This window comes from Bos grunniens, chromosome 14, assembly GCF_055505025.1.
Source record: "Bos grunniens cultivar Pamir isolate PY7600 chromosome 14, Bosgru_T2T1.0, whole genome shotgun sequence".
Taxonomy (NCBI): domain Eukaryota; kingdom Metazoa; phylum Chordata; class Mammalia; order Artiodactyla; family Bovidae; genus Bos; species Bos grunniens.
The window spans coordinates 12,031,035-12,094,378 of record NC_141178.1 but is presented as its reverse complement, the minus strand read 5'-3'; the positions used below and the strand labels follow the sequence as shown (position 1 = coordinate 12,094,378).

Below are 63,344 nucleotides of genomic sequence, written 5' to 3'. Positions count from 1 at the left end.
CATTCATTCATTCAGTGTTCAGCACCTATTATTTCCTAGGAGTGGGAATACAAAGATAAATAAGATATCATAACTGTCTTGGACAAGATACTAAAAGTAACGGAAAAAAGAATAAAGGCAGAAATCAACATTGTAAGTCAACTGAGAAGGCAATGGCACCCCACTCCAGTACTCTTGCCTGGAAAATCCCATGGGTGGAGGAGCCTGGTGGGCTGCAGTCCATGGGGTCTCAAAGAGTCGGACATGACTGAGCGACTTCACTTTCACTTTTCACTTTCATGCATTGGAGAAGGAAATGGCAACCCACTCCAGTGTTCTTGTCTGGAGAACCCCAGGGACAGGAGCCTGGTGGGCTGCCGTCTATGGGGTCGCACAGAGTCGGACACGACTGACGTGACTTAGCAGCAGCATACTCCAATAAAAAGCTGAGCTTTAAATACAGAACTATCTGGCTCCAGCACTTGTGTTCATCTCATTGGGTTAGACACCCATTCATTGACTTGCTCAGAGTCAGGTTCTGGGCGAGGTGACATGGCCAGGAAGTCACCAGGGCATGCAGCAGCTGGGACTTGACCCCAGATCTTCCATACGGGCCCATTGTTCCTCCCACACCACTGCAGTCCTTGACTGGGTAGTTGCCAAAATTGGGCAAACACCATGATAAACGCTAGTGGTAAAGAACCTGCCTGCCAAGCAGGAGACATAAGAGACACAGATTTGATCCCTGGGTCAGGAAGATCCCCTGGTTGGGCATGGCAACCCATTCCAGTATTCTTGCCTGGAGAATCCCATGGACAGACAGAGCCTAGCAGGCTACATCCATAAGCTCGAAAAGAGTTGGACATAACTGAAGCTAATTAGCATGCACACATGTAACATGATAAAGACTGAGTGGGGTTGGGGGTGTGGTCTCCCTTGGTTCAAAGGTGCCCAACAGAATGTGCAACCCTTTCCAGGTCCGCCTTCCCTCCCCACTGCTGCAAATGGACACCCACTTTGCACCTCGTCCTTTGCTTCTGCTTTCTTCCTGGGCTGCCTGCAAAGCACCAGGGACTTAGTGCAGGCTTTATTTATTCTTGTATCCTTGGGGTTTTGCTTGTGTATACTTTCTAGTTTCCAAAGTGCTGAAAGATATATTGGGTTTTTTTTTCTTCCTTCCATGCAGTTTATTGTGAGCTGCTCACAGAATAACTCATTTTAGAAAGAGGTTGCTACAAATGTATCACACACTTTAATTTAGGATTCTCCTTGCTGTCCTGTTAGAACACCAGTCTTGACCTCTGAAATTTGTCTCACCTAATGAAGATTGCAGCAAATACGATTTTTGCCTGAATGTCTACTGTTTTAGAAGGAGGTTTGGGATTGCTTAAATACAGATTAAATCCATTTAATTGAGCAAGTGTGTAAGGTCCATTGAAATGCAACCATCAATACTGAAATCTCCCAGGTTGGAGGCTGAGGGGACAGCCAGGATGAATGAGACAGTCTATGCCCTCTATGAGATTTTGGTTTAATTTGAAGGGAGGCTGATGGAGATCAGGGGTTAGCAAACTTTTTCTGAAAAGAGTGATATAGTAAATATTTTAGGCCCTGTAAGCTATAACATCTCTGTAACAACTACTCAATTCTGCCTCTGTAGCACAAGAATAGTCGTAGACAATAGTAAACAAATGGAAATGGCTATGTTCCAATAAAACTTTGTTTATAAAAACAAGCAGTGGGCCAGATTTCCCCCACCAGCCGTAATTTGCTGACACTTGGTTTAGAGTGAGGTTTCTGCCATGAGACTGCCCATGTTACAACCCACTGCCTCCAACTGTGGGACCTTGGTCAACTCACCTAATCCCTCTAAATCTTAGTTTTCTTATCTGTAAGTGGGAATGGGGATAAAAGGTGATTCACAGAAATGTTCTAAAATTGAATGAGATATGGCTTACATAGGGCAACGGCTGACTCCTGGTAAGAACTCAATAAATGTTAATTATTCCCACTAAGCCAAGAGCCCAATCAGAAGCCTCTCTCTGGTGAGGGCATCACAAGGATAGAATTAGAGAAAGGGGATCGTAAACCATAAAGTGTTGTAAAGAAATTCCCTTAGAAATGAAAGGCTTACACAAGGCCCTTGTGAAGAAGGGTGTGAGGATCAGAGAGATTGCCGAGGCTTTTTCTGATAGTCTCTTCCCCCACACATATGCCTGGCTTTGCTCTGCTCTCATTACATCTTATGTGAACTTCTGTTAGGGTCATTGATGGTTCCTCTGAGGAAACCAAGAGTTAACACCTGTCCTCACTCCACCGTGAGCCTCTCCTGGGATTCCAGGACCTCGAGCAGGGCTGGGCTCAGTGTCAGGTGGTTAGTGAGTATTGTTTTTGTATACTTTTCAGTGTTTAGGATTCTAGATGAGTGAAGAAACAGCTCTGCTATAACAGCTCTGAGCTCTCCAAAGCCGGTCCTGTTTTGAGGGGTTTTTGGAAGGACCTTCCCATCATGCTGCTAACATCCGTCCCCCTTTCATGGCAGTATCTAAGCTGGCTCTTACCCAGTCTCTGAAAGTCTGTTTTCTTTATTTCTAAAAGTCAAGGACCGATCCTGTAACACTTACAGAATGTTCTTGAATAACCAATTGACCCTGATTATTTAATGAATAATCTTCTTTTACTTGTAGGAATGAAAAACAAAGGGAAGTGCCAAAGGGGAGCAATCCTAGCATGGCAGCTCTGCGGTGGATGGTCGCCTTGCCACTAGACAGAGACCCAGACAAACAAAGTGAGTGGGAGCCAGACAGCCAGCTTTCCAGCGCACCCCCGGGAGGCATCCTCCAGCGCCTTTCCGGCACAGCTTGGAAGGGGCGCCAAATGGGGACACGGCTGACATCCGCCTCAGTTCTAACCGCTGCAGATCAATGAACCTGGCACCTAGCTCATCTTTATTTGGGTTGCTTTTGAAAGCCCAAGATAGGGAGAGCCACCGGGCTCTGCAGCACAACGTGTTGGTGGCCTTGGCCACAGGCTCTTCTGCTGGCTGCCTCTCCGCTGTGCTGAGTCATTCTCAACAGGGGAGGCGGCAGGAGGAAAGGGCCTCTTTGCAAAGATGTGGAACCAGCCTAACCATATCCCAGGTCTTTGCGCAAACTGGGTATTGCTGCTCACTTCTGTCTGAGCCATGGAGTCAGGAATGTAGCAGAAGCGAAGAATGGGGGCCTCGTAGAAGAACAAGCCAACGTGTATCAGTGCTGGGGCAAGCTTAGCGCCAGAGGCTGACACACACACTCACAGGAAATGCCCACAGAAGCTCTGAAAACTTCACACCAGAGCCCTTCTCTACCCTGGATCCCAGGTATGAAGGCTGCTATCCAGTCTTAACCTCCGCAAGCCTCCAAGAGGTTCTGTCACTGCTTCACGCTCTCCCCGAGACCAGGCAGCACTTGCTGGACTTGCTTTTCTCAAACTCGGCCTCTCTCTTTCACCTCAGAACCTTTCCAAGTGCTGCACCTTCTCCCGGAGCTCTCTTCTCCTCCCAACTCCGCTTCCTCCAGCCTTTTATCTTAGTAACTCAGTATTTAGGTCTCAGTTCAAGTTTTCCTTTATCCAGCTTCACCTAACCCTGCACTGTGGGTCTGTATCTCTCTTCAAACCTCTTACCTCAGCTTGTAATCACATTTATTAGCAATAAGTCAGTAGTTATTGCAGTGAGTGTTTTATCCCCATTGTTAACACAATTCCTGGCTCTAGAGCTGACCTGTTGGGATTTAAATCTTATCTCCAACACCTACAGCTGTATAACAGGGGCAAACCACATCTGCCCATGCCTCAGTTTATGCATCTATAAAATGGGCATTAGAATAGAACTGATGTTTTTGAACTGTGGTGTTGGAGAAGACTCTTGAGATTCCCTTGGATTGCAAGGAGATCCAACCAGTCCATCCTAAAGGAAATCAGTCCTGGGTGTTCATTGGAAGGACTGATGTTGAAGCTGAAACTCCAATACTTAGGTCACCTGATGGGAAGAACTGACTCATTGGAAAAGGACCTGAGGCTGGAAAGATTGAAGGCAGGAGGAGAAGGGGATGACAGAGGATGAGATGGTTGGATGGCATCACTGACTCGATGGACATGAGTTTGGGTAAGCTCCGGGTGATGGACATTGAAGCCTGGCGTGCTGCAGTCCGTGGGGTCGCAAAAAGTCAGACACGACTGAGCAACTGAACTGAACTGACATCATAGAGTCTTTGGGATGATCAATCAAGTGAACCCCTGAGGGGCTGGTTCTGCCTCTTCTCCTTGGTGTTGACACCTGTTTGGACTTCTGCATTCACAGGGATCAGTCAGTTCAGTCGCTTAGTCGTGTCTGACTCTTTGCACCTGTGTACATTCACAGGTATAGTCTGAACCTAAGCCTTAACCACTCCTGACTTCTTGTTTCCACCAACTGGTTTTGCTGTCAGATTGGCTCATTTCTGCCTGCTCAGTCCACGATTTTTCGCTTCAGTCCTGACCCTGTTTCTAGCCCCAAAGCGAACACAGACAATCACCAGCCCTGGCTCTCATCCAGGTTGTGATGCCTGCTCTGGAGGAAGGGGCACAGAGGTGACAGCAGGGAGGAACCGGATGGACCGAGCTCTGGCCTGAGCCAGCACCACCAACAGGCTGGGAGTCCCTGAGGGGCAGAGATGACACGCAGAGCAGTGGTGAGACTCCTAAAACCTGCCTTTCATCACATTTTCCCCTGCTCCCCTCCCTGACCTGGGCAGCAGGCTGTCACGCTCCCCTCCCTTGTGACCTGAAACAGCACTGAGAATTATGTTGGTGGTGTTTCCCACTGTGATCACTCGTCTACTATGTTGTGATGACATTTTACATGTTTAATTTTTATTTTACCTCAAATTAGTTTTTTAAAAATATTTATTTATTTGGTCGTGTCAGGTCTCAGTTGCTGCACACCGGTTCTTCACGTGGGATCTGTCATGTGGGATCTTTCGGAGCAGCACGTGGACTCTCTAGCTGTGGCTCACAGGCTTCGTTGCTTCATGGCATGTGGGATCTTAGGTCCCCAACCAGGGATCAAACCCATGTCCTCTGCATTGCCAGACAGATTCTTAACCACTGGACCACCAGGGAAATCCCTCAAATTAGCTTTTAATTATAAAAGTAAAATAATTTTATATGAGGGCTTCCCAGGTGGCTCAGTAGTAAAGAATCCACCTGCCAATGCAAGAGATGCAGGAGACCTCGGTTCAGTTCCTGGGTCAAGAAGATCTCCTGGAGGAGGAAATGGCAGCCCACTCTAGTATTCTTGCCTGGGGATCCCATGGACAGAGGAGCCTGGCTGGCTCTAGTCCATAGCGTTGCAAAGAGTCAGACAAGACCGAAGGACTGAGCACACAAGCAAATTTACATGATTTAAAACTGATCAGAAGCATAGAAAAGTTATGAAAAAGCTCTCTCCTAACTGCACACAAGCAAATTTACATGATTTAAAACTGATCAGAAGCATAGAAAAGTTATGAAAAAGCTCTCTCCCAACTTACCTATACTTGAAAGTCCCAACCCTTTCTGGGGGGGTGTCCACAATCTATTGTGTGTCCATCTAGAAGAAAAAGAAGTCACTCAGTTGTGTCCAACTCTTTGCAAGTCCATGGATGCAAGTCCATGGATGCAAGTCCACTGTCTGTCGATGGAATTCTCCAGGCAAGAATACTGGAGTGAGTTGCCATTCCCTTCTTCAGAGGATCGTCCCAACCCAGGGACTGAACCCAGATCTCCTGCATTGCAGGCAGTTAGTTTCTTTACTGTCTGAGCCACCAAGGAAGCCCTGTCCTTCTAGAAAAATGTTTGCCAAATATGGATTTATGCAAAAATATCTGTGCAAATGATATATCATACATATTGCCCTGCACAAGGGCACTTCTTTTAATAAAGTTGTACCTTTGTTTCATTTTAAAAGAGACTGAAGGAGAAACAAAGATTCAAAATACCACTTGTCAACCTATGCTGATTTTTCAAATATTATGGATATATGACTCATTCTTCTCAAGGCAGTAGCATTCTGTTCACAAAATTCAGAAAGGTCATCATTTCAAAACCAAAGAAAAACTTTGGTCTTAAATGGATAATGGTACTTGTACAGAGTAGGCATTTATAACCCATAGTGATACCACAATTGATAACATTATTAGAATATTCTAAAAGAGAAAGCTGCCTAAGAAGAGTTGGTTATTCCTTCCCTTGTGCCTTGTTATACCTTGAATGCTATAGTCACATCCATATTCCATATTTATAATTGTGTGTTTGCATTTCTTTCCTTTTGAGTCTTATTTAGTTTTCAAGCCGCATGGACTCAATAGTGTCTGGGACATAATATGCAGTCAGTCTTTGCCCTGTCAGTCTCTATGTAAAGGCATAGCTTCAACTCTTAAATATAAACAAGTGACCAAGGATGAGCAGCCTTGAGGAAAGCTATGTCATAAGATCCAGGAAATAGGGGACCTAGCACGAGAAGGAGGTGGAGAGAATAACCAGGATGATGGCAGAAGTCAGTCCTAGGACCACAGCTCTGCAGGAGGCCTTCTAAGAGATCAGAGGTAAAGGAGCAAAGGAACAGAGGATATCTCCAAGGAAAAAGTGTGATTAATAGGTTACCTGGGGCTTCCCTGGTGGCTCAGGGGTAAAGAATCTGCCTGCAAATGCAGGAGACATGGATTTGACCCCTGGTCTGGGAAGATCTTACATGCTCCACACCAGCTAAGCAGCTAAGTGTGCCCCACTACTGAAGCCCATACACCCTCGAGCCCACGCTCTGCAACCAGAGAAGCCATCCCAGGGCGAAGCCCACACACCACCACTGGAGAAAAGCCCCCACAGCAACAAAGACCCAGAACAGCCAAAAGTAAATAGATAAATAACATTATTTAAAAAAATAGGTTTCCTGATGTGTTTGATCATGTTGAGGGAAACTTTACAGCTTTGTAAGTGAGTCGGGCTGTAAATTGGTGATAAACACACAACATAAACTAAAGGAATAAAAAAAAATAATAACACAATCCTTAACTCCAAGAAAAACAAGCCCTTCTACAGGAAAGCAAAATAAACAATGCTTGACTAGACATAAAAATATAAACACAAAATAGTAATTTAACAAAAATTTGGGATATAAACATACTTTGGATATAAATATACTTGGAAAATATATGGAGATGGAAGTGAAGTGAAAGTGAAAGGCACTCAGTTGTGTCTGACTCTTTGTGACGCCATAGACTATACAGCCCATGGAATTCCCCAGGCTAGAGTGGATAGCCTTTCCCTTCTCCAGGGGATCTTTCCCACCCAGGAATCGAATCGGGGTCTCCTGCATTGCAGGTGAATTCTTTAGCAACTGAGCTATCAGGGAAGCCCATGGAGGTTGAAGTATAATATAGCTTATCTTTCAGGGTACAAAGTCAATCAATAATGTCTATAAAATTGGGAAAAATAGCAAAAATTTTCTGTTAAAGCATATTACTTAGACGCTATGGTGATTCCTTAGAAAATCAAAATATTAAAAAAAAATAAAAAATAAAATCCCCACATAATTCAGTAATTCCTCTTCTAAATATATATCCAGCTTCCCATGTGGTGCTAGTAATAAAGAACCCGCCTGCCAATGCATGAGACATAAGAGACACAAATTTGAGCTCTGGGTTGGGAAGATCCCCTGGAGAAGGAAATGGCAACCCACTCCAGTATTCTTGCCTGGAGAATCCCATGGACAGAGGAACCTGACAGGCTATAGTCCATCAGGTTGCACCAAGTTGGACATGACTGAAATGACTTAGCACACACAACACAAATATATATCCAAAAGAAGTGAAAGCAGGGTCTTGAAGAGGTATTTGTATGCTAATGTTCATTGCAGCCTTATTCACAACAGCCAAAAGTGAATATCCATAGCTGAATATATGGAGAAATAAAATGTAGTGTACAAACACAATGGAATATTATGTAACCTTTAAAAAGAGGGCAGTTCTGCCATTTATGTTCACATGGGTGATTCTGGAGGACATTATGCTAAGTGAAATAAACAAAGAGACAAATACTGTATGAGTCCACTTATATAGGTAACTAGTCAAATTCACAGAAACAGAAAGTAAAATGGTACTATCAGGGGCTGATGGGGAGGAGGGTATGGAGAATGTTGTTCAATGTGTATAGAGTTGTAGTTTTGCAAGATGAAAAAGTTCTAGAGATCTGTTGCACAACACGGTAAATATAGTTCACACCACTGAACTGTACACTTAAAAATGGTTAAGGTAAATTTTGTGTTATGTTTTTTAACCCAATTTAAAAAGAATCATAATTAAAAGACACTTGCTCCTTGGAAGAAAAGCTATGACAAACCTAGAAAGAGTATTAAAAAGCAGAGACATCACTTTGCTGGCAAAAAGTCTGTATAATCAAAGCTATGGTTTTTCCAGTAGTCATGTATGGACGTGAGAGTTGGACCATAAAGAAGGCTGAGCACCAAAGAATTGATGCTTTCGAATTGTGGTGTTAGAGAAGATTCTTGAGAGTCCCTTGACAACAAGGAGACCAAACCAGTCAATCCTAAAGGAAATCAACCTTGAATATTCATTGGAAAGACCATTGGAAGATGCTGAAGCTGAAGCTGAAGCTGAAGCTGAAGCTCCAATACTTTGGCCACCTGATGTGAAGAGCCAACTCATTGGAAAAGACCTGATGCTGGGAAAGATTGAGGGCAGGAAAAGAAAGGGGCAATAGAGGATAAAATGGTTGGATAGCATCATCAACTAAATGGACATCTGAGCAAACTGCTGGAGATAGAGAAGGACGGGGAAGCCTGGTGTGCTGCAGTTTATGGGGTCACAAAGAGTCGGACACAACTTAGCAACTGGACAACAAAAAACCCTCATCAACTGTACAGTTAAAATATATGCATTTTATTGTACACAAGCTATGCCTTAATGAATTTGAAATCAGCAAAAATGAAGAAGCGTGTTACTTAGAGAAAACACTAGAAGAAATAGCTCTTTTTAAAAATCTCTTTAAAGAGGTCATCCCTGGGGATGGGGGAAGTAGAGCAGGGACTACTACTTCATCCTACAATTAAATGTTAAATGGTATATTTTGTTCATATATTGCTCAGGAAAAAATAAACAATTAACTTAAAAAATCCATTCAAGGACATGAGTAAACATTAAGTTTTCAACATAAAAATAGATCAAGACTACAATTCAAGAAATACAAAGAGCTAATGAAAATTTTAAAAATTCAAAGTTATTAATAGCCAAAGAAATCCAATGAGGTACTATTTTTCCTATTAAAATAACAAACAGTAATAAAAAAATCATGTCATTCAATGAAGGCATAGAGAGAATGAGATGAAGGTTTTCACATGTCATGGAGCAACCTTCCAAAAGGATACTTTGAGAATGTGTATTAAGGTCCTTGGGGCCATACTTTTTGACCCAGTGGCTCTAGTTTCAGAAGTAATCATACAGAAAATTAAGGATTAAATCAGAGACATGGATAAAAATATATATACAAAAGAGTTAATCATTGAACCATTATTTGCAATGTTTTATTATAAAAAATTTCAAACACAGAAAAGTTGAAAGTACAATGAACTCCCATATACTGTTCACCTAGGTTCAACTGTTGACAATTTGTCACAAGTCAAATTGGATGACCTCAGTAGTTAACAGTGGTTATGTCTGGCTATTGGGATTACAGGTAATTTTTACTTTTTATATCATATTTTTTAGCTTTTAGTAAAAACAAACATCAACACTATACAACTCAGCAATCCCACTACTAAGCATATTGTTGTTCAATCGCTCAGTTGTGTCTGACTCTTTGCGACTCCACGGACTGCAGCTTCCCTGTCCATCACCAACTCCCGGAGCTCACTCAAACTCATGTCTATCACATTGGTGATGCCATCCAACCATCTCATCCTCTGTCGTCCCCTTCTCTTCCTGCCTTCAATCTTTCCCAGCATCAGGGTCTTTTCAAATGAGTCAGCTCTTCGCATTAGGTGGCCAAAGTATTGGAGCTTCAGCTTCAGCATCAGTCCTTCCGATGATCTTTCCAATGAATATTCAGGGTTGATTTCCTTTAGGATTGACTGGTTTGATCTTGTTGTCATGGGAGTCTCATGAGCCTTCTCCAAGGCTCTTATAGTTCTTCTGTGTATTCTTGCACTTCTTCTTAGTATCTTCTGCTTCTGTTAGGTCCATACCATTTCTGTCCTTTATTGAGCTCATCTTTGCATGAAATGTTCCCTTGGGATCTCTAATTTTCTTCAAGAGACCTCTAGTCTTTCCCATTCTATTGTTTTCCTCTATTTCTTTGCATTGATCCCTGAGGAAGGCTTTCTTATCTCTCCTTGCTATTCTTTGGAACTCTGCATTCAGGTGGATATATCTTTTTTTTTTTTTCTCCTTTGCCTTTCGCTTCTCTTCTTCTCTCAGCTATTTGTAAGGCCTCCTCAGACAACTGTTTTGCCTTTTTGCATTTCTTTTTCTTGAGGATTTGATCTTGAGGTTTTGATCACTGCCTCCTGTACAGTGTTACGAACCTCCATCCATAGTTCTTCAGACACTCTGTCTATCAGATCTAATCCCTTTCTATTTGTCTCTTCCACTGTAAAATTGTAAGGCGTTTGATTTAGGTCATACCGGAATGGCCTAATGGTTTTTCCTACTTTCTTCAATTTAAGTATGAATTTTGCAATAAGGAGTGCATGATCTGAGCTACAGTCTTGTTTTTTTGCTGACTGTACAGAGCTTCTCCATCTTTAGCTGCAAAGAATATAATCAATCTGATTTTGGTATTGACCATCTGGTGATGTCTATGTGTAGAGTGGTCTCTTGTGTTGTTGGAAGAGGGTGTTTGCTATGACCAGTGCACTCTCTGGCAAAACTTTGTTAGCCTTTGCCCTGCTTCTGCACTCCAAGGCCAAACTTGCCTGTTACTCCAGATATCTCTCAAAGTCCTACTTCCTATACCCCGAGGAAACCCAAAATTGAAAAAGACACATGAATCCCAATGTTCATTTCAACTTTATTTACAGTAGCTAGGACATGGAAGCACCCTAAATGTCCATTAGCAAATGAATGGATAAAGAAGCTATGGTACATATATGCAATGGACTATTACTCAGCCATAAAAAGGAATGCATTTGAGTCAGTCCTAATGAGGTAGATGAACCTAGAGTCTATTATAGAGTGAAGTAAGTCAGAAAGAAAAAAATGAATATTGCATACTAATGCATATATATGGAATCTAGAAAGGTGGTGCTGATGAACCTATTTGCAGAGAAGCAGTGGAGACACAGGCATTGAGAACAGACTTATGGACACAGCTGGGGTGGGGTGGAGAAGGAGAGGGTGGGAGGTACGGAGAGAGCAACACGGAAACATACATTACCACATATAAAACAGACAGCCGATGGGAATTTCTGTATGACTCAGGAAACTCAAACAGGGGCTTGACAGCAACCTAGAGGGGTGGGATGGGAAGGGAGGTGGAAAGGATATTTAAGTGGAAGGGAACATGGGTAAACCTATGGCTGATTCATGTTGACGTTTGGTAGAAATCAGTGCAGTACTGTAAAGCAATGATCCTTCTATTAAAAATAAATAAATAAAAACACACATCAACAATTCCTAATTAATATTTCAGCGAAAAGAAATTCCTGATAAGTGATCTGTTTATTCAACAGATATTACATGGTGAGTCGTTTCCTATGTGTCATGCCATATTGCCCTCCCACTACTAATACCATTTCTGAGTTCAAAATGCCTACCTTCAGAAGCTTTAGTAAAGTCAGTGGTGAGCTTCTCCAGGTTTTTGTTAACAGTTTCCCTTTGAGAGAAGTTTGTAGGTTGCACATTATTTATCTGAAACTAGGAGTGAGTTTCCCTCTGGGTCAATCTGAAGCTACATTTATTACTATTTCTTCAATATCTGATGACCTTGGAAATTGCCCTGAATTCCAGCTGGTTGCCTGTCTTAACTGGTCTGAACCACTCCTCCACGCTTGCCTGTCTGGCTCTCACATACCGCTCTGGAAGGCCTAGCCTGAACCCCTAGTACCTGATACCCCAGGAGAATGAGAAAGGTGCTCCTCCCACCTCCCATGCCCCTGTAGTGCTGGGGTCTCCTGCAGCACGAGATTGCCCCTCGATCTCCTTACCTGCTCCCAACACCTGGCTCTTGGCTCTTGAGGACAGGATCTGCCTGATCCCAGTGTCACAGGACCGAGAAGACAGGGGGGCCCAGCACCTACTCTGTTGTTTAGAAGATCGTTCCTTTGCTCTGGAAACTATTCAAAATGACTTGTTTTTTTTGGGGGGTGGTTTCTTAACTTTACTGAGAGAAATGCCCGAAGAAGATGTGGTTTCCCATCTGGCTACCAAGCAAGGGCCCAGAAGTTTTGTCCTGCCGCTGATCCGCGAGCCTTAGTTAGGGCAACTTTTTCTCTCCCAGAGGGCAATTTGCGAACAACACGGACCACCTTCCAAAAGTCTGCTGTGGGAGGAAGGCTGGCCTGGGAGGAATCCAAAAGAAAAGCTCTTTTTGAGCTACCTGAGCGGAATCCACCCTCTGAGGAGATTTACCTCCTCTCTGAGCTCGTTTCCTCGTTTGTGAAATGGTTAAGTCTGGACTTGAAGGTGTCTCAGGCTTCTTGGTCAACATGAGTCAGAGCAGGGCCCTTGCCGGAGTCCTAGCTAGGGGTGGAGGGGATACCATCAACCCAAATCCCTAGAAAACACCAGACAAAATTAAGACAAAGGAAATTCAGAGCAGGTCTCCTCCCTGGCAGGCGTCCCCTCCACTTTGGAGAAAAATTAAAAGCCCACCTCAAATGTATGCCAGTTTCCCTGGTGGCTCAGACGGTAAAGCGTCTGCCCACAATGTGGGAGACCCGGGTTCAATCCCTGGGTCGGGATGATCTCCTGGAGAAGGCAATGGCAACCCACTCCAGTACTCTTGCCTGGAAAATCCCATGGATGGAGGAACCTGGTAGGCTACAGTCTGTGGGGTCACAAAGAGTTGGACATGATTGAGCGAATTCACTTCACTTCACTTCACCTCAGCCTATTTTTTTGCAGAGCATCCCTGGCTAGGGGCCTCAGGGGCACAAGCTCACCTTGACTTGCAGCTGTTGTTGCTGTTTAGTCGGTAAGTCATGTCTGACTGTTTTGTGACCCCATGGACTGTAGCCTGCCAGGCTTCTCTGTCCATGGGATTTCCCAGGCAAGAATAGTGGAGTGGGTTGTCATTTCCTTCTCCAGGGGATCTTTCCTACCCAGGGTTCGAACTTGCGTCTCCTGCACTGCAGATTTTTTACCAGTGAGTCACCAGGGGAGGCCTTGCAGCGGGGAAGATGCTTCTACATATGATTTGCAGACTTGAGAGCTAATTCGTGGTTATGGGGATGACGCAGCTGAGCTGGAAACAGAGTTCTGCACGCACAGCTACCTGATGAACAAGGGTCAGGGGCTCTGTTAGCTTCGACCTCCTGCTAGCTGGCCCGTGCCCAGGGCCTGCCTACCTGGCCAGGCTGCTCGGTCACAGTGAAAGGACTGCTTCGCTCTGGTGACAGGCTGCTTTGGGGTTGGTACATCTGAATCATTTTCATAAACAGCAAATGGACCTCGGGTTCAGATGCCCACACATCGTGTGTCACAGCAGCCTTCAGAGAAGCGTCACAAAACGGGCAGACGGAAGATCAGGAAGTAAGTTAGGGCACAGGTTAGAAGAGGGCACGTTTCCGAAAAGGTCCTCACAATTTATCTTTTGAAACGCAGAGACAGCTGCGGGGCTTCAGAGGGTGTCGTGCTGGAACGAGCACTTCCTGGGACAAAGTAATTACCCAATGGCTCCCCAGCGCTCTGGAGACCAGTGACCAGCGGCAAAGGGCCTCTGACTAATGTGAACTGAATTTTAAAAGGCGCGATTTTGCCAAAAAAAGAAAAGCAGGACAATAATGAAATTCATAAACATTTGAGTATGACATTTATGACTTTTCTTCTTTTGTGCTTGAGATATTTTTCTTTGATGAAATCCAGGGCACAGAGACTTTACATCCTGGCTATTCAGAGTTAAGTATCTCCAACTTTGAGTATGACTGCCTTGTGACAAAACAGAGCGCGGGGCAGGCGTGGAACTTGTAGCTTCAAACTCATAAAAACACAGAAGCCATAATGAAGTGTGCCTCCTGGTGCCTTTATTAAAACCTGCTGGCCTGACGCTCCCAGACAGGCCTAGCCCACACCACCTGCTGCAAGCCTGGGTGAGCCGCCAGCCTGGCGTGTGGGTAGATTTGGGCCCTTTGGCGGTGCCTCCCACTGTCTCTTGCACTGATTTCCTTTGACCTCTAGAGTAATTTGAAAACAGATGATGTTTTGCTATGGAAAGTTTTCCTCTTGGAACTGTGCCCAAGCTTTTGATATGGGAAAATTTTTGCATCAGTTGCTTAATAATTCCCAACACACATCGTAAAACCCTCACAATTTAGGGTACTTTAGTTCACCCTACCAAAAATAAATCAATTTATTAAAAACAACAAAGGGAATTTATTTCCCACAGTAAGTTGAGAGAGGGAGAAACCAGCAGGGCCGTCAGTCTCTGGGGCGGAAGAGAAGTTTTTACTCTTCTTTCTCCTTGCTGTTCAGTCACTAAGTCTTGTCCGACTCTTTGCGACCCCATGAACTGCAACACGCCAGGCTTCCCTGTCCTTCACTGTCTGCTGGAGTTCGCTCAAACTCATGTCCATTGAGTCAGTGATGCCGTCCAATCATCTCATCCACTGCCGCCTCCTTTTCCTCTTGCCCTCACTCATTCCCAGCCATCAGGGTCTTTTCCAAAGAATCAGTTCTTAGAATCAGACGACCGAAGTATTGGAGGTCCAGCTTCAGCATCAGTCCTTCCAATGAATATTCAGGGTTGGTTTGCCCTTCCTTGCTTCTAGAGCTGCTAATTTGCTTGTTGAGATTCTCGGACACTGATGGGGTCATGTTCAAGGGCACAAGGTGCCAGGAGTGAGTGGCTCTCTCATCCTCCGTGTGTGGTTGAAGTACCCTGAGTGGGGACGTACCGGCCCATCTTCCTTTCTCTTCTCAGTGGGAGGGAGCCAGGAAAGCACTCTCCCTTCCCTGTAGGGAGCGTTTCTCCTTTGCTGCCAAATGGAGAATGAGGATTTGGACACAGGAGGAAACTGAGGGCTGCCCTTCAGGCCGCAGGCCTCTTGGCCACTGTCTCCAACTCATCTCTTTGGATTTTGCACAGAGCAGTGGTTCTCCAACCTCCACAAGCATCTTAATCACTGGAAGACCTTGTTAAAGGCCAGACTGCTGGCCTCCAGCCAGTGTCTGACTCAGAACGTCTGAAGTGAGACCTTAGGATGTGCATTGCTAATGAGTTCCCAGGTGATGCTGAAGTTGTTGGTCCAGGACCACGCTGTGAGAATTATGATAACGTAACATTTTGCTTTCTTTTACAAATTAGATGTTCCCGGTCCCTTGCTGAATACCATCAAAGCCTCTCTCTGACCCCTGAAACGAGTAACAAAATTATTAAATTATCCCAGTAATAGACAATGGATTTTATGATGTAATGATAAAGGACTCAGAAGTTTTTAACCTAAAGAGGAAGAGGCAAAGAATCTCAAGGAGAAAGCTGTCCATATTTCCTACACACAGTTAAAAAGGCCTGAGCAGCTATGAGAGAGGGCCTGGTGGACATGTGGAAGGATTTCCAAGGATGATTAAGCAGGCTCGCTGAAGGGGCCTGGAGAAATCTTATCCTCAGGGGTCTCCAAAAGCAGGATCCATGACTATCACTTGGACTGCTTGAACCTGGATGACAACATGCATTTCTAGAAGAGTTGTGATTAGCTTGATTCTCATCCTCTTCCAGGAACTATGCTACATGCTTTATTTTATTCTCTTATTAATTCTGTAAAATTGGTGCTCATATCACCATTTTACAAATAAGGAGGCAGAGACCACAAAAGCCTCAAGGTCACTACACCTGGAAAGTAGCAGAACTCAGATTCGGATCCGTGTCTGTGTGATTCCCTGTCCCAAGTTCTGGTCGTACATGAAGCTGTAACTAGCTATTGGTGGTTTGTATCTTCAGATTAAAGAGTCGTTCCTGTCCCAAGAAGTTGGGAAGAAGAAAGTTCCCTGTAACTGAATGAAAGACGCATGATTGGTAAGTTTTGAAGGGTTGAGGATTAGGGAGTCGGGGTAGAGGATGTTGGAAGCACACAGGCCCTGGCCAACCAGTGAGGAGCTGGGGTGGGGGTGGGGGGACAATATGAAGAGCCTGGACCCCATGGAGCAGATCACACTGAAGAGGGTGGAGAGAAAGGAAACTCAGCTCACAGTTTGTAGCTTTCATAATTTTGCTTGGGTCAGATCTGCTGAATATAGGCAGTATCAAAGTCACCCAGATTCAGTATAGACTCACTCAGGATGGAAGTTTGTTTCTCTCTGATGTGAAAGTCCAAGCTGGTGGAGCAAGTTTCCTTTGTGATAATGTCAGGGGCCCCAGAAGATGTGGCAAGAATACACAGAAAAACTATATGAAAAGGGTCTTAATGACCCAGATGACCACGATGGTATGGTCACTTACCTAGAGCCAGACATCCTGGAGTGTGAAGTCAAATGGACCTTAGGAAGCATTACTATGAACAAAGCTGGTGGAGGTGATGGAATTCCAGCTGAACTATTTCAAATCCTAATAGATGATGATGTTAAAGTACTACACTCAATATGTCAGCAAATTTGGAAAACTCAGCAGTGGCCACAGGACTGGAAAAGGTCAGTTTTCATTCCAATCCCAAAGAAGGGCAATGCCAAAGAATGTTCAGACTACCCTACAATTGTGCTCATTTCATATGTAAGCAAAGTTATGCTCTAAATCTTTCAAGCTAGCCTTCAGCAGTTTGTGAACTGAGAACTTCCAGATGTGCAAACTGGGTTTAGAAAGGGCAGAGGAACCAGAGATAAAATTGCCAACATTCCCTGGATCATAGAGAAAACAAGGGAATTCCAGAAAAACATCTACTTCTGCTTCATTAACTGCACAAAAGACTTTGTGTGGATCACAACAAACTGGAAAATTCTTAAAGAGATGGAAATACCAGACCACCTTACCTGTCTCCTGAGAAACCTGTATGCCAGTCAAGATGCAACAGTTAGCACCAGACATGAAACAGTGGACTGGTTCAAAATTGGGAAAGGAGTATGTCAAGGCTGTGTCTTGTCACTGTGCTTATTTAATTTATATGCAGAGTACATCATATGACTTTCCTGGCTGGATGAAACACAAGCTGGAATCAAGGTTGTGGGAGAAATATCAACAGCCTCAGATATGCAGATGATACCACTCTAATGGCAGAAAGTGAAGAGGAACTAAAGAGCTTCTTGATGAAGGTGAAAGAGGAGAGTGAAAGAGCTGGCTTAAAACTCAGCATTCAAGAAACTAAGATTATGGCATCTGGTCTCATCACTTCATGGCAAATAGAAGGGGGAAAGTGGAAACAAAGGCAGATTTTATTTTCTTGGGCTCCTAAATCACTGTGGACGGTGACTACAGCCATGAAGTTAAAAGATGTTTGCTCCTTGGAAGGAAAGCTATGGCAAACTTAGCATATTAAAAATTAAAGACATCACTTTGCCAACAAAGGTTCATATAATCAAAGCTGTGGCTTTTCTGGTAGTCATGTATGATATGAGAGTTGGATCATAACGAAGGCTGAGCACTGAAGAACTGATGCTTTTGTTTTGAGTTGTGGTGCTGGAGAAGACTCTTAATAGTCCCTTGGACTACAAAGAGATCAAACTAGTCAATCCTAAAGGAAGTCAATCCTGAATATTCCCTTGAAGGACTGATGCTGAAGCTGAAGCTCCAATACTTTAGCCACCTGATGTGAAGAGTTGACTCCTTCAAAAAGACCCTGATGCTGGGAAAGATTAAAGGCAAAAGGAGAAGAGGGCAGCAGAGGATGAGATGTTTAGACAGCATCACTGACTCAATAGACGTGAGGTGAAGTGGAAGTCACTCAGTCGTGTCCAACTCTTTGCGACCCCATGGACTATACAGTCCATGGAATTCTCCAGGCCAGAGTACTAGAGTGGGTAGCCTTTCCCTTCTCCAGGGGATCTTCCCAACCCAGGGATCGAACCCAGCTCTCCGGCATTGCAGGCAGATTCTTTACCAGCTGAGCTACAAGGGAAGCCCCAGTAGACGTGAATCTGAGCCTAATCCTGAAGACAGTGAAAGACAGGGGAGCCTGGTGTGCTGCTGTCCGTGGAGTCACAGAGTCAGAAACGACTGAGTGGCTGAACAGCAGCAACAAGGCTGCTCGTGGCCACCTGCCCCCAACCCATTCCACAAACATTACGTTTTCTTCAGGACTTGGCCAGATGTCATTCTCCCCAGAAAATTACTTGGATCCTATAGTTTCATTCTAAACCTCCAGGCCGCTCTCCTGTTACAGCACGCCTCATTTTGCTTATCTTCTTATTTATTTACTTGGCCACGCCCAGCTTCAAGACATGTGGGATCTTAGTTCCCTGACCAGGGATCAAACCTGTGCCCCTTGCAGTGGAAGTGAAGAGTCTTTACCACTGGACAGCCGAGAAGTTCCTCTTATCTTCTTGAGGCTGAACACTATGCTGATTTTGTCCCTAACCCCAGAACAAAACACAATGTCTGATAAATCTCTTAGTAAGTTTATGTTGGGTCCACTTAAAACTCCAAGAATCAAGTTGTACTCAACACTTCTGTATCATGCACATCACAAGCCAATGGCTAAGAGTTCTGTGCCCTGGCAGGGAATTCACTGCCTGGGTCTGGGCCTGGAGGTAGAGCTCATGCCTGGCTAGCATAGAGCTGTCCCCTCTCCTGCAGGCCACATGGGAGGAACAACTGGGCCAGGGAACACCCCCTTAGAGAATACTCAGGTCTCTCAGCTTTTCCCATCATTTCAGATCTTCTACCTTGTCTCCTGGCTCAGCACCTTATAGACATGTCAGGGCCTTTTATAAAATCCCTTCACAATGGCAATGAAAGGCAAGCAAAGCGAGGCTCCATCCAGCCACTGCAAGGAAAGAAAATGTCGGAGGTGGTTTAGCTTCAAGTCTGAGGACAACAGAGGCCATCAGCTTTTGGCCCTTGGTAATTTTCAGGCGTAGCATGAAAAGGTATTTCAAATCTGGCAAAAGATCTGAATCTGTGTCCCAGCATATCTGGAGTCAGAGAAAAAAGGTCATATTATTTGCTTCCTGGTATTTGCAAACCCAAGGACCAGACACTGAACGGCTGGGCTGTCTTTCCTTGGATGCAGAAGAACTCAGACGAGAGGGTGATACCCACTTGGAAGGGGACAAAGGTCAGAGGTCACTCATTCATTTGTCACCCAGCAGTCACCCTCCTGGTGACTCAGGCCTGCGCCGGGCCCTTCAGAGATCAAGACCCACTCTGCCGCGTGCTGTCACCACCAGGCAGGATGTGACACGCACAAGCTTGTGTGCTACTAAACAAAAATCTCTACAACTTAGATGCCGTTGCTTACAGTCCACTTGATAAACTATGACCTCCTCGTATTAGCGGAAGTCAGACAGCCATTAAAAAGCATAGTGACTGTAAGATATGTTGCTATGAGAAGAAAGGAAGCTTCAGGACAGTGTCAGCTTTGATTAGTATGAAAAAGGACCTATCTACCTGTGTGTCTACACACACATACACATGGGCATGTGTGGTCTTAAATGCTTACTGGCTTATTGTTGATGCGCTGGGAAGGGAAACTGGATAATATAAGGTGAGAAGAAGATGTAACATTCATTTTATATATATTTCAGGCTTCCCTGGTGGCTCAGCAGTAAGGAACCTGCCTCTCAATGCAGGAAATGTAAGAGACACAGTTTCAATCCCTGAGTTAGGAAGATCTCATGGAGGAGGGTATGCCAACCCACTGCAGTATTCTTGCCTGGAGAATCCCATGGGCAAAGGAGCCTGGTGGGCTACAGTTCATAGTGTCTCAAAAGTTAGACACAACTAAAGCAACTGAGCATGTATGCACGCACACATAAATATATATATTTCAGTAATGTGTGGACCTTTTAAAAAAATCTTTAAAATAATGCTCCTTTTTGAGTTAAAAAAAGGCAACCTGAGGAGGGTTTGAATCCTACTCTTGAATACTCTGCCAGGCACTGGCGTGTGTGCATTACCTCATTTACTCTTCACGAAACCCATGAGGAAGTTACTGTGGTCCTCAAATAATCGGTGAAGGAAGACAGAGCCGCTGTGGAGAGCCAACAGGGAGCTGGCACTCCCGGCCCAGGTGTTGAGAGCGGACTGAGCCTCCATTTCTAGAGTGAGTCGGAGGAGTCAGGCCAGGAAGGCAATGCCCGGTGAAGAGGGCCACAACCCAGCCAGGGGCCCAGGACTGCTTGATGGCACCGGGGTGTCAGGCATTGCTTCCTTCTGATATCTGAGCCCTGGAAAGTGAGGAGGATGAGGCAGGAGAAGAAATGGGGGTGAAGCAGGGGGTGAGAAGCGCATCTGGGCGACAGAGCAGCAAGGGCTGAGGGGTGACGGGGCCCTGCTGGGGCTGCCTGTCCCAGGGTGATGAGCATTGAGGACAGGCTGCAGACAGAGGCTGGAGCCCTTGTGGGAGGCCCCGGGCAGCCCTTGCTGAAGGCAGCCAGGAGCTCCAGCAAGGTTCAAACCAGGAAAGAGGGTGTGTGCCCGCTCCTGCCTCATCATCTTCACCCCATTGTCTGTCCTTTTTTAACACTGACTGCTGTCTACAAAGGGCTTCCCCGAAGGCTCAGCGGGAAAGAATCCACCTGCGTTGTAGGAGATGCAGGAGACGTGTGTTTGATCCCTGGGTCAGGAAGATCCCCTGGAGGAGGACATGGCCACCCACTCTGGTATTCTTGCTTGGAGAATCCCATGGACAGAGGAGCCTGGTGGGCTTACAGTCCACGGGGTCGCAAAGAGTCGAACATGACTGAGTGACGGGGCACCCACTGTCTATAAAATCCTTGTAGCTCACTTGTTTACTCTCTGTGTCCCTCAACGGATATATAAGCTCTGGAGAACTAGGACCACGTGTGTCCTGTGGGCCCCACTGTCTGCTTGCCTAGAGCAGCGCGGGGTATACTTGGGCTCTCAGCATTGAATGAACGTGTGAAAACTGATTGATTGCCATCCTGCTGTGCACCCCATGCCCCAGTCCTCGAATGCAGGAGGGAAGTTAAACACTGAGCTGTTCTATCTCCCCCTAGGTCCACTCCCTGCCTTCTCCACCCTCTCAGCATCCTGGGGGGTGGGCTTGGAGGAGCCCGTAGGGACTCCCTTATGCTTTAGCTTCTTGGAGGGTCCAGCCAATGACAGCACTGGCGGGAGATCAGGGAGAGGGCCTTCCATTAAGCCTGTCTTTTATTCTCTGTACGCTGAAGCTTTGACCTCTTTGACTCCATCAGACCCTGGAGTGCGCCTTTCATAAGCAGATAAACCAATCCAGTGTTCCCGCTACCAGCTGCCATCTTCATCAGCTCTCCCCTTCTGGGGCCTGGTCCCCTGCCCTCCTCATCTCGGACCAGGTACGAGATGACTAGAGGCAGCCCCTACTCCCCAGTGTTTAGCCTAGCCAATCCTAAGCTTCCTTATCCTGCCTCTCTTTTTCCTTCCAGTGGGAACCACAGGAAAGGCTCTTCCTGGTCATGTTTTCTTCTGCTCCTTCTGCCCCTGACTAGTTATAGCGCCTCCTGTGGACGCCTTACACAGTGGAGTGCCACGCCTCCTATTGCTGAGGAAGCGTGAGTAGAAACAAGTCTTCCTTCACAAGTCATTTCGTGTCTGTGTGTCTTGAGGGACTGGATTAAAACAAGTGCCGGGTACCCGGAAAACTGGGCACAGTTAGGTCGGGGTATGTGTTCCCTCTACATCCTGTTTGTGGAGGGCTGGCTGCACCCCTCAGGTGAGTTACTTAACTTCCCTGAGCTTTGGCTTCCTCATATGTACAGTGGAAATACTATTATCCACCTGGCAGGGTTGTTCTGAGGGATAAACAGACAATGTACTGTATATATCTTCCCAGAAGGGGAGCTTTTTCTCCCTCTGAAAACTTACCCCTCAGAACTAAAAAGGAACTACCTTATATTTGTGTCCCTATAACGAGGTGTGTTTCTACTGTTTCCACTGGAAACAGTGGCTGACTTTATTTTTGGGGGCTCCAAAATCACTGCAGATGGGAATTGCAGCCATGAAATTAAAAGATGCTTACTCCTTGGAAGGAAAGTTATGACCAACCTAGACAGCATAGTAAAAAGCATATTACTTGGCCAACAAAGGTCCATCTAGTTAAGGCTATGGTTTTTCCAGTAGTCATGTATGGATGTGAGAGTTGGACTACAAAGAAAGCTGAATGCCGAAGAATTGATGCTTTTAAACTGTGGTGTTGGAGAAGACTCTTGAGAGTCCTTTGGACTGCAAGGAGATCCAACCAGTCCATCCTAAAGAAGATCAGTCCTGAGTATTCATTGGAAGGACTGATGCTGAAGCTGAAACTCCAGTACTTTGGCCCTTGATGCAAAGAGCTGACTCGTTTGAAAAGACCCTGATGCTGGGAAAGATTGAGGGCAGGAGGAGAAGGGGACAACAGAGAATGAGATGGCTGGATGGCATCGCTGACTCAATGGACATGGGTTTGGGTGAACTCCGGGAGTTGGTGATGGACGGGGAGGCCTGGCGTTCTGCAGTTCATGGGGTCGCAAAGAGTCGGACACGACTGAGCGACTGAACTGAACTGAACGGGGTGTGTTAGAGGCCCTGTGATAGCCTCTCAGACTCACTTGGTTTCAAGGTAATTCCCAGCTGCCACCGGCGGTGTGCCTTCACACAGGGGTAACGACAGCCTCCCACTTCCTGCTGCACCTTCTTCCCGCCCCTTTGGGGGCTCCCTGCAGACGCTGCCATGTTGCTGTGAGGCCCGTTCAGTGCCCTGAGCTTCCATGGGGCGGGGGAAGCTCCAGCTTCCCAAGGGCCAATATTGACCCCAGGGAGACTAGGAGGGATGAATGCGTGCCCCTCCCCCTACCCGTCCCAAGAAGCAGTTATAAGGCCTTTTGAAGGATGTCTTGAGAGATGGTGCCCTTGATACCAGCAGGGGTGCAGCTCAGGAATGCACCCCATATCTGCTGCTGCCCAGCGCCCCACTCCTGCCTGCGGTTCCCTGATAGACTGGCAGCTGGAAGGCTTTGCTTTCTGTGGAACCCGGGCCAAGATACTTGAGGATTCTTTTCCTTTATTTTGACAAAGTACTATTTGAGATGGACAAATTGTTCTGAGACAATGTTCTGCTGTCAGCTGCAGTTTGGAGTGGTTATAAGGGTTGCCTTACACAATGGATTTTTTCAAAGGAGGCAGATTTAATACAGATATAGTCATAAATCTGTATTATCTCAGGATAATACGGATTTAGTCATAAATCTAGGGATATGACTTCACAAGAGCAAATACTAGATATCATTGAAAACAGGCCTTTAAGGATCACTTTTAAAAGCAATAATAATTTTATAAATACCATAAATACACATTTAGAGAATGAAGAGACACATCTGTACTAAGCCTTACAGAGATGGATATCTGGGGCCTCGGGCACATTTTCATTAACAGCATATTATTATATGGATTCAAAAACCAATGTTATCGCAAAACAACTTAGCGGGAAGTAAAGGTGATGTGTTTTGGAAAACTGTTAGATGCCTCAAAATGTGACTTCGGTTGTGACAAGGACAGAGATAGTAAAGGAGATATGAAGAACTAATGTAGGATGGTTTCATGAATGTGAGATGGGAATATTTAAAAGAAATATTTCTAAGTTAGCAGTATTTCTAAATTACTATAATGTTTGTAATGTCTTGATAAATTAATAAATGTAAAAGGTAGACATTTGTCTGCTTCATTTCTATTTCTAAAAGAATATATCCTCACATTGTTCAAAACCTCTTTTTCGATCTTCTGTCTTTCGAAAGTGGAGACTCATTGTCCTTTTCGCGTTTGCTGTCTGTTTAGACATTTGTGGTACATAGAGGGCTTGGCACAAGGAAGGAGTTGGCAGGCGCCAGCCCCTCTGCCATCTTACTTCCTGATTAACAGATCAGGTCTCCTTGCTCTCTGCTGCTCGGATTCCACCAGGCGCTCGTTTGCTTTGCTCTGTTTTCTCTAATAAGGGAGCCAGCCTTGGGCCTAGATAAGCACCTGACTCTTTTTACCTGGTGTGTCCTGGCTGTCTTTCTACTATACAGCTGATGGGGGGTGGTGGTGGTGGGGTGCTAGTTAAATTGGGATAATCTAATTTTTGCTGATGAAAATGATATCTTATTTGCCCAAGAGATATGATTCTTAGGAGAGTCCATTCTGCTTATCTTGAAGAAGCAGGGCATCTGCCAATTGCAGGTCAGAGCCACACAGAAAACAGGTGCAGGGAAATATCACTTATTGGGAAATTTTTCTCATTACCATAGAGGCAATGGTGCTCAGAGGTAGCTAAAACCAGACTGACATGACTGTGGCTGCTTTGAGTAAAGAGAATCCCAGGTTTTTGCCCTTCCTACAAGCAGAGACGTTACTTTGCCAATAAAGGTCCATCTAGTCAAGGCTATAGTTTTTTCAGTAGTCATGTATGGATGTGAGAGTTAGACTATAAAGAAAGCTGAGTACCAAAGAATTGATGCTTTTGAACTGTCATGTTGGAGAAGACTCTTGAGAGTCCCTTGGACTGCAAGGAGATCCAACCAGTCCATCCTAAAGGAAATCAGTCCTGGGTGTTCATTGGAAGGACTGATGTTGAAGCTGAAACTCCAATACTTTGGCCACCTGATGCGAAGAGCTGACTCATTTGAAAAGACACTGATGCTGGGAAGGATTGAAGGCGGGAGGAGAAGGGGATGACAGAGGATGAGATGGTTTGATGGCATCACCGACTCAATGGACATGGGTTTGGGTGAACTCTGGGAGTTGGTGATGGACAGGGAGGCCTGGCGTTCTGCGGTCCATGGGGTTGCAAAGAGCTGGACACAGCTGAGTGACTGAACTGAATGGCTCTTCATCAGGCATTAGGTTGTTTCACTATTATTATGGCTGTTACTTGGCATCTTCACTGGATCCGCGGCTCCTCAGCAGCTGGTCTTTGCAGGCAGGATCCGTACATAGATGCCACTGTGTTCTCAGGAGACACAGGCAGAAAAGTTACCACGTGGGTGTCTTCTGACAGCTGGAGAAGGAAAGCAGTTGATAGATGCAGTTATTGGGACTGAGCTCTTGAGTGGTTTCTGGGTCTCTGATCACCAATAAGGTGAGTCTAGAGCAAGGCTCTGAAGCCAGCTCCAAAAAGGGAACAGGAAAATGGCTTCCTCTCATTAGCTGACCAGCTGACCAGTGAGGGTGGAGTGGGAAGGACTTGGATTTGGGGTCAGGCAGGCCACGTGTGCATTTCAGCTCCTCTGCTTACTATTTATGTAACCCTGAGTGTATTAACCGTTTTTGCTTTCCATTTCTTTAGTTCAAAATGGGTATAATAATAGCTTCCCCCTTTCCCCTTAAAACTGATAAAAAGAATTATATAAAATAAATATGGGAAATTCTTGGCACATTGTCTGGCACCAAGTACTCCAAAGATGTGAGCTGTTATATTGACTATATTACATTTTCTTTAGATAGCACTTGACTATGCAAAATCCTTTTCTGTCAACGGACGTGTCCTTGCTCTCGGTACACTAAGCACATCATGACTATCCTTGACAAGTTCTTAGAACTTCCTCCCCTAATCACTACCCATGAGTAACAAGAAAAATAGACATGAAGTCATAATTAAACCCCAAATACTTCACATGGGTTTAGGGAATGAATTAATCAACTGAAATAGGCTGATAAGAGATTAGATAAAGAGTTCTTAAAAGAAAAACAAAGGATGCTGCAAAAACTGGTAGAATTGTTTCTTCTCGTGGGGTTGCTTTTTAGTGATCTTGGTGGCCAAACAGGCAAGTAGAGAAGTAGCTCAAATTCCCAGGTAAGCAAAACATTTGTTTTCATTACTCTCCTCAAAACATCTATCATTACTAAGTCTGAAGCAATAAAGTATTGTTCTAGAATCTTTGAGTGAGGCATTAAAATGAAATACTACCCTGAAGGACAGCAAACGAGAGAGGGCTGTTATCTTCCCTTGGACTTCGCCCCCCAGGCACTCAGCTCCTCTCCTGAGAAGCAACCAGAGTTACCAATTTCTTATGCATCTTTTGGAGATATTCTGTACAGAATGAAGCAAAAAAACTTTTACCCTCTTTTTTATACAACAAACCAAATGCATTGCTTCATATTTTATTATTCTAGTCAACAGTGTATCTTGATAATCATTGTAAAGTCAATACTGAGAACTTCCCCATTTTTTTCAAGGCTGCAGAGTATTAGATCTTACACAAATACCATCATTCATTGAGGGAATCCCCTCCTGATGGACATTCGGGTTGTTCTCAGTCTTTTGCTATTACGAAAAGTGCTGTGATAAATAACTTCTGACTTATGATGTTTCTCACGTGTAGAGACAGAACGTTTTTTAAAAGTATTTCTTAATCCTTTGGGGTCAGGATGCCCAGACACTGAGAAACTTATGTAAGTCATGTCCCTCCAACACCAGGCCAGGGCACCAAGCCCCCAGCTGCGGTGGGGGTGGGCTGCCAATGGCTCGACGCTACCTCTTTCTCCAGGGTGCCACCCTACTCAGATTACCCTGCAGTGCGCCCCAGCAGCCGTGACTCACCCAGAGGGACAAAACGACTGCCAATTCCACATGCATCTCATGCTCCGGGGCGCCCCGTGGGATCACGTTGAAGCTGGACTCGGGTTGAAGCTACCTTCTCTCTTGGTTTTATTCTGTGCCTTGTCCTGTTTTCCTTAGTCTTTTCACCTTGAGATAATTCCCTCATGCACCCAAATTCCTGTTTTAGGCTCTGCCTCAAGGGTACGTACCAACGTAAGACAGGGTTTCTCCTAAGAAAAATGTACATACAGATGTCAAAGAGAATTTTAGATAATTTCAGAGAATTCACTGGGCCTCTGAGTTCCAGACCAACACAGGGCTTTTACTTCGAAACATCCTAAAACATTCACAGTCTCACAAATACCACCTCACATAAGAGAGTACATTATAGCCAGCTATTTCTTCCGTACTTTAACTTCTCTATTTCCTTTTCAGTGGAAGATGTCAACTTGATTAATTACCTTTAGAAATTCAAATATTTTAATCGCTAGTTGGACTGTTCACAATTGATTGGTTAAGAAGTGGAAATTTTCACCACAAAGTAAGCTCCAGTTCTCAAATGCATGCCCCGGGTAAAGCGTTTTTCCCTTTGGGAAAATAATGGAAATGCGTAATCTTTCCAAGTTGCTTCAATATCTGATGTCCTTTTGGGGGAAAATGTGGGAAGTATTTTCTCAGTCTTTTGAGGTTAGATGCTCTGGTTTTCTCAGAGTTCCATAGAATTCTGAAGGACACATTCTGCTGTAATTTACCAGTTTTTATTACCCGGTTTTCAAAAGTTTTAGGAAAATTGCTTTCTTAATCACTGGTAAATTCAAATGCCACAGATTCTTCCAGTTGGGTTTAATGAATCAAATAGGTCCTGAAGAATGACTTTTCTAACCAGAATGGCATCTGAGTAGAGCAGTGTAGGTCTCCATGTCAATTACTGAAGCTTTGTTTTTAGTGCTGCCAGATGTGAGGAGCCGTGATGGATAGGAGCCTGAATACTAATGATTAATAATAACAGGAGCAGCATCGACGGCAGCTGCTGTTTACAGAGCATCTGCTCCAATAGCACTGTGCTAGGCACTTGCTAAATGGTTTATGTGCGCCATCTGATTTAAACCCTCACGACAACCCCAGAAGGTAGGGCTCACATATGAGGAAAACGAGGGGCCAAGAGGTGCTTCTTTTTCGACTTCAGTGATATCAAATCAAGAATCTCCCAACCTCTTCCCAATAAAAAGCAGCCGAAGGGTTACGATTGTGATTGCCACATTATGGATGGGACTGAGTGGAAAAGGAGGAAGAAGTTAGGAGGGATGGGGCTGGCAGGACTTGCTGAAAATGAAACTTACCCCTAAATGTGCTGTTGGCGAGGCTGCCATCTCCACTGACCGTGGAGAGGGCCTTGGGGTGGCAGTGGCTGACTGAGGACCCCCTCCAGGCCTTTGAAAGGGGGGATTCTCAAGTGTGAATTAAACATAACCTTCACCCTTCTGCCCTCCAGATTCTGAATCCATTTAGAAGAAAATAGGAGTAATACAGGGTGCAAAATATCTGCTTTCAGGATAGTCAAGCTGATTGCAGAGCATGACTGGAACTTTGGACAACTTAGTGGTGTAACCCCATCCCCCAGTTTAAACTTTGGGAACTGCGCACAGGAAAGCAGCCTGGAGAATCGGGCACAGCCTCACACTTGTGGGACTGAGACTGTGAGACAGGCAGAAGGAGGGACTTCGTGTGTGCCTTTAACTCACTCGCTTTGCTCAGCAGAGGACCTGAACAGCCAACATCCAGGGCCCAGTGAACGTCAAATGCTAGTCACCTCAGCAACCAGATAAATCACTCTCACCATAGGAGGAGGACTGAGAGTTCAAGAAAGGGACCAGAAGCCTTTCCTCTGGAGAATAGGACGGATGTTCACTCTCCTCTACAGAAATATGAAGATAAATATGAACCTCCTGCCTCAACCCTCCCCAGCAGGAACCTCTGCTGTGAAGCCCCACTTGTTCAATTTTGATTTGCTTCTAACAGATGCCACATATCACAGGAATTCAAGACCGAGACTCAAATAGAACAGAAGCATAAAGATACAAAGTGCTTCACATTCCCCACTACTGATAAAAATAAACTGCTGCTCATAAGCCACTCAGGTGGGGATATATGACAGTTGGATATAGAAATACATGCAGCATATAGCCCTTGGGGAGTGGTGAAAATCTTTTAGACAGGAGAAAATCTAGATGACCTGGGGTGCGGTGATGATTTCTTAGATACAACACCAGATGCACGATCCAGGAGAGAGATACTCGATTAGAAAGACGTCATTAAAATTAAAAACTTCTGCTCTGAGAGACTGTTTAGAGAATGCGAAGACAAGCCAGGGACTAGGAGAAAATATTTGCGGAAGACATATTTGTAAAGGACTGTCATCCAAAATATACCAAGAATGCTTAAAGCTCAACAGTAAGTAAACAAACAACCTGACTTTTTAAACGGGCAGAAAATGTGAACTGATATCTCACTAAAGAAGATATAAAGATGGAAAATAGGCATAGGAAAAGATGTTCAGTATCATTTGTTATTAAGGAATTGCAAATTAAAACCACAACACTTTACACCTACTGGGCTTCCCAGGTGGCGCTAGTGATAAAGAACCCAGCTGCCAATGCAGGAGATGTACTTGACATGGGTTCAATCCCTGGGTCAGGAAGATCCCCTGGAAGATGAAGTGGCAACCCATTCAGTATTCTTGCCTGGACCCCATGGACAGAGGAGCCTGGCGGGCTACGGTCCATGGGGCTGCAAAGAGTTGGACACGACTGAAGCAACTTAGCATTCAAGCATGCCTGTTAGAATAGCCCAAATTCAAAACAGTGACAACACCAAGCACTGATGAGAATATGGCACAATAGAAACTCTCATTCATTACTAACGGGAATGCAAAATGATACCATCACTTTGGAAGACAAGTTTGGCAGTTTCTTAGAAAACCAAACATTCTAAGCATACAGATTACCATATAATCCAACAATCATGTTCCTTGGTATTTACCTTTTAGCCCAAAGAGTTGAAAATTTATGTCCACACAAAAATCTGCACATGGATGGTCACAGCAACTTCATTCATAATTGTCAAAACTTGGAAGCAACCAAAATGTCATTCAGTAAAGGGCATGGTGTGAAAATAAAACTAATCAAATGAGAAAAGCAAAGACTTTTCATGAACTTGCTATATAGCAAGGCAGTTGGCCACTCACAACTGACAGGGACTCAAAGGCAGCAGAAGAGTAGGAAAGTTCATGGGCAGAAAAAAGAGGAGGCTTCAGGTACGCCTTATTGGAGGCTGTTGGCATGAGGGAGCTCCTGAGGACAAACTAGAAGTGGGGCATCCCGGGTGACAGGTTAGAGGACGTATTTGGCCCTAAGTTGGAAGCTGTCAGTTATAAACCAAGTGCTGGCCACCAGAGGCGGATTATTATAGAAGCTTTGAAGGAAATGGCAACCCACTCCACTATTCTTGCCTGGAGAATCCCATGGACTGAGGAGCCTGGTGGGCTACAGTCCATGGGGTGGAAAAGAGTTGGACACGACTGAGTGGCTTCACTTTCACTTTCACTTTTGTTTAGCTACATGGATTATCACCAGAGATAGCAGTCTGGCTTCCTTGAGTCTGGCTTATACCAGGCTGACTTCCTGAGTTGCTTACTGGAGATTAGTAGAGGTTCGCTTCCTGGGCAGTTTACTGTAGGTTGCAGGTCAAAGTTCTGTTTTAGTGTGGGGTCTGACCATTGTCCATTTGTATATTCAGTCTCTCAACAGATAAGTTAACATGTGGTGCATCAGACATTAGAATATTATTTGGCACTAGAAAGAAATGAGCTATCAAGCCATCAAAAGACAAAGAGGAAACTTAAATGCATATTGCCAAGTGAAAGAAGCTAATCTGAGAAGGCTGTATTCTGTATGATCTGTCTGTATAACATTCCAGAAAAGGCAAATCTAGGGAGACAGTAAAAATAGTGGTGGTTGCCAGGGGTTGAGGGGGTGTTAATTCGTTACACAAAGAGGCCTGCAGACTGAGGTGTCTCTAATGAAGAAGAAAGCCTATGAAAACCAACCAAAATCTAAGCCTGTCAATGCTTCAAGGTTAGGAAATGAAAAGCTGAGGACAAGCAATCACAGTTTGTGATCAACAGTCCAATGGACTCTAAGCTACAGCTTATCAAGTAATTCTCTTTCTTTGCTTCACGTCTCTTCTGTGTAGGTACTTCCCCAGCTCCTGCCCGAGGTGGGACCGTCACCACTTCCCATTTGATTCTGCCCCACTTGAACTGATGTTTGCTCTAATAAATTCAAAAAATTTTAATATGCCTCAGTTTATGATTCAACAAGGGCAGGGGAGGGATGAATAGGCAGAAGACAGAGGACTTTTTAGGGCAGTGAAACTGTACGGTATGATATTATAATGTTAGATATGTGTCGTTATAATTTGTTAAAGCAGAATGCACAACGCCAAGAGAAAACCCTAATGTAAACTGTAGACTTTGGGGAATTACGATGTGCGGGTTCATGGATTTCAACAAATGAATTGCTCTTGTGCAAGATGTTGATCGGTGGAGAATAGTGTGCATGTGGGTGGAGAGACAGGTATATGGGAACTTATATTTTCTGCTCAGTCTTCTGAGAACCTATGATTACTCTAAAAAATGAAGTCCACTTTAAAGGAAAAAAGAATGTTGTAGAACTACACAGTGGTAATGTTTGTACAGCCTTGTGAAATATACTAAATGTACTGAATTGTATACTTCAACAAGGTTAATTTTACATTATATGAATTCTGCCTCGATGTTAAAAAATAGAAAGGTGGGGTGGTCACATTCAAAACCAAAACAAAACCTGTAGTGAGTATCCTACATCTTTTTAAACTGGTTCATTGCTGGGACTCGGCCATGTCCAGGCCTGCCTAGAAGCTGTGAGCTGGCTGCCTGAGGGACAGAGGTCCACTTGAGAAAGGACCTGCTCTGACAGGAAGGGAAAACGCAAGCTTGGTCCAGTAAGGCAGAGGGCAGGGTGATTGGAGAATTAGATGTTTCTGGTCCTCATCTTTCCCTGGTGTAACTGTATGTCCCCTGTCTTCTAGGCCGACTGGGCTGCCCTTTCGTGCACCATCAGGCCCCAGCTCTGCCTCGAGAGTAGGATCTCCAGCAGGCGCTCAGAGAGTGCTGACAGTTCCCAGGGGTAGTGTTGTTCACACATCCTGCTGGGGCCTCTCACCACTGGTACCAAAATTCTGCTCTTGTTTGTCCTCTGCTGCCTCTGACCCATCTGCTACCTCTCCATGCCAGCCCAGCTTCTTCCCAACATAGGTCCATTATTCTGGCTGAAGGCTTTGTAATGATGGAATTGTTATCGAAAGGGTGACCTCTTCCAGGGCCTGGGAGTGGGCTCTTGTCCAACATTCAGAAATAAATTGTCCAGGGAGACACACTCTCTACAAAGTGAGAGGCTTTATTGGGAAGGGGCGTCTGAGCAGAGAGCAGCAGCGTGAGGGAACCCAGGAGCACTGCTCTACCGCGTGGCTCACAGCCTCGGGTTTTAAGGTAATGGGGTGAGCTTTCTGGATTGTCTCTGGCCAATCATCTTGCTCGTGCCCATGTTTGATCTGACTCGGGTCCTTCTTGGTGGTGCCTGCATCTCTTAGCCAAGATGGATTCCAGCACAAGGATTTCTGGGACGTTGACAGGACTTATTATGGGCTGGTGTCTCCTCCTTCCTTTGGGTCCCTCCTGGATTCTTCCAGTCGGAGGTAGCTGGTCATTTCCATGTTCTTTATATGAATCTCCTGTTGTGAGATCACTCGTGCCAGTGGTTATTATCCTGCCTGGCCAGGGTGGGTGGTTTCAGTCAATGGTTCCCTAACAGAATTACATCAGTTTCCCTAAAGCCCTGGGTCAAATCCACCCAGGCCAGTCTCCTGGCAGAGACCAGGCTCCAGCACTGGCCACCACTGTGCCCCTGGAGCCTGTCCCTCAGAACAGAGGTCTATTTCCAGTGTTCTCTCTCCTTGAAGTCTAGAACCATCTTCACTCCTCCCCCTTCTCTTTTCTTTTGGACTGGCCTAGAGGAAACCAAAAGTCAGACATCATGAAAGCCAGGATAAGCTAATAGTAAAAACACGACAGTATGTCAGAGAAGGAAACATTACACAAACTCCAAAAAGAACTCAGCCTCACAAGCAATCAGAGAAATACTCGTTTAGTATTTAGCACATACCTACCAGACTGACGAAAATGAGAAAGGCCAGCAATACCAGCTGTTAGCAAGGATGCGGGGCAACGTGTCTCCGCCACCCGCTGGTGGTGAGAGTCAAATGCAGTTAATGGGGAACAGTGTTGCTGGCCTCAAGAGCCCTCCAATCGCTTCACTTCACGAAGGCAGAGCGGATCCTCTTTGCATCAACAGGAACATTCTGGACCAAGGTCTGGCCTCATCTTATTGTAACCTCTTTGCCAAAGCAAAGCCTCCTTAGGATGGCTCTGCCCCCATCTCCTTGGGCAACTGGCACAAGAGGCAAGCCTGGGGTTCTTCTGCCTCTGGTTCTCCTTGAGGCTCCCAGTGAGGCAGGCCGGGGCCTGGGATCCCTTGCTGCAGTGCTTGCAGCTTGACCAACATCTTCTCGAGCAACAGAATACCAAGAAATTATGAGGGACTAAAAATAACTGCAGACGTGCGCAGTTGGGGCAAATTATGAACATGCTAAGTCAACTCAGCTATGTCCGACTCTCTGCCACCCTGTGGACTGTAGCCCACCAGGCTCCTCTGTCCATGGCATTCTCTAGGCAAGAATACTGGAGTGGGTTGCCATGCCCTCCTCCAGAGGATCTTCCCAATCCAGGGATCAAACCTGCATCTCTTATGTCTCCTGCATTGGCAGGTGGCTTCTTTACCACTCATGCCACCTGGGAAGCCCAAGTTATGAACATTAGGAAACTAAAAGACCAAAGCCCAGTTGCCACATCTGAGGTGCTGCCAGCAAGAGCAGGGTATTACAAATGATCTTGCACAGAGCACCACCAGGGGTAGCAGACCATCTAAGCCACTCTCCGGGCTGACCCACCAATCCAGCCCTGCTCTCATCCCATTTAAGGAATCAGCTCCTCCCCTCCCCCTCGCCCCAGGGACTGACCACAGGCATCTGATAGGGGTTCTTACTCCCTCTCGCTGGAGCACAAGTTCCAGCAAAGCCTTGCCTGAATTTCTCTCCTGGCTTCTTATCAGTTTGTATGGATTACATTGTCCAAGGGCCAGGGCTGCCACCCTGGGTCAATGTCACCAAGGTGGCTAAAGGGATCTCAAGCTCCTTCTGCAGAGCAGCCTCCAGCAGCCTGGAGCTAGCCCTGGGCCTTGCTTTAGGGCTGGCATACTTCATGCTGGGGTCAGTGGCACCTTTGGCCCTGGGCACAGCAGGGTCACCAATGAAAATGGAGAGACATAGCGATGCGCCCACATCAAAGGAGCTTCACTGTCAGTATGTGAGACAGGCGGCACTTGTGCTTGGACACCGTGCCCGCGATGGCGGTCAGTGGTCCTGGGGCGCGTGCCTGCAGGGACGGAGCAGGAGTGTGGACATGCCGCATCTCGGGTTGATAAGGGCACACTCCTCAGTGCTCCAGGAAGCTGGAGTAAAGGCCCTTTCACTGAGGCAAATAAAGACAAGAACCAGACGGTGATGACGATCATGACGGTGACATGTTGATGCTCCAATTTTATATCCTGCTTGCATAACCTGAGAACCAGCCACAAAATGCCAATAAATCAGGTGGCCCTCCAGAGCCAATTCTGTGTTTCTCAAAGGGAGGCCTTCAAATTGGCATCAGCATCAAGGGCAAAGTTCTTTAGACCTGGATGCTCAGATCCTACCCTAGGCCTATTGAATAAGAACCGCTGAGTGGGAGCTGAGGAACCTACATTTTAAGGCATTCCCAGGGTGATTCATGTTTCCCGTCCATCAGGGGAGGCAGGAGCTTCTTTGCAAATATGGCCGTGCCTCTGATGACCCTAGGGCTCAGGGTCTGAGCTCTACTTCCTCCTCCTCTCAGCTCAGTCTTTTCACCAATGACTGGGGAGCCCTGCACATTGAAAGGGTTCAAGAGTTGTTTTCCAGGCTCGTTCCATTCTGAAAACACAAACTCTTAATTCCTTTTAAGAACCTTTGCTTTGTAGAATGTCTTGAACAGGTGATGTTTATATTCCTAATGGGTTGTCAACATTATTTTTTGCTTTCATGGTGATTTTGTGAAACATAAGATTTGGGATGCGTCTTAACACAGTTTCAGGCTGTTATAGCCTAAAAGCCATTTGGGATTTCCCCTTAATGTACATATCACACAAAGGAGAAAGGGGCAGGGGGCTATGTGCAGAGTTCCAGGCCCTTCCACCCCTTGCCTTCCCCTCGTGTGCAGCTCTCACGGGGTGGGCTCTAGGTCAACTTGCCTTTTAGGGCTCACCAGGTTACCTGAATTTTTTTCTGTGGGTACTGTCTGTATCTTCTTCTTTTCTCATGTTTTTCTCTTCCAGAAAAACTCTTCTCTTGAGTTTTTAAAAGTAATAATGCAAAAGAGAGACCAAAAACAGGATTTTACACATTGGCTTGAGTTTCTTGTTACCCACAGTTTGGGATGTTACTTAGTTACCAGAAGAGTCTGGCTTGGGCTCCAAGAAAATTAGTTTGACACTAAAATCTTAAAAGTGCCAGATGTGCTCAATGTTTAGACAGGCTTGGCAGATGAAAAGTTCCAGAACTGGAAAGTGGTACAAACATGAAACCCACTCAGAATCCACAGGCCTCTGCACTTCTGTGCTTTCCCCTCTCTCTTTTTCTCTTCTCCAGGACATTTAATTGCCTATGGGTGGACAACAAATCTGTGTTCTTGCAAACGTGTCTCCTCCTGTCATGAATGATTTATCCTGTCTTTTCCCAGTGGCTGGTCTACATTTCTATGAAAATAAAAATAAAATGGCCCCTGCTCTAGAAAAGGAGGAAGAGGGAATCTCAACTGAGTCCCCTATTTGTTTTATTTATAGAAAATCACAGACGAGACAGCATCGCAATTTATAACTGTGTTTGGTGTATCTCCCTGCTGAACCCATGTTACACCACAGAGGGAAGTCTGATCTAGTCCATCTGGGGTGGGGCCCCTGAGAACTTGCATTTTTTAACAAGTTCCTAGATGGTGCTGCTGCTGCCTATCTAAGTAAGGACCTCCAATTTGAGAGCTGGTCAGAGCAATGATTTTCTCAACCTTGACTGCACATTTGAAGCACCTTGGGAGCTTTACTAAGCTGAATGCCTGGACCCACCTCAGAAGAGCAGGGGGTTATGAGAGCCACATCAGCACTTTCAATCACTCTGCGTGCTCAGTCACTTCAGTCGGGGCTGACACTTTGCAACCTCATGGACTGTAGCCCGCCAGGCTCCTCTGTCCGTAGAATTCTCCAGGCAAGAATACTGGAGTGGGTGGCCAAGCCTTCCTCCAAAGAATCTTCCTGACCCAGGGGTCGAACCCGTGTCACCTGTCTCTACTATATCGCAGGCAGGTTCTTTACCCACTGAGCCACCTAGAAAGTCCTTCTGTCGCTCCAGGGCTGTGTTTCCTCAGTCTTGGTTGTACATCGATTACCTGGGGAATTTTTAAAACCCTGTTCCTAGGCTTCTGCCAACTTCAGACCTATTCCCAGGCATCAGTGGGATGCAAAGCTTTTCAAAGCTCCCCAGGTAAGTCACACATGCAGCCTGCAGGGTGAAGAGCCGCCAGAACACAGGCCTGTTAGCACGGAGCAGTGGCCATGGCTCTGGGAAGACGGCGGGCCCTTCAGTAAACCCTGGTTTACTGGTCACTTCAAGAGCAGTTGTTACTTCAAGTTGTTACTTCAAGAGCAGTTGTTACTGGTCACTTCAAGAGCAGTTGTTTGTTTTTGTTTTTTCCTTCCTGTCCTTTCTCCTACTAAGTGGATTTTGAAACAGAGGCTCTAAATCCGCTGTGTTAATGCTGGAGGGGTTTTATTCAACGTCTTAAGTCACGGAAACAAAAAGGATCACCACAGTCTTTCAAGGTCAGTGAGTCCACCACTTTGAACAAGTGGGCTTGACCTTGCTATTACCTTCTTTTGAAGGTGGGAGCAGAGGTTGCCGTTTACAGGGGTAGATCGTATAGCTTCACTGGGAAGGTGACATTGGGAGGGACACCAGGCGAGAGGTGAGGGAGCCTGCTGGTGGTTTGAACTGGCCACACACCAGCCTGTGACTGCAGGCTGTAGAGACGAAGACATCCGACACCGGAAGAAATGGAAGCAGGAAGGGCGGTCTGGGGAAGCCTGTCCAGTGCTCAGAACAGCTGGAGGGTGGGGGCCCAGGTGCCTCAGGACAAGATGGGGACTCAGGGAGGCTTGGAAAACACCATTTGACTCAAACCTGGTGCTGAATGTGACTTTAAAATACGTATGTATGTATGTATGTATTTATTTGGCCACATTGGGTCTCAGTTGCAGCATGCAGGGTCTCTGCTGGGGTGTAAGAACTCTTGGTTGCAGCATGTGAGATCTGATTACCTGACCTGGGATTGAACCTGGGCCCCCCGCATTGGGAGCGCAAAGTCTTAACCATTGGACCACGAGGGAAGTCTCTAAATGTGATTTTTTTTTTTTTTTTTTGATGAGGGACCCAAAGAGCACACTTTCCTTTCAAAGAAGTTGGTTTAGACTAAGTCACTTTTTGGAATTCTTAACCACACACAGACCTTTAAACCTGAAGAGATGCTTCATGATCACCCAGTGTCAGTTCAGTTCAGTTCAGCCGCTCAGTCGTGTCCGACTCTTTGCGACCCCATGAATTGCAGCATGCCAGGCCTCCCTGTCCATCACCAACTCCCAGAGTTCACCCAAACTCATGTCCATCAATACGGTGATGCCATCCAGCCACCTCATCCTCTGTCATCCCCTTCTCCTCCTGCCCTCAATCCCTCCCAGCATCAGAGTCTTTTCCAATGAGTCAACTCTTCGCATGAGGTGGCCAAAGTATTGGAGTTTCAGTTTTAGCATCAGTCCTTCCAATGAACACCCAGAACTGATCTCCTTTAGAATGGACTGGTTGGATCTTGCAGTTCAAGGAACTCTCAAGAGTCTTCTCCAACACCACAGTTCAAAAGTATCAGTTCTTCAGCGCTCAGATCACACAGTGTAGTTCTCTCCAAGGTAGGTTTTACAGAGCTTTGGGCATTTCCAAAGGTCCTTTGAGGGGCCTTCTAGGAAATAAGTGGGCTTCCCTGGTGCTTAGATGGTAAAGAATCCACCTGTCAATGCAGTAGATGTGAGTTTCACCTCTGGGTTGGAAAGATCCCCTGGAGAAGGAAACGGCAACCCACTCCAGTGTTCTTGCCTGGGACAATCCCATTGACAGAGGATCCTGGCAGGCTATAGTCTATGGGGGTCACAGAAGAGTCAGGCATGACTTAGTGACTAAAACCACAACAGGAGACAAGACAAGAGGCGAGAACCACGGTGGAGCCAAGCTGTGGCCTGTGGTGACCCTTCGGTTCAGTTCAGTCACTCAGTCATGTCCAGGTCTTTGCGACCCCACAGATTGCCGCATCCCAGGCCTCCCTGTCCATCCCCAACTCCCGGAGTCCCTACCCCCTACCTGTAGACATCAGGCCTAGTCAGTAAGGCACTTGCTGTGCAGCTTCAAGACAATAAAAGACAATGCAGGGTGCCTGCTCACTCCCGCCAGTCTCGCTCTTAAGCAGCTGCCCTGGGTGAACTCATTTAGTCCTCCCCAACCCGGTGAAGAAGCTCTGTCCCCCTCCTACTGGTGAGGAAACAAGCCCAGGGAGGCCAGGGCCGTTGTCCAGGGTCCCTGCTGTCTAGAGGCCGAGCTGAGACTCACACTCATGGTGTGCAGGGCCCGGGCTCCAGCCCTGGGTAGTCCACCTTCCCGGAGGCCGAGCCTGGCTCCCCCTCTGGCTCGCCTCCTGAGCTAGCTTGGCCATACGACAGAGGTTCAAGGCTTCTCTATCTATGATTCAACCCGAGTTCCTCCCGTTCCATGCCAGAGTGGCAAGACCCTGCCTCTTCATCTCCAAGTGGGCCCCTCTGTCATTGGGGCTACAAACGAGTGGAGGGTCTGTGTCTGCTTCCCCTGGCAGGGTGGGCTGTGGGAGCCCCCAGGCACCCCCATGCAGCCCCAGGTCCCTCAGGGCCCTTCTCTGCTCCCCGCCAGGCAGCCTGCCTCTCAGGCCTCCTCCTGGCTCAGCATGCAGAGCCAGGGATGGGCTCTCCACGGAGGGCCAAGCGAGTCTCAGGGCTGACAGAGGCGGGCAAAGGCTGCCCTCTCTGCCACTCAGCTGTTGTCCTGTACTTTTCCTGAGAAGGTCCTTTCCTCCCTCCTTATGCAAACACAGGGCCCCTGTGGGTGTCACCTCTCTCCCTACCTTCTCTCCAGAAGAGGACCCTCCTTCACCTCCTTCAAGGGCTTACTCCGGGGCTTGCCATGCCACTCTATTTACAGCAATAAATGAGGAGCGCAAGGTACGGGTCATGGGTTCTGGTAACTTGCCCTGAGATTGATTCAGACCTCTGAGGCTCTTCCCTGAGCTTTGCAGGTCGAGGTCGAGAGGATATGGAACCCACTCCGGACCCTCTATCAGATCAGCCTCCTATTAGAGCCGTTTGGAGGAGAGGGGAAGATAACTTTGCCAAGCGGAGGACTAGTTAACCAGTTTCTGGGGAAAACCATGCATCTTTTGGATCAAAGGCTATTGCTCCTTTGAGCCGACCCCACACCTTGTGGGGTAGCCTTTGTCCTCTCAGCGTGGCTGGGGGCTTTGCTCAGGGGTCTGCCTTCCCTGCCCGACCTGAGCCTGCAGGCCTTGCAGGTCAAGCCTCTTTCACTGCAAATGGCCCTTCAATCCAGGAGGAAGGGTGCTGGATTCTGTGCTTCAAACATGTAAAACTCGACTCCTGGGCTCCTCACACTCACGTAAGTTTGTTGGATCCATGCAACTTTCAGTTTCAAAGAAGGAACGCAAGCTTGGGGGGAAAGTGTCTGAGACCAGATATTGAAGGTCTTTGCTCCTCATTTTATATTTCAGAAAACCCATTGCAAGGAGATGAGACATCTCTGACATGGTTATTGAGCTCACCTTACATGAAAGAAAAATAAGCCTCGCATTTTCCAGGAAAGAGTTTAGGCAGAGAAAGATGTGACTGAGAATCCTTCTAGAATAATGAGGAAAGTGCTGATCACAGACCTATTTTCTTGTCCTCCTCAAGGGCCTCACTATGATACCTTCTCTCCTTTCTTTCAGGGTAGCTTAGATAGGACGTGTGGCACTGGGACGGTTTCACGTCATTATTTCAAGCCTACATGTAAAGCCAGATCCTGGCAGTTCCAACCCTTCTCCCTCCTGGGCTGTTCGGAGGCCTGTACCTATATTCCACAAGGCAAAATCCGATTCTCTGGAATGCAGCCGTTGTTCCTTTTTAGGCTTTGGGACAGTTTGTTTAAGATAAGGAGAGGACTAACAGGCTGGATTTAGAGTCAGTGAAGGAAAGACTGAGCGGTTGCAGGCTATACCTATACGGGCACAATGACCTCATCCCTGGGGAGGGTGCCAGGGCCAGGGAGGGACGCTCCTCCCACATGGCCCCTGGTCACTGCCATTTACAAGAGAAACTGTCCTTATTTTCTCTCTTCCTCTAGTGATGTCCCTAGATGGCTACTTCTTACCCCTGGAGCTGTGGGGCTTCCCTAGTGGCTCAGACAGTAAAGAATCTGCTTGCAATGAAGAAGACCCAGGTTCCATCCCTGGGTGAGGAAGATTCCCTGGAGAAGGGGAAGGGTACCCTCTCCAATATTCTTGCCTAGAGAATCCCATAGACAGAGGAGCCCAATGGGCTATAGTCCATGGGGTCACAAAGAGTCAAACATGACTCAGCGACTAACACTTTCACTTCACTTTACCTAAGGAGCTGTGGGGTTCAAGAGTGAACTGAAGTGAGAAGCAAAAAAAAAAAAAAGAAGAAAAGAAAAAGGAAGCTTAAGAGCTGAAACTACTGCAGGAAAAACATGGGGCCCAAAAGGGATGGTTAAGTCCCAGGTCTCAGGCGAGTGCCTGGAATGGGCCACCAAGTGAAGAATTCAAGAACTTCCCAAAGCAGAGTGAAAGCAGACTTATTCGGGCAGACAGGAGCTCCATAAGCAGAGTGTGAGCCATCTCAGAAGACAGAAGGCCCCAGGGTAGGATGTTGTTGGTTTTTATGGGAGGGGTAACTTCATAGGCTAATAAGGGGGAGGATAATTCCAGCTATTTGGCAGAAGGGGTGGGGGTTTCCAGAAATTGGGTCACCACCCATTTTTTGGCCCTGTATGGTCAGCCTCAGAACTCTCTTGGCACCAGTGGGTGTGTTGTTTAGCATATGCTAATGGAACAACAGACTGGTTCCAAATAGGAAAAGGAGTACGTCAAGGCTGTATATTGTCACCCTGCTTATTTAACTTATATGCAGAGTACATCATGAGAAACGCTGGCCTGGAAGAAGCACAGGCTGGAATCAAAATTCCCAGGAGAAATATCAACAACCTCAGATATGCTGATGACACCACCCTTATGGCAGAAAATGAAGAGGAACTGAAAAGCCTCTTAATGAAAGTGAAAGAGTAGAGTGAAATTCATGGGAAATTGATGGGGAAACAGTGGAAACAGTGTCAGACTTTATTTTTATGGGCTCCAAAATCACTACAGATGGTGATTGCAGCCATGAAATTAAAAGACGCTTACTCCTTGGAAGGAAAGTTATGACCAACCTAGATAGCACATTAAAAAGCAGAGACATTACTTTGCCAACAAAGGTTCGTCTAGTCAAGGCTATGATTTTTCCTGTGGTCATGTATGGATGTGAGAGTTGGACTGTGAAGAAGGCTGAGCGCCAAAGAATTGATGCTTTTGAACTGTGGTGTTGGAGAAGACTCTTGAGAGTCCCTTGGACTGCAAGGAGATCCAACCAGTCCATCCTAAAGGAGATCAGTCCTGGGTGTTCATTGGAAGGACTGATGCTAAAGCTGAAACTCCAATATTTTGGCCACCTCATTCTAAAGGTTGACTCATTTGAAAAGACCCTGATGCTAGGAGGGATTAGGGGCAGGAGGAGAAGGGGATGACAGAGAATGAGATGGCTGGATGGCATCACCAACTCGATGGACATGAGTTTGGGTAAACTCCTGGAGTTGGTGATGGACAGGGCGCAAAGAGTCAGACAGGACTGAGCGACTGAACTGAACACCCTCCCCCTAGGTGATTCCATCTAGTCTCAGAGCTTTAAGGGCCATTTGGAAGCCAGTGACACCCAAATCATCATCACCAGCCTTGACCTCTCCCAGGAACTCCACACTTAGGTACCTAGCTTCCTACAGGACATCACCACTTAGGGGCATAACGGTCTCTCCACGCTTACAACGGCCAAAACGAGACCCTTTGATGTGGACTCTTCCACCTCTCCCTCAAAAAGGCCTGCATCTCAGACTTGGCTTGAGAAGCTACCTTTGATTATTTATTCTTCTCAACTCTCCCCCCTTCCCCATCACCCCCTTTGCCACCACCGTAGTCTAATCCACAGCCTGTTCTGTCAACTGCACCTCAAGCCCTATGTCAGTCCATCTCCACTCCTATCACAGCAGTCCAGTCCCCTGTATCTATTCCTCTGGACCTGAAGCACCATCTCCCTGGTTTTTCCTTCTACCCTGGCAGGATCACGCCCTCACCTGCCTCTTCAGCCTGGCCTTGTCCATTCTCTCTCTCTTCTATTCTGCTGTTGCCATACTGACTCTGTTACAATTTCTCGTACTTGCCAAGTTCATTTTCACTTTAAATCATTTCCTCTAGACATTTTCCCCATCTGGAATGATCTTTGTTCTGACAGGGCAAACAGCCCCCACAGCTCCAAAAATGCACTTAGTATTTGAAAACAAAGGGCACATAAATGTTTACATTATTTGCCACTTTAGATAATCTACACTGTGACTATATTCTTTCATTTGGGATGATTAGGAGCTGTTGAGAGAAAAACGGAGACACTCAGAAATTCACCTTTCTTGTTAATAAGGTAATGTGATCCCAAACTGAAGAATTCTATGAGGTTATATGGTCCGTGACTCAGAGTGACTCACACTCCACCCTGAGTTTGATGCAAATCCCTTCCTGATGCCAATGGGAGATTTCCGTGGGTAATTTAATCAATTGGACCTGTTACTACGTTACCATTGCATCACTTCTTGCTAAGATTTATCCCCTCTTTCCCCCAAAAGAGTCTCAGTGCTGTCTCCTAAACTTTAAAATTGACAATGAGCAATACTTTTAAGGACAGACATTGTAAGGCTTAAACATGAAGGTCACAAAGACTGAATCTAATTCTTTTTTCTAAAATGAGACACGGAGGAAATGACACACAGAAACATTTCCCTGGATATGACAGGCTCGGCTATTCTGCTGAAAGTGCCTCAACGCACATTCCACCCTCCCAGGGGTGAAGTCAGGTGGGCTGCAAACGCCTCGGTCACCATTCAGCTACTTTGCAGTCTGACAGTGGCTTTCAAAGCTCATGTTCTTTGGGTCCTGGAGGAGATGTTTGCACTTCAGGTGGAGCTGCAGGCAGCTGGGAGCAAGTCCATCATGTTGGGTGTTTTCAGATACCTGCATGTCTGCCCTGAGAAATAGAAGTTGGTGGCAAAGCTCATTCTTCCACTCCCTGCAGGCTGTGCGGCCAGCATGCCCCCCAGCCCATGGGGGAGGCAGGGATCGAGAAAATAGAACACACTGATAGAAGGTGTGTGATCTCCTGAGTAGCCAAGACATTCAGAAAACTCCCATTCTCCCCGTATTTGAGCCATGCCCTATTTGCCACCTTATATTACCTTTGCTCGGGCTTCCCTGGTGGCTCAGAGGTAAAGAATCAGCCTACAATGCAGGAGTTGCAGGAGATGCAGGTTCAATCCCTGGATTGGGAAGATCCCCTGGAGGAAGGCATGGCAACCCACTCCAGTATTCTTGCCTGAAGAATCCCCATGGTCAGAGGAACCTGGTGGGCTACAATCCATAGGGTTGAAAAGAGCTGGACATGAAAGAAGCGGCTTAGCATGCACGCATGCACACATTCCCTTTGCTCTCCTTCGCTGACCAAGGTGTCAGAGGCAAAGTCCATGCTCCAGGGCAGTATGTTTCTGAGAATAAGCTAAAAAACTAAAACAGGGAAACAATTTAAATGTGAGCAAAACCCTGGTTCACGCTGTTGTCAGCGGAGGTTTAGGCTTGGATTCACAGTGTTGACCTGCTGCTTATTTCCGCAACCATAAAACAGGTTTATTCAGGATCAGCAGCGAATTTATTATTTACTTTGGCTACGCTGGGTTTTTGTTGCTGCACCCGGAGCTTCTCTAGCTGTGGAGAGCAGGGGCTGCACAGCAAGGCAGAGACAGCACTTTTATGGGGGAAGAGGAAGTTGGGAGGGCTGCAGTAAACCAGGAGGCCAGGGCTTTTCGCTGGCGGAACTGTTGCCATGAAAGAGGAGCCTGTGTTCCTGTTGGGCTCTGCCGTGGTCTCAGGACAGAACAGCTCCCTCTTCTGGTTTCCCAACTCTTTAATTAAGGTTTCTGTTGATCAACTTTTCACAGCAACTACTATGCGAAACCCTCAAATGTGTATTTTTACCTTTCACTCTTTTTGAAGGACAGAAGCAATATAGAAAAAAAAGATGAGTAAAAAGTGACTAATCCTCACCAGATTTTTAATCTCAGCACCTGTTTCCTGATAGCAAGCTCAAGTAGGGGAAAGGGACACAACTTGATCGCTGATGACTATGGAGAAGGAAATGGCAACCCACTCCAGCATTTTTGCCTGGAGAATTCCATGGACAGAGGAACGTGGTCACCTCTAGTCCATGGGGTCTCAGAGAGTCAGAAACGACTGAGTGACTAATACTTTCATTTTCACGTGTTTGGCACAGACTAAACACGTTCTGTTCACTCTCTTATCTAAACTCCAGTGTTCAAACTAGCGTACTCGGATAGCTATTACTATCTCCATTCAATGGATGCAAAAACAGGCACAGAAAGTGAGGTAAATCTCTCTAGATCTCAAGGCGAGTCCATGGCAGGGGTCCGCCTGATCCCCAGTTCTCTGGTCCCTGCACTCCCAACCCTGCTTCCTTCTGCAAGGTTCCTCCTCTGATTCCTCTGGATATCCATACCTGCTCCAGCATCTCCAGGACGAGAAAAATCAAAGAAAAGGGCACAACCCTGGTCAGACACTTCATTCTCTTCTGGTTGTGGTCCTCTCATTCTCCTTTGCTTCAGTGAATTAAATGATTAATTTGTAATGAGATAGATTTTAATGCACACAAACATTTTGTTCTGTCTTGGTGCTTTGGATCATTTTTGCCGTGTTGTCAGAAGGAAATGATTGTCAAATTAATCCAAGCATCAGGATCATCTGGAAAAACTTAAAAAAAATACATATCCAGGACCCCATTTCACACCTGAATCAGAATTTCCATGGCCACAACACGAGTCTCTGTTAAGAGGGGGGTGTGTGTGTGTGCTTGCACGCGTACACATTTGTTGATAACAAGATCTCCCTTCTTAGCAAATTTCAAGTATACAATACAAATAGTTAGCTATAATCATGTTAGTACATTAGAGCTCCAGAACTGATTCATCTCATAACTGACACTTGGTTCCCCTTGACTGTCTCTGCACTTCTCCCCGCCTCCAGGTCCTGCTCCTCTATTTCCATGACTTTGACATTTTTAGGTTCCACACATAAGTGAGACCATGCAGTATTTGTATTTGTGTTTCTTCATCCAGTTTATTTTACTTAGTCACAATGTTCTCTCAGTTCATCTATGTTGTTACAAGTGCTAGAATTTTCCTTTTCTTTTGGCCATATCTCACGGCTTGTAGGATCTCAGTTCCCCCACCAGAGATCAAATCTGTGCCCCCTGCAGAAGCACAGAATCTGAATGAGGGAAGTCCCAGAATTTTCCTTCTTTTTTAAGGCTGAATAATATTCCTTTGTGTGTGTGTGTGTGTGTGTGTGTGTGTGTGTGTGTATACACACACTCTACTTTCTTTATCCATTCACCATTGATGGGCATTTAGCTGTTTTCATACCTTGGCTACTGCAAGCAATGCTACATCCTGGTTTCACTTCCTTTGGATGTATACCCAGAAGTGGTGGGATGGTTGCATCCTAAAGGTAGTTCTGTTTTTAATTTTTTGAGAAACCTCCATATTGTTTTCCATAATTAACCTTTAAAGCCAAGCTTCTTCAAAGTACAGAAGTATGTAAAATATGCCACTATTTTGTTTAAAGGTGGATATATATATATATATATATATATATATATATTCCCTGGTGGCTCAGATGGCAAAGAATCTATCTGCCATGCAGGAGACTTAGGCTTGATCCCTGGGTCAAGAAGATCCCCTGGTGAAGAGAATGGCAATCTATTCCAGTATTCTTGCCTGAAGAATTCCATGGACAGAGGAGCCTGGTGGGCTACAGTCCATGGGGTTGTAAAGAGTCAGACATGACTGAGCGACTTTCACAAAATAAAAGATACCCAAGAAACTGGTAATATTGGTTCCCACGGGGAAAGTGGATAGTCAGCTGCTCTCTGGCCTGGAGCAGAGCCACCCAGCTGAGCACAGTCGAGGTCAACCAAGCCTCCAGCAGCTTTACATTGTGTGAACAATAACAAATAATTACTGCTTAAAATTAATAGAAATACATCATAAGAGTGCTGTGTATCTCACTATTATGCTACAATAATTCCCTGCTTATATATTTATTCAAGGAATCTACAGTGTAAGAGTGAGGCTCTGGAGCCAGACTGCTTGTGTTTGAATCTCAGTGCTGGTACTATCCAGCTGAATCCCTTGGGCTAGTCACCTAACCTGTCTGTGCCTGCGATTTCTCATCTGTAAAGTGGGAATTCTAATAGCTGCTGTGTTCAGTTGCTAAATCATGTGCAACTCTTTGTGACCCTGTGGACTATAATCCAAAGTGTCCTCTGTCCACGGGATTTCCCAGGCAAGAATACTGGAGCGTGTTGTCATTTCCTTCTTCATTTATAAAAGGGCCAACCTCAAAGGGCTCGATGTTTTCTAACATACATTTTAAAATACAAAACTAAACCATTAAATATCACAGTAATCCAAGTCTATGCTCCAACCAGTAACACTGAAGAAGCTGAAGTTGAACAGTTCTATGAAGACCTACAAGACCTTTTAGAACTAACACCCAAAATAGATGTTTCATTATAGGGACTGGAATGCAAAAGTAGGAAGTCAAGAAACACCTGGAGTAACAGGCAAATTTGGCCCTGGAATATGGAATGAAGCAGGGCAAAGACTGATAGAGTTTTGCCAAGAAAATGCACTGGTCATAGCAAACACCCTCTTCCAACAACACAAGAGAAGACTCTATACATGGACATCACCAGATGGTCAAAACCGAAATCAGATTGATTATATTCTTTGCAGCCAAAGATGGAGAAGCTCTATACAGTCAGCAAAAACAAGACCAGGAGCTGACTGTGGCTCAGATCATGAACTTCTTATTGCCAAATTCAGACTTAAATTGAAGAAAGTAGGGAAAACCACTTGACCATTCAGGTATGACCTAAATAAAATCCCTTATGATTATACAGTGGAAGTGAGAAATAGATTTAAGGGCCTAGATATGATAGATAGAGTGCCTGATGAACTATGGAATGAGGTTCGTGACATTGTACAGGAGACAGGGATCAAGACCATCCCCATGGAAAAGAAATGCAAAAAAGCAAAATGGCTGTCTGGGGAGGCCTTACAAATAGCTGTGAAAAGAAGAGAAGTGAAAAGCAAAGGAGAAAAGGAAAGACAGAAGCATCTGAATGCAGAGTTCCAAAGAATAGCAAGAAGAGATAAGAAAGCCTTCTTCAGTGATCAATGCAAAGAAATAGAGGAAAACAACAGAATGGGAAAGACTAGAGATCTCTTCCAGAAAATTAGAGATACCAAGGGAACATTTCATACAAAGATGGGCTCGATAAAGGACAGAAATGGTGTGGACCTAATAGAAGCAGAAGATATTAAGAAGAGATGGCAAGAATACACAGAAGAACTGTACAAAAAAGATCTTCATGACCCAGATAATCACGATGGTGCGATCACTGACTTAGAGCCAGACATCCTGGAATGTGAAGTCAAGTGGGCCTTAGAAAGCATCACTACAAACAAAGCTAGTGGAGGTGATGGAATTCCAGTTGAGCTATTCCAAATCCTGAAAGATGATGCTGTGAAAGTGCTGCATTCAGTATGCCAGCAAATTTGGAGAACTCAGTAGTGGCCACAGGACTGGAAAAGGTCAGTTTTCATTCCAATCCCAAAGAAAGGCAATGCCAAAGAATGCTCAAACTACCGCACAATTGCACTCATCTCACATGCTAGTAAAGTAATGCTCAAAATTCTCCAAGCCAGGCTTCAGCAATATGTGAACCATGAACTTCCTGATGCTCAAGCTGGTTTTAGAAAAGGCAGAGGAATCAGAGATCAAATTGCCAACATGGATTATGGAAAAAGCAAGAGAATTCCAGAAAAACATCTTTTTCTGCTTTATTGACTATGCCAAAGCCTTTGACTGTGTGGATCACAATAAACTGTGGAAAATTCTGAAAGATGGGAATACCAGACCACCTGACCTGCCTCTTGAGAAATCTGTACACAGGTCAGGAAGCAAGAGTTAGAACTGGACATGGAAAAATAGACTGGTTCCAAATAGCAAAAGGAGTACGTCAAGGCTGTACATTGTCACCCTGCTTATTTAACTTATATGCAGAGTATATCATGAGAAACGCTGGACTGGAAGAAACACAAGCTGGAATCACGATTGCCGGGAGAAATATCAATAATCTCAGATATGCAGATGACACCACCCTTATGGCAGAAAGTGAAGAGGAACTCAAAAGCCTCTTGATCAAAGTGAAAGAGGAAACTGAAAAAGTTGGCTTAAAGCTCAACATTCAGAAAATGAAGATCACGGCATCCCGTTCCATCACTTCATGGGAAATAGACGGGGAAACAGTGGAAACAGTGTCAGACTTTATTTTTCTGGTCTCCAAAATCACTGCAGATGATGACTGCAGCCATGAAATTAAAAGACACTTGCTCCTTGGAAGGAAAGTTATGACCAACCTAGATAGCATATTCCAAAGCAGAGACATTACTTTGCCAACAAAGGTTCGTCTAGTCAAGGCTATGGTTTTTCCTGTGGTCATGTATGGATGTGAGAGTTGGACTGTGAAGAAGGCTGAGCACCGAAGAATTGATGCTTTTGAACTGTGGTGTTGGAGAAGACTCTTGAGAGTCCCTTGGACTGCAAGGAGATCCAACCAGTCCATTCTGAAGGAGATCAGCCCTGGGATTTCTTTGGAAGGAATGATGCTAAAGCTGAAACTCCAATACTTTGGCCACCTTAAGTGAAGAGTTGACTCATTGGAAAAGACTCTGATGCTGGGAGGCTGGGGGCAGGAGAAGGGGACGACAGAGGATGAGATGGCTGGATGGCATCACTGACTCAATGGACGTGAGTCTGAGTGAACTCCGGGAGTTGGTGATGGACAGGGAGGCCTGGCGTGCTGTGATTCATGCGGTCGCAAAGAGTGGGACACGACTGAGCGACTGAACTGAACTGAACTGATTAATATATAAAGTGTCTTGTCCATATACCACCTAAAATCACCTTTTAAAATACCAGTTGGCATTATGCTGAATTTGGGCTACACCACTCTTACATAAAAGAAAGAAAAGGAAGGAAATGTGCTCAGTAAGGGTCCTTCTGGAGCGCTAGGAGGAAGGGGAGTTACACTCACGTGACTGATGAGTGACTCCAGGAGGAGCAGCCCCGCCCAAGGCTGGCAACAGCAGAGAGGCTCATGTTGTTTCCATAAACCTACGGAGTCCTCCCCATCTCTGCAGCACCTGCCCATTCCAGGACATTGAAAGGTAGGTTTCAAATCATTTCAAATCATTCAAAGCGCCTCTGCCAGAAGTTTAGGCTGAAAATCCCTCCTGGGATAAGAACGATTATGAGGAATCGATGTGTTTTCCTAGCCTTTAATTCTGTTTTTACTCCAAACTCCATCAAATTTTAAAAGCTTTTGGTCAACCTAAGACTTTGTTAATATAATGATGAGAGTGTTCTCAGGCTTCCAAAAAATTTTTTAAGGATAAAGTAGTAAAAGGGAAATCTAGAATCTCAGTTACAGGGGAAGAATACTTTGTAGCTTCTAAATTTAAGCACTTAAAATATCGAAGCTATCAAATGGCATACTACCACGAGCTGGATGGAATTGAACAATTTTTTCCACCTTCATAAACATGTGCATATATGTGTATATAAGAAATACATCTTTAAAACTGTTGATAATGTTTTTTGAGAAATTTTGAGCTATTTTTGAAAAATGTCCAAAGTAGAGAAAAGCAGAAACATTTGCCCTAAAGATGGACAAGAGCATCCCTGAGAACCGGTGATGGTGGAAGCGTGCCTCACACCATTGTCTTCTCATTTCCCACACCTCCAGCGAAGTCTGTGGGACGGTTTCCAAGGTAAACCAGAAACTGAAGGCCAAGGCTTGTATTTCCTAGTTCTGTTTCTGCTGTTTACCTCCTGCAGAACTTTGTGCATTATCTCATAAGAAAAATAGAAATAAAGGCTTAAATGAGCTAGTTACAAAGTGGTTTTAAATAATTAAAATAATTATGATGCAGAGATAACACTCATGTGTACCGACACATATGAAGAGTTGCAAACATAGAATCTGAATGCTAAAAGAGATTTTAGTTCTTTCTTTCTTTTAACAGATGAAGAAATGGAGGAACAGAAACGTCAAATGACCTGCCCAAGGTCACAGAATAAATTCATGCTGTTGGAGATTAGAACATAGGTCTCCTGATGCCATCTAGTACCTGGATTGTAATGTACATGGTACAGCGAAGTCAATGTCCAGTCTAAAAATGGAAAATAAATGGATATGTTTGAAGAATAATTACTTTCTATAAAAAAGTAGAGACATAATTTTTTTTCCCTTGATATGGGTAGAGGGCAAGGAAATTAGCATAGATTTTAAAGGCTAAGTGATAGTAAAAATAATAATAGACATTAAATAGTGTGTGATTTAGTAATAATAATACGGTTATAAGACACAGTAAATATTACATGGCAGGCCCTGTGCTTATTATCTCACTTTTCCCCTCATGATATCCCTGCGACATTGAAACTCTTCTTATCTCCAGTTCAGCAAAGAACAAACAGTTTTATGGAAATTTTCCAGTGAGATGGCTTACACTTGTAGGTGGTGGATGAGCTCAATTTTACAGCCTCACTTTGACAAACGCAAACAGATTGAGAGGCCTTTCCAAGAACAGAAGCCAGGGATTTAAAACCTGCTGAGGGGGCTGAAGGACCGGATTTGGAGTGTTCCTGAGAAGTTAAGTGCATTTATACACCCATTTAATCCCCTCAGCAACCAAAAGACCTGGTTACTAAGGTTTTCTTGGTTCCATTTTACAGACAGGGAAACTGAGAAAAGAGAGATCAAATAACTTGACAGAGGTGGAGACAGGATTTGACCCCAGTTCTGTTTCCTTCTGATTCCACGCTTCTGGCCAGCATACTCTGCTTCCTTCTGGGCCTCAGTTCTTTCACCTAGAAGGCAGGAGTTAAAACACCACTCATGAGATTTAAGAGAGGATTATATTGCACAATGCCAGGCAAATGAAAGAGCTACAGCGATCAGGTTGCTCTGGGAACCCTATTTTTGTGGGGATGAGATAGTAAGGAAACCTTTGTTTGGAACTGTAGAATTTAGAATTGGAGTCTTCCTAGGAATCTTGGCTAATTTTTCCCCCTAAATTCTCAATGCTAACATTCTCCATGTTTCCTTGCAGTTTCCCTTCTGCATACATTACTAAAATATGCATGAAACCCCAAGATGCAAATTCAGCTTTCTCATGAAAACCATTACCATTAAAACACTTTGTCAGATTGGTGATGATGGGGGTTAAAATCAAAATAGCAAGCTGGCTCCCAAAGGGTTGTTGTTTCTGTCGACCTTGAGATTCTGAAAGAAAATAATTGAAGCAGGGCCTGTGCAAGGTTCCCACAGAGATTTATGAACAAAACCTTAAACACCTCAGCAATGCAGCCTGTGTTTAAATCGCTCCATTGTCAGTGACCTCCAAGCAGAAAATCTGAGAGCGGGGTGATTTGAGAGCTCACAGCAGGAGAGACACCATGGCGGGAACGGGAAAAGCGTCTCTCTTGCAGAGGCACCTGGACACTTGTACACACAGGGGAAGTAAAAGCTCTTGAGTTGAATTAAAAGGTGAGGGGCTGAGACCTGGTGGGCCATGCATGTTTTTAATGCGTTGTCTGTCCCTGTTAGCATTTCACGTCTCAGCCTTGACCACAGATTCGTCCCCCACTAACATGTATACTCAGACACAAGCTTAACTTTTCAAAATAGATAGTTTGCCCAAAGAGAACTCTGGGACATATTTTGTTTAAAACAGTATCCATTTCTTAGAATTGGTTCGAATCAAAGCCAGTGGTGACTTAATGTCTTAAAAGTGCCTCAGTGAGACATTTCTGAATTCAGTCTACAGGGCATTCACACTTTGGAAAGCAGATAAACCTTCAACAAGTCACAGTATGGGTAGTTGTTTCCATTCGGAAAACTGACCTTAAGCTTTGTAGTATCAAATCCATTCTATTTTTCCTTGTTTTTTTTTTCAAGATTTGTTCTAGATAATGCTTACATGGTAACCAATACAAATAACCAGTCACCCAGCTGAAGGACTTCCCACAAGGGAATGTGGACATCAGGACACAGTGACACTGCTGGCTTGCTTCCCTGAAATGATTTCATCAGTCAGTCAGTTCAGTTGCTCAGTCGTGTCCGACTCTTTGTGACCCCAAGGACTGTAGCACGCCAGGCCTCCCTGTCCATCACCAACTCCCGGAGTTCACTCAAACTCACATCCGTCGAGTTGGTGATGCTGTCCAACCATCTCATCCTCTGTCGTCCCCTTCTCCTCCTGCCTTCAATCTTTCCCAGCATCAGGGTCTTTTCCAAGGAGTCAGTTCTTCTCATCAAGTGGCCAAAGTATTGGAGCTTCCGCTTCAGCATCAGTCCTTCTAATGAACACCCAGGACTGATTTCCTTTAGGATGGACTGGTTGGACCTTCTTGCAGTCCAAGGGACTGTCAAGAGTCTCCTCCAGCACCACAGTCCAAAGCATCAGTTCTATGAAATCATAGCTGTGCCCAAATCCAGCACACACCTAGCGTTCACCCTCAGCCAAATTCACCAACCCATCTGAATCAGTTCACAGTAAGACTGAGATCCTTATTGTGAAGAAAAAGGAGACGGCAACACACTTCGGTCAGCTCCCTCAGACGTCCTCAGAAGCCAGCTTCTTCAGCTTTGGCCAAATGCATGTACAGTCAGCTCTCCCTATCCACGGATACTGAACCTACAGATCCGGGGTGCTCACTGTACTACATCATTTCATATGAGGGACTTGAGCATGGCAGAGTCCTGGACCCAATCTTCCATGGATACAAGGGATGAATACAGTTACATGGTCACATAAATCCTTTTACAGATGTTTGGTATAAAGAGGTTATCGATTTCCTCTGGAAACCAATTGGCAAACAGAGTCACTGGGACTTACACAGGTTCACTGGTTAAAAAAAAAAAAGCCCATGTGAAAATGGATGGGCAGTGATTCCACTCCTAATTTTAAACTCAGACTCCAACACAGGGACTTGAACACATACTTGTACACAAATGGTCATAGCAGCACTAACCACGATAGTCAGAGGAAGGTGGAAACAACCCAAATGTCCATCATGTGATGAACAGATCAGCAAAATGTGATGCCTCACATTGTATATCATTGAGTCTTAAGAGGAATGAAGTTCTGACCCATGCTACAACATGGATGAATGTGGAAAACATTCAGACACAGAAGGTCACACATACTGCATGATTCCACTTATATGCATATCCAGAACAGGCAAGTCCATAGAGACAGGAAGCAGAGTAATTGTAGCCAGGGTCTGGAAAGGGAGGTGAGAGAATGGGACTTGATGACTTAAGGGGAATACAATTTCCTTTTTGGGTGGTGATATTGTTTGGAACTAGGTAGATGTTGAAGCTGAAACTCCAATATTTTGGCCACCTGATGCAAAGAGCTGACTCATTGGAAAAGACCCCGATGTTGGGAAAGACTGAAGGCAGGAGGAGAAGGGGATGACAGAGGATGAGATGGCTGGATAGCATCACCAACTCAATGGACGTGACTTTGAGTGAACTCCGGGAGTTGGTGATGGATAGGGAGGCCTGGCGTGCTGCGGTTCATGGGGTCGAAAAGAGTTGGACACGACTGAGCGACTGAACTGACTGAACTGAGAGGTGATAGGTGTACAACACAGGTCTGCGCCAAATGCCACTAAACTGTACACTGCGAAGCAGTCGATTTTGTTATGTGAATCTTAGCTCAACAAATAGAAAGAAAGGCCAGGGAATAAGACACAGATCCCACCAGAGAGGAAGAACTTTGCTGTTCCTGCCTGTGCTGCGTCTCCAGCCCCAAGGCCTCTCTCCCCTCTCGGTGATCTCACTGGTTCACTTGGATACGTAGCCGTTACCACTCAGGTTTCTATTGCCTGACACGAGGCAAGCAAAAGCGCTGAGACACTGAGGTTTGTAACAGAGAGAGGGTTTATTCACAAATCAGCCACGTGAGGAGGCGGCAAAACCTGTCTCAGACTCACCTCCTCAGAGGCAGGGGGCTTGGGTATTTATGGCATAAAGCATAAAGAACCAGCGTGGGCTGAGGCGTGGGCAGTCTGGGGCAGGGGCAGCATTTGTCATTCTGCACAGTCATGACTAAGCTCCAGGTCTCCCCACATTCAAACGTGGAGGCACATGGCACCATCTGAGGGTGGGGTTTTCGGTCCTCTACCTTCAAGAAGTCACCCAGCGGACACGTGTGCACGCCCAGTTGGAGGGCTGGTGGTTCTAATCAGTCTTAACTAGCTCCGCTTGAACCAGACACAGCAAACTCCAAGTTCCTGGAAAACAATTTGGGCAAACATTTACTGCTTAGGCTTGAGGACAAGCAAGTCTTCACCTTGATTTGCGAAGGCAAGGGAGAGGGATTTGACCAACGATTGGCTTTGATGGCGCAGAAGATGAGAAATCTCCATGCCACCCACTTGTCCAGCCCATCAGTTCGCTTCCAGTCAGCTGCCATCCCCAGCCTGGTACTCGTCTTCCACATCCAATGACAACTGCCCTTGGCTGCTATTCAGAGAGGGTTTGCCAGTACCCACTGGACAGTAGCTGGTGAGGGTCCGGGACCCTGCCTTTACCTGGGTACCACTTTGCTCATCCTCACTTCGCCTCAGAACTTCAGGGAACCAGGGAGTTAAAGGGTTTTGAGGCATCCTTCTTGTTGCCAGAGAAGTCTGAGCTATATATAGGGGATTTTCCTGAAACAACAGAACACTTTCAGATTCAAGGAAGTGAGAATTGGATTGTTGTCTTAGCCTGGGTCACCCAGAAAGCAGAGCCTGAGACAAATGCACACATGCAAGTCAGTTACTTGGGAAATGATCCCACGGAAGAGTGGAGAAGGACGGAGAGGAACTAGGAATGAGGGAAAAGGGAAAACCAATATTCAGATGCATTATCAGTTTGGCCCCTGCGACAGGTGCTGCTCGATCTTGCCTGAGCCTCCGGCATGGTGTCTTCTCAGGACTATCAGCCTTGATTACAGTAGGGGGAAATATCTGTCCGTCAGTATCTGTCCCCGCTTGATCAAGGGTGGTCCAGCAGTACTCACATTTCTGAGCTGCACATTTGTGATTGCCCAGCTCCTTGGAAGAAAAGCTATGACCAACCTAGACAGCATAGTAAAAACCAGAGACATTACTTTACCAACAAATGTCCATCTTGTCAAAGTTATGGTTTTTCCAGTAGTCATGTATGGATGTGAGAGTTGGACTGTAAAGAAGGCTGAGTGCCAAAGAACTGATGCTTTTGAACTGTGGTGTTGGAGAAGACTCTTGAGAGTCCCTTGGACTGCAAGGAGATCCAATGAGTCCATCCTAAAGGAAACCAGTCCTGAGTATTCATTGGAAGGACTGATGCTGAAGCTGAAGCTCCAATACTTTGGTCATCTGATGCAAAGAGCTGACTCATTGGAAAAGACCCTGATGCTGGGAAAGATTGAAGGCAGGAAGAAAAGGGGATGACAAAGGACGAGATGGTTGGATGGCATCACCGACTCAACGGACGTGAGTCTGAGTAAACTCCAGGAGTTGGTGATGGACAGGGGAGGCCTGGCATGCTGCAGTCCATGGGGTCACAAAGAGTCGGACACGACTGAGCGACTGAACTGAACTGAGTGCCCAGCAGGTTCTTGTAGCCTCTCACACGCTGGCATCAGAGGTGCCCAGGCAGCACAGGATGCGTGTGTTGGCAGCACTGGTCTGTTTGGAGCCCTGGCTGGAGCTGTTTGATCAGCAGCAGCTGGAGCAAGGCAGAGGCTCATGGGAGGTGCACTGGCTTGAGGCATGAGTGCCACAAGGATGTAGGGAGAGTGCCTTAGACTTGGAAGCAAACATCTGAAAGCGGCATCTATGAATGGCTAGCGTTTGTGTTTCTGCAGTTCTTCATTCCTAGTGACCAGGCAGCCATCATCAGATAAACTCTGCCTGAAACCTTCCAAGCCTCAGGTGTTGACTGGGCACCATCTGTGTGCTAGTTGCTGGGCATCCGGCAGTAAGACCGCAACATCCTTGCTCTTAGGAGGCTTACATTCTAGCGGGCAGAGATGGACAACATAAACCACCGAATAAACAAGAGGCATGTCAGATTAACTAAGTGCTGGAAGCTGAACCAGGGTGGTGCACTGGAGCTGAAAGGGCCAACTTACCTTCTTACTATTGCTTTGCGGTGTTACACAGGTGGGTGGTTTGGCTTCTGGTTCTTGTTTCCAACAGCTCTGTGACTCATTCACATTTTCTTTAAAATCTATTTCAATTCTTAGTCAGACACAATTGCACAGTTTTTAAGCCTAACATTTAAAAACAAGTTCATGATTCATAAGATCCTATGACACATACTAAGACCATCGATGTCTTCTTAGAAAAAATGTGCGAATCATTCTTAATTTACTGTTCTCCTTTGCATCTCTCCCCCACACATTCACACACACACACACAAACACACACACACATCAGCTGTACTTCCTGCCATTTCTCAAACCCACTCTCCTTTTCTGGCTCTCCATCCCCACAGCACGTGTGGTCCAGGCCTCTGCCACCTCTTGTCCAGGCTCTGTGCGGCTTCCTGTTGGCTGCCCAAGTTTTGCTTTGCTCTGCAACCTCATTGCTTGGTATCTGGAAGAATTTTCCTTTTTGTACCTTTTACCCACTGGTCTTTGTTATGCCCTCCAGAGTTTCGAGGAATGACTATAGGCAAATATATAACTACACACCTGCTTTCCCAATGAATGACTAGAATGCCACAATACCTTCCCTCGTCCCCTCTCTCTAGCCTGCGCCTCCTCATTCCCTACCTTTCTCATTGCATCATCACTTCCTGATCCTTCTTCCTCCTGGGGACCCAGCTCTGAACACACTTTGATTTATTGTTTCGAAAATGTACTAAAAATTGAACACAGCATTTCAACATGAACAACCCACAGTGGTTCTATTTCTTCTTTTTAACTAATGCTCTTCTAAAACAACAACAAAAATTTATTTATCTGTTTGGCTGCACCAGATCTTAGCTGCGGCATGCAGGATCTTCAGTCTTCATTGTGGCATGCAAGATCTTTAGTTGTGGCGTGTGGGGTCTAGTCCCTGACCAGGGATCAAATGCAGGTGCTGTGCAGTGGAAGCATGGAGTCTTAGCTACCGGATCACCAGGCAAGTCTCGAACTAATGCTTTTATTAAAAATATTGGGTTAGCCAAAATTTCGCTTGGATGGAAAAATCTGAATGAACTTTTTGGTCAACCCAATATATTTTAAGAGTGAATCTCTGAACTTTGACAAATAAATACACCTGTGTAGCCTCAAGTTCAAGGTAGAGAACATTCCCATTAGTTGAGAAAGTTATCTCTTGCCCTTTTGAAACCATGCACAAGCCACTGTGTCCTTGTCTTTTGAAGTAAAATGCTGACTCAAGAGTAAATGATTGGGAAATGTGAAGATAAAGAAAGAAGAGCTGTTGGGCTAGGGAACTGGTAACAATTTACACTATAATTCTGCCACACAACAGAATCACCAAACTCCCAGTTTTCTGAAAGGTATAGATGAAGGCCTGACACACATTCCGAAGCAGTTTTTACAGGAAGCCGACCACACTCCAGATGAGAACTACTGACCACAAGATCATAGACCCTAAACTAGTTGAAACCAGAAGGTTGATGATGCTTGAAACTTCACCTTGATGCCAACCAATCCAAGAACTCTCTACGAGCTGATCACGTCCCGCTCCTTGAACACTGAAATTCCTCTCTCTTCTCTCCAGGGTGGGTCTCCCAGTCTTTAGGGCCTTAGCCCACTGTGCTCCCCTTTACCTGGCAAAGCAATTAAAGCTTCTTTTTTCTACTTCATCCAAAACTCTCTCCATGTTTCTATTTATCATCGGTGAGCAGAGGCCAAGTTTTGGCAACACTTTCTTAGTCCAATCTTACCAATAGTAGCAACCATTATTCTGATTCCTCCCACTGTAGATTAGTTTTACTAAACCAGAATTTCATACAAATAGAATCACAGAGAATGGACTTTTCTGTGACTGGCTTCTTTCAGTGAACATAATGCAACTGAGCTTCATCCATGTTGCTCCTTCCTACTATTGAGTAGTATTCCATTGAATGGTTATACCACAGTTTGTTTATCCATTCTCCTGTTGACAGTCATCTGGGTTGTTTTCAGTTTGGGGCTATAAAGAATATAACTTTTATACACATGTAGTTTTATTGACTTTTGTTTTTATTTATCATTTTTTATCTGGGCTTTTATTTACCCAGAAGTGGAATTTCTGTATCATAATATATCAAATATTTAAATGTATCATAATATCAAATATTTAAATTTATAAGAAATTAACAAATAATTTTCTGAAATGGTTGTACCAGCCATGTATGAGAGTTACAGTCCCTTGCTCCACATTCTTGCTAACATTTAGTATTATAAGTTATTTTATTTTTTCATTTTAGCCATTCTTATGGATGGAAGTGGTCATTGTGGTTCTAATTTGAATTCACTCAGTGAACTTGATCATTTTTCATATGCTTATTGACCCTTCATATATCTTCTTTTACAAAGTGCTTGGTCAAGTCTTTTGCTCATTTTTATTGAGTTATCTTTTTATTACTCAATTATAGGAATTCTTGATAGTATCTGGATATAGATATATATATATACTGTGAATATTTCTCTTTGCATGTGGCTTACCTTTTCATTTTCTTAATGGTGTCTTCTGAGGAACAGAAATGGCAAATTTTTATAAAGTTAAATGTAATTTTTTTCTTTTATACTTAGTGATTGTTCTAACACATTTTAGCAAACATATTCCCTTAGGTTTTATTCTAGAAGCTTTATATTTTCCTTTTTTTTTTTTTTTGTTCAGGGCAATCCATGATCTAATGAGTCAATGCTTCACATCAGGTGGCCAAAGTACTGGAGTTTCAGCATCAGTCCTTCCAATGAATATTCAGGACTGGTCTCCTTTAGGATGGACTGGTTGGATCTCCTTGCAGTCCAAGGCACTCTCAAGAGTCTTCTCCAACACCACAGTTCAAAAGCATGTATTTTTCAGCACTCAGCCTTCTGTATGATCCAACTCTCACATCCATACATGGCAACTGGAAAAACCATAGCTTTGACTATATGTACCTTTGTTGGCAAAGTAATGTCTCTGCTTTTCAATACACTGTCTAGGTTTGTCATAGCTTTTCTTCCAAGAATCAAGTGTCTTTTAATTCCATGGCTGCAGTCACCATCTGCAGTGATTTTGGAGCCCAAGAAAATTAAGTTTGTCACTGTTTCCACTGTTTCCCCATCTATTTGCCATGAAGTGACAGGACTGGATGCCATGATCTTAGTTTTCTGAATGTTGAGTTTTAAGACAGCTTTTTCACTCTCCTCTTTCACATTCAAGAGACTCTTTAGTTCCTCTTCTATTTCTGCCAAAAAGGTGGTGTCATCTGCATATCTGAGGTTTTTGATATTTTTCCAAGCAATCTTGTTTCCAGTTTGTGATTCATCCAGCTTGGCATTTCACATGATGCACTCTGCATATAAGTTAAATAAGCAGGGTGATAATACACAGCCTTGATGTACTCCTTCCCCAATTCTGAGCCAGTCTGTTGTTCTATGTCTGGTTCTAACTGTTGTTTCTTGGCCTGCATACAGATTTCTCAGGAGGCAGGTAAGGTGGTCTGGTATCCCCATCTCTTTAAGAATTTTCTGCAGTTTGTTGTTAATAATATATATATTAACATATATATATATATATCACAAGATAGCCCTAACTCTTGTGAAACCTGCAGTCTTCATCCTCAAAAATGCTTCACACAAATGGGGCACTGACTGATGAATGGATAAAGAAGATGTGACACGTATATACAGTGGAATATTATTCAGCCATAAAAAAAGAATGAAATAATGACATTTGCAGGATCATGGATGGACCTAGAGATTATCATACTAAATGAAATAAGTCAGAAAAAGACAAATATCATATTATATCACTTATATGTGGAGTCAAAATATGACAGCAATGAATATATCTACCAAATGGAAACACACTCACAGACACAGAGAACAGACTTGTGGTGGCCAAGGGGAAGGGGGGTGGGGAGGGATGGACTGGGAATTTGAGATTAGCAGATGCAAACTATTATATACAAAATGCATGAATAACAAGGTCCTACTGTATGATATAGGGAACTGTTTTCAATATCTTGTAATAAATCACAATAAATAAGAAAAATAATATATATTTACATGTATATACATATATATACATAATATATATATATATTATATATATATATATATACATTTTAACCACTTTGCTATACCACAAAAATTAATGCAACACCATAAATCAATTATACTTCAATAAAATAAAATTTTTAAAAGGCATCAATTCACTTTCTTGGGTGAAAGCCATATGTGATTATTTGCTCAGTCCGCTTGTTCCCTGTTGATTCCTTTTCTCCTTTCCTAGTTGTATAACAGCAGAAAGTAAGATATCAAAATCCCTCTACCCTGTTCCCAACCAAAATAACAGAAATCCTGAATCATAGCACCCCAAGGCTCAAATACTAAATCTGATTTCTTCTCCATCTACTCCAGAAAGAAGTAGATGCTTTCTGCAGAGAAAGTGACTGGAAGAGATATGAGATTTTATGTGAAACCCTGTGCCTCCAAGGGAATCTTCAAGAGCCAGCTCAAATCATGCACAGAGGCAGCTGGTTTATGATCACTGCATATGTCACTTTAGGACATACATGTTCCATATATCCAGCCTGGATGAATAGGAAAGAGACACCAAATGTGTGAGAGTGATGCAGAAGGGTGGGTAAAAGGACATTGGAATTAAACCTTATATTTCTCCTTGCTCCAAAGGATGAGACAATCCTAATGCTACAGAGATTTAGTTGCACTAACAAGTTCTTATTTCAAAATACAATTACCCATAGGATGATTAGGCCTACAGCACTGGCGATTGCATTAAACTCAATTAAGTCTTCTGCAATCAGAGTCATTATTTGGGGGCAGGGGGGGAGAAAAAAGGATGCACATTCCAGTTACAAGGAGATGGAAAAGAAAATGATCTAGGACACAATTTCCCACATCTGCTGCATAAAATCTATCAGAAAAGCTTCTGAAAACACAGATTCCCTTTTCCTTCTCTCCATCTCACACCAGCTCTGAATGAGGAAAGACTTATGAAGGGGCTATGACTCAATATGATAAAAAGCTTCCTGGGTTGTCTGATGCTGGTAGCCCAGGAATGAGCATTTAGGAAGCACAAGTCTTGGACACTGGTTTGCTGCCCTGATCAAAATTCAGTCTGATCTTCAGCTTGACAGACATTAAACTTGACGTAGCACTAATGCTGATTGGGACTGATCCACCTACGAAGTTCACAGAAACTTATGTATAAACCAGAATGCCAGCTCCCTAATTATAAGGAGGGATAATACTTCTCAGGAGAAGGAAATGGCAACCACTCCAGAACTCTTGCCTGGAAAATCCCATTGATGGAGGAGCCTGGTAGGCTACAGTCCACGGGGTCACAAAGAGTCAGACATGACTGAGCAACTTTGCTTTCACTTTTCACTTTCATGCATTGGAGAAGGAAATGGCAACCCACTCCAGTGTTCTTGCCTGGAGAATCCCAGGGATGGGGGAGCCTGGTGGGCTGCTGTCTATGAGGTCGCACAGAGTTGGACATGACTGAAGCAATTTAGCAGCAGCAGCAGCAGCAGCAGCAACAACAACCCTTCTCAAAGATCAAAATGCCCATGCTTGCCATACAAAACACCTGGACAACCACACTTTTAATCAGATGGTTGCCTGCTATTGATCAATGAAATCAGATCAAACAGATGCTCCCAATGGCATTTTCATTCAGGCTACAGAAGCAAAGCAGTAATCCTTGTACCACTGAGGTATAGGCATACTGATATATGCCTCAGAACAGATCTCCTTAACCCTGGCCAGAGCTGGAGATATGTTGCCAAATTCTTGCCCTCAGACATACTTTTCTAGATTCTGTATCTCCTAAGAGCAAACCCAGGGAAGGTTCTGCTGCTCGCTGTGCTCAGGCAGCTCACCTCTTTGGGGCAGATTTTCCAGCCTCGACTGGAGTGATATGTCATCCCTAGTGGGCATGACCAGACACTTCCTGGGATGTTGTTTCTTACTCTGTTTTGAAATAGTATGTACTTTACATAAAAAGGAAACCTTTACTTAAAAAGTTATCTACATGCAAAACTGCAGGTGATGAAAAGTTTTTCATTGTTGGTTAACTGATTTGCAATGAAAATGATTTTGTCATCCAGATTTTGCTAACATTTTTTGTTTTAAAGATGTTCATTCTCTCTTATAATACTGTACATACATTTTATTAAATTTCCATTTTCTTTGTTGAACTCACATTCCATTCATGTTTCTCTGGTCCCCTATGTCATACTCCATGTGTTCACATCACCAGTATCTTAGTGACTCCTTAGATGGGGTAAATTTATTATATATCCTGCTCTGATCTGACGCTCAATCTTATGAACTTACCTCCCAGTGGGGAGGAGACTTATAATAAGTATGTGAT

General features: G+C 44.9%; 1 protein-coding gene across 14 annotated transcripts; it reads left to right on the top strand.

Annotated features, from left to right (window-relative positions):
* Positions 1-2,666: 2,666 nt before the first annotated feature.
* Positions 2,667-50,961, top strand: LOC147359043 (uncharacterized). 14 transcript variants are annotated; one of them, XR_015140153.1, is made up of 9 exons: positions 2,667-3,337; positions 3,993-4,123; positions 4,553-4,688; positions 16,144-16,218; positions 19,875-19,974; positions 20,834-20,951; positions 21,507-21,626; positions 21,717-21,842; positions 31,094-31,195. XR_015140153.1 is itself a non-coding variant. In XM_086335307.1 (8 exons), exons 4-8 carry the CDS (start codon positions 16,212-16,214, stop codon positions 21,777-21,779), a joined length of 408 nt encoding a protein of 135 aa, XP_086191433.1. In that variant the 5' UTR covers positions 2,667-3,337; positions 3,993-4,123; positions 4,553-4,688; positions 16,144-16,211; the 3' UTR covers positions 21,780-23,974. The 14 variants fall into 14 exon arrangements, 4 of the variants coding, with proteins under 4 accessions (XP_086191433.1, XP_086191434.1, XP_086191436.1 ...); XM_086335307.1 differs by lacking the exon at positions 31,094-31,195 and having other exon boundaries at positions 21,717-23,974; XR_015140159.1 differs by lacking the exons at positions 4,553-4,688; positions 31,094-31,195 and having other exon boundaries at positions 21,483-21,626; positions 21,717-23,974.
* Positions 50,962-63,344: the final 12,383 nt, after the last annotated feature.

Excerpts from the sequence above, each read along its gene's own strand:
- LOC147359043 (XM_086335308.1), top strand. Across the intron at positions 19,975-20,833 it reads GGAAGATCTCATGGAGGAGG|GGCTTCCCCGAAGGCTCAGC; the intron begins GTATGCCAACCC and ends CTGTCTACAAAG. Across the intron at positions 20,952-21,506 it reads GGACATGGCCACCCACTCTG|ACCCTGGAGTGCGCCTTTCA; the intron begins GTATTCTTGCTT and ends TGACTCCATCAG.